Source organism: Akebia trifoliata, chromosome 7, assembly GCF_017979445.1.
Source record: "Akebia trifoliata isolate Shusen 1 chromosome 7, ASM1797944v1, whole genome shotgun sequence".
NCBI lineage: Eukaryota > Viridiplantae > Streptophyta > Magnoliopsida > Ranunculales > Lardizabalaceae > Akebia > Akebia trifoliata.
This window is the reverse complement of record NC_141381.1, coordinates 13,569,491-13,641,579: the sequence shown is the minus strand read 5'-3', so window position 1 is coordinate 13,641,579 and position 72,089 is coordinate 13,569,491. Positions and strand designations below refer to the sequence as shown.

The window sequence follows — 72,089 nt, the reverse complement described above, 5'->3', positions numbered from 1 at the left end:
CATTTACTGATCTTAACATTTATATTTTAATTCTTTAAGCCCCCAGATGGAGGAGTCTTTTAATAAATATCAGGGGGCTCCACTTAAATAAGTGGGCAACCATCAACAATTTTTCCTGAGGATTAGATTGATTAATTTTCTTTGTTCAAAATTTTAAATTATGGTTTCACTTTACATTAATTAATGTTTTATTTATTAATTTCAGAATTTTAAATTTTTAAAATTAAAAAATTACCGTTTTGCCCCCAAAGAGGACTTTTGTGTTGAGGAGTCATTTTTTGATGTTTTGGAATCTATTTTTCGTAAGGAATTCGATGGGATTATCGATTTATGTCATTTATGAATTTTTTTGTATGAAATGATTGTGAATCCTATGAGGGGTATTTTCAAAATTTTGTCAAATTTTGTGAAAATTGACGAAACAGTTTATTTGGTTTTAGTTTGTTATTTTATGTACTCGAAAGGATTTTCTTAAGCGTAATATAGGCTCTAAGGATGTTTTGATGTTAGGGGTATTTTGGTAATTTAGACATTTTTTAGTGATTTTTATCATAAAGCTTCTTTTTGTCTGAAAAATGATGATTTCTACGTTGTGAGTCATATTTTCCTACCATAACGTGATTTCTAAAGTTTTGCTTATTTGAGATTCCTCATCTGAATTTGTGAAACATATCTAGCAACAAAATAGAATATTGGACTATCGTCCATCATCGAGAACCGTCGCAATCAGGTTGACGAGTTGATTAATCAAGCTAGTGCGAAAATGGGGTGTCTACAGAGACTTTCAATTCTTAGTAGTAACTTTAGATTTCGAAACATGCATTTAGGGATTTTTATCGAAAATATGTTGTAGTTGTAAATCGTAGAAATCTTAGGTTTGATTTTAAATTCATGATAGAAATGGATGTTTTAATGTGTTTTTTATCAAACTTTACTATTAAATTCGTGGGTGAGTCGAAGGATTCGAAAGACGAAAAAGAAACCAAAAAATGGGTTGAAAAATCGAAAATTCACGAAGTTGTTCAGTATTGTCTACGGGAACTGTCTGTTCCATTGACACCTACCGAAGGCCATTCGATCCATCCCACTGACAGACAGAATGATGTTTCTGTTACCTACAGCCACCGATAGAAACAGCTCATTAGAATTGACTTATGACTTTTGGCTTACTCTCCCCACAGCTTATACATGATTTCCTACCCTTCATTTAATTTTTTTATTGAAACATGGCATTTTGATCAATTCAAAGGTTCCTAAGACCCCTAAAGGTCTAATGGATCTAATAATAAGACTTGGCATTCCCTCAACTTCCCATCTTTCACCGCTCCACTCTCGGATCTAAAACTACCCCAAGTATGCTTAAACCCACCAACACTCAAATCCTTAAAAAATCATTTCTCACCTCACCCAACTTAGCCTAACCCTAACTCCATACAACCCAAACCCTAAAACTCACTTACCTTCAAAACCCCATCCTAAAATAAACCCTAACCAATCCCAATAACCTAAAAACCCAAACCCAATAAAACCCACATCCATATCCATAATCCACATCAACCAATCAACATTTGATCATCAAATGAGACACTTGTCCTCACTATAACTCACATCTCAAAAATCATTCTACCCAACCTAACCCATAACTTTTTTTCCAACAAAAATACCACCCATACTCCATGTCATAAACCTAACCCATCATTTTTTTCTAACAAAACTACTAACCCACATCACAACCCATACATTCCTCTCATCATTCATTTTAAACTCATTCTCACAAGCCATCCCCACATCCCTTCCTCCCAATCAACTCACCTAAGCATTCCATCTTCACAATTTTTGGATATTTTTCACCATCTCACTCACCCTCCCAAAACCTAATCACCTAACTCCTTACACTACCCATTTTCTTAACCAAACACCACACTCCCTCATCCTACCTAACACTCAATCCCATTCTTTCAACCAAATATTATATCATTTTACCTCACCAAACACTCAAACCAAATGGGTTGGGGAAGATCCAAACCATTTGGATTTAAAATCATTCATTTACCCTCATTCAACAAATACCCTCATCCCAACTTTAAATTTCATATCCCTCACCCTCATACCCCATGTCATTCTCTACTCTTCTACTTTTTCATCCCCATCCTACCCTCAAAAGTAACCTTCCATCTCTATAAATACCCCCCTTCACCTCCTAAAAATGAGTACCAAGTCTAAGATTAAAAAATCTTTCCTCAATTCTCTTATACTCCATTCTCATATTCTCACATTATTTTAAAAAATATTATCCTAATTCTACAATAGACATAAGAAAGCATAAAAGAAGAAGAAGGAATGAAATAAAGAATAAGTTAAAGCTCAAGGTAAGTTAAAGGAAAACATACTCCCCCTCCATATCCCTCTTCTACTTTTTCCCCCACTTATTTAATTTTTTTTTAGAAAAATTTAAGATGTGATACTCCCCCTCCCTTATCTCTGGTAGATCAGACTTCGGTTCGGTTGAAAGTATAGGGGTCGTAACCACCTTTAAAAGAAAACCATTTTAAATCCTCTAACTCATTTTGAAGTAATCGGTATTTGGGTCCTTCTCTGACCATGAGAAAAGACCTATAACCATTAGCTAACACTTTTCAAAAAAAATGTTGTCCCAAGGCTAAATTTCTATAAGGATCATCTCCTTTAATGAGATGATCCCTATAGTTCGAACTGATAACAAATCCCTTCTTAGGGTACAAGTCGTCAAACACGCGACAATTTTCTTTTTTTATTTCATTTTGTCTAAAAATTGACCGAGTTATTTTTGAGGTTACCACCAATTGATGGAGAAAAATGGGTACTTAACACCTTCATTTTTCTCTAATCGAGCCGCTTACCTAGATCTTAGGTGAAGCGGTGTTTTATCCGTACAAGAGTCACTAAATGCAAAAATGACACTTTTTTTGAAAAAATACGTTTCGAGCGCTATTCACTCCCTTTTACAAAAGGAAATGGTGGTGACTCCAAACCTTCATAGAAGTGATTTTCAAAAATAAAAAATCACACATCTATACATAACATACATTTATCTAAGTGTAAACTAATAGAAGCATTTATAATAGTTCGGCAACATGCCTACATCCACTCCCAAGGTCACCTTCGCAAGGTTTTTGGTGCTCACTATCAATGAAGTTTATAGTTTACTTTAGATCTTTTACATAAAATTTCTATACCTATGTTAAATTTTAAAACTTTAAGATTGAGAGAAACACATCTCGAAATATGTGAATTTTGTTACTTAGAAATTTAAGAACATCTATTCTTGTTAAGAATCCTTGATTCTAATAAAAGCTTGGTTTTTGAGGGCTGAACCAAGTAACCACTTACATATATTTTTAAAAATAAAAATAAAATAACAATGATTCATTCAACAAAAGAGATTTGCCAATCAAGTTTTGAGGTCTTCGAGTCCTTGCATCTATGAGAGCTTTTCGACGGTTTGATGTTCCAACCACATCTTCAAGTTCTTCTGTTATTCGTGTTTCACTCTTTCCTTCAACATCAACTCCTTGCTCCAATAGATGTGCCAATACGTGCAAAGGTTGAGGAAATCTAAAGAAGGGATCAAATCAAAAAAAGATTTAGGTTGAATGAGATTTCGACAAAGCTTTGGACTTTCCAATGTGTAAAGAATGATCTCTAAATGGGAAAATGAGACAACACAAGTTCTTTAGGGATAAAATCCAACCCACAAATGAATTAATGAAGGAGTTTTAAAGGCATTTGAAGGGTTTTCGGAGTCTAGTGGTAAAAAATATGACCATTTGGCACTTGCTACCAACGATGCCATGAGCCACCATGAGCCACCATGAGTTCCACTAGTGGCGCCATGAAGTGAACCCGGTGGTGCCATGAAAATTATCAAAATGCCATTGAAGGGTATTTCGACCATAACTTTCAAACTATAACTCTAATTGGCACGTCATTCAGGTATCTACTAGATCTTATTATGTAGAACATCCCCAAACTACTACCAAGGGGTGGGTCCTGGCATATGTAATACCCTGAGTTTTTAACTCGTATCTTGAGGGAACTTGATAATAAAAATGTGGGAAAATTCTAAAGGAAAAACTTAGATTAGAGTACTCGGATATTATTATGTTCATTTTCAATGGAAAACAACATTGCCATTAGATTTAAAAGGGTTGAAACATATACTTTAGTATGTAAGCATGTTCGAATTCGAGCTCGAATGAAAAAGTTAAAAAATCCTCGAATTTTGTGTTGAGTGGGATCCAAAATAATGAAATTTTGTTAGAGAAAAAATTAGAAAAAATTGACTTTACCAATAGATCCACAACGAAAAAATATTCGAAATGGAATATTCATTCGTCATTTTGTTAGTCCGGATGTCGGGTTACCGTCAAAAATAGAAATGAAAGGAAAATGCCCTCAGCTTTTTATAAAAGAAAGTAAACTTTCTTTTACCCCATTTCTTTCTCTCTTCTCTAAAGAACCCAAACCAGCCCTTTATGTATTCTAGGGTTTCAACCCATTCTCACCAACCTCCATTGCAATCAAGTCGTATTGATCGCCGACGATAAAGGAAAAATCGTCGGCATCGACGAATTTCACGTTCTCATCCCCATTAAACCCTTATTTTTTTGTTTCTTTCTCTTGATTTCTCACCAAAAACAGCATGAGGGTTTGAGTCTACCCACTTAGAGACCCATCCAACGTCAAAGAGGAGTCATCCACCATCGTTGAAAGAGGAAGGACACCTTCATCAAGGGTTTCATGACCAACTAGTTTGTTTTACACCCAATTCAGTCCAAACTCGTCTCTCGTGCAGTCGAACCTTGATCTTTCCTATTAGCTCATCACCTTTGTCGTCTACAAACATCGATATGGGACTGAAAGTGCCCTCAATTCGTGGGGTGTACGGATTCATTTTTTATTTTTGAGATTCGAGAGTCGTCACCTAGTTATTACGGTCTAGGAATCGAGTATTGATTCAAAATAGATAAAAATAACTAATCTACGAAGAAAAAGAAACTATGGTCTGGATCACATTATGGGGTTGGAAAGTATTAGGCACCAACCTCGCCTAACAAACACTGGTTTCTACTATTTCTCAAAAAATGATTACATTGCTAAAGGACCTAAAATAAAAAAATAAAAAATAAAAGGTATACCTAGATGATCGCAACGACTTGTTCCCTCAGAACTGGCGGAAGACCCTTCGTATGAGATTCCTTGCTTTATCTCCGTCAATGGATCCGCTTTGGATTTTCAAGATGAAGTATCTTCTTCTTAGATCTGAGTGTTTCCTAATTTTTTGATGGATTTCTAAGTATTTTTGAAGGATTTTTGGGTATTTTTTGGAGGATTTCTAGGAGTTTTTGAACATAAACTATGGTTTTGATGATAGGTAAGGTGTTAACGCTTCAAAATCAGGGTTTGAGGAAGGCTAGGGTGACTTTTTGACCTACTTTTCCTAGGATTTTCTTTGACCTGCGAGATTGAGTTGTGGAGGTTCCTATTTATAGATTTTTTTGAAAGAGTTGGTGTTTAAGTAGATTTCTTTAAGATAAGGTGAATTAGGATTTTGACTTAAGTCTTATTTGATTGACTAGGTTTCTTTAGATTAGGGTTTTAATTAGGATTTTGACTTTAATCTTATTTGATTGACTAGGTTTCTTTAGATTACGATTTTAATTCTTACGTACAATGAAAGAATATATTTTTGATTTTTGGAGAACCCTCCTTAATTATATTTTAATTCTTTAGGCCCCTAGATGGAGGGGTCTTTTAATAAATATCAGGGGGCTCCACTTAAATAAATGGGCAACCATCAACAATTTTTCTTGAGGGTTTGATTGATTGATTTTCTTTGCTTAAATTTTTAAATTAAGGTTTCACTTTACATTAATTAATATTTTATTTATTAATTTTAGAATTTTTAATTTTTAAAATTAAAAAATTATTGTTTTGGCTCCAAAGAGGACTTTTGTGTTGAGGAGTCATTTTTCGATGTTTTGGAATCGATTTTTCATAAAGAATTTGATGAGATTATCGGTTTGTGTCATTTACAAAAAAATTTGGTATGAAATGATTGTGACCCTATGAGGGGAATTTTTGTAATTTTGTCAAATTTTGTAAAAATTGGCGAAATGATTTATTTGTTTTTAGTTTGTTGTTTTATGTGTTTGAAAGAATTTTCCTAAGCGTAATGTAGGCTCTAAGGATGTTTTAATGTTAAGGGTATTTTGGTAATTTGGATATTTTTTAGTGATTTTTGTTGTAAATCTTCTTTTTCTCTGAAAATGATGATTTCTACATTGTGAGTCATATTTTTCTAGCATAGCGTGATTTTTAAAGTTTTGCTTGTTTGAGATACTTCATCTGAATTTTTGAAACATATCTAACAACCAAATAGAGCATTGGAATATCGTCCTTCATCAGGAACCGTCGCAATTTGATTAATCAGACTAGTGAGAAAATGGGGTGTCTACAGATGCCCCTCTTTGGAAATAAACTAGATAGCAAATTTATTTCGGTAGATAGTACGATATCCGAATGTCAAAACTAGTGAAAGTTCATTTTGCAGCCTGATTTAGCAATTCGTCGAGGCGTTCGGATCCTTGAAGGTAAAATTCTCCCCGAACTAAAATATTGTCAGGTCCTCAAGTGCGAGCTCTCACTAACGGCATCAGATCCTAGAATTTTAGAAAATTCTCCCTAATTAAAAATGTGCAAGTGTGTGTACTTGAAATCAGAGATAAATCTCAGAGGGTCTGAGTAAAAACTGAGCATAATCTGAGCATAAACTAAGCATAATCTGAGTAAAAGTTGAATGTCTTACTCTACCTACCTTTGGTGAAAGAGTAATGAATAATTTTTTTTTAGGACTCCAACTCACCTACTCGGGGTGAAAGAGTAATGAACTAATTTTTTGGGAGTCATATTCTACCTACTCACGGTGAAAGAGTAATGAACTAATTTTTTAGGAGTCCAACTCTACCTACTCGGGGTGAAAAAGTAATGAACTAATTTTCTGGGAGTCTTACTCTACCTACTCGGGGTGAAAGAGTAATAAACTAATTTTCTCTAGGAGTTCTACTCTACCTATTCAGGGTGAAAGAGTAATGAACTATTTTTCTAGGAGTTCTACTTTACCTACTCGGGGTGAAAAACTAATGAACTAATTTTCTGGGAGTCCTACTCTACCTACTCAGGGTAAAAGAGTAATAAACTATTTTTTAGGAGTCTTACGCTACCTACTTGAGGTGATAGAGTAATGAACTAATTTTATTAGAGTTCTACTCTACCTACTCGGGGTGAAAGAGTAATGAACTATTTTTTTAGGAGTCCTACTCTACCTACTTGAGGTGAAAGAGTAATGAACTATTTTTCTGGGAGTCTTACTCTACCTAATCGGGATGACAGAGTAATGAATTAATTTTATTGGAGTCATACTCTACCTACTTGGGGTGAAAAATTAATGAACTATTTTTTGGGGGGAAACAAATGGGGGATTAACACCGTATTTGACTTTTTTCCTTTAAAAAAATAAAGAGTTGGATTTTATGAAGGTTCAGTCAACATTTTAACTTTCTTTTGAACCTCAGGGGTTTTCAACAAATTGCTATTAAAACGATGACTTTTTAATTCAAGGTTAACCTTATCCTTTGGTGTTGATTAAGTTTTAGAACAAAATGCCCCTAGTTTGATAGAAAACATTGCACTAGGAATAGTTGAACTCAGTTTGAAAAAGACTGCCCCTAGTATAAAGGGAAAAATTACATACTTTAGAAAAGGAAAATGCCCCTTATTTTAAAGATTTAGAATCTTTGATTACCGCAAGCACAATAAAGGTTTAACTTTTAACTTTGACTTTTTATATTGAAAATTTTGAGTCCGACTCAAAAAAATTGGAACATAATATTTCTTTATGAAATTTATCATAGAATCTGTTCTTTCTCCCCGTCGGTTCACTTAGGGACATGAAGCTCATCAGATCAATCATAGACGAGATACTTGTATCCATTGAGTCTATATTTGATTTAAACTGGATATGAAAACTCTAATTTTTGCCTAAATTGCCTTTTTAGATTTTTGATCTAACAAGCTTTATATTTTATATTTTTTTCTCTGATTGTTGTCAAGACCGTCCTTTCAGATTTGCAACCTAGCAGGTCCCATTTTTCTTTTTCTTCATTTTTGAACTTCTGGAGTTACTGTCTGATCATGATTTTTTATTTTCCTTAACTTTTTCACATACTTATTAGGACTTTCATGGGTAAGATTAAGATTAGGCATAAAAAGAAAGGAATTTTGAGGCTCAAAACCCAAATGCCCCTTGTGTGGCATTTCTTTTATTATTCTTTAAATTTTCTTCACCATTTTGAAGATATTTCCTTTTTTCTTTTTGGATTCTTTTTATTTATGGGGGACTCTATTATTTTTCTTTTTGATGTGGTCAGGCCTGAAGTAACTTCTCAGGTTGCCTACGTATCCTAGAATTTTGGGATCATACCCAAACGTAGTTCGAATTTTCTCTTCCCCTGGGTTAGGTGATCGGGCTAAAAAAGAAAAAAATATTTTTTTTTTATTCTTTTTTTGAAAAAGATTGCGAAAGGGTTGAGAAAGAAGATATTGAATTGGGTAACATTAAATTGATTCAGTCAAAGATGGCCTCCTTATATGTGCTACCACTTGATTTGGTCAAAGTTGATTGGTTCTGGTAGTTCAATTCCATCATGATCTTGAAATCTAACGGCTTTTCCAAGAAGTATGAACTTATCTCTTCGATTAGGTTTAGACTCCTTCCTATATTCGATGAGGAGTGCTCAATTTTCTTTAAAGTCTGATGGTTAAATCATTGACTTGTAAGTGGCAAACTTTGCCCTTCTTGTCAAACGTGCGAGTGACTCTTCTTTGATAAGTTTGCATGTGATACAAAACTCTAAGTTGTTTTTCTTTGTACCCTTGACAGATCTAATATGCTTCTAACAATTGACTTTCCTTTCATAATAACGAACACTAGAACTTCCGTAGAAGATCAAGTCGAAGTTTGACATACTAAGGGTGTAAAAGATAATTTCTTATACTAATCTCAATGTAACCGACACCTCTTTTATGATGATAATTTCAAGATCTTTGTTGGCCACTTTATTGCTCCATTGGTCTTATTCTGGAAGCTTTATTTCATAATTTCTCATCTGATTATGTGAGTCCATTCTGGTTTGTGCATGTGGTGTTTCCGTAGGATGAGTATATATTTCGTGTTGAACAACACTCAAGCTTAACCAACATATCCTCATAAGACCACGCAAGCAAGTCTTTTGAATTTTCTAAATAAATTCATTATCTCTTTGTATTTTTCTGGGGATAAGTTAGTTACACTCTAAATTTCTTGGAAATTATTTTTTGTTCTGAGGTCAATGACCTTCGCTTCCTCGATTAGAGGTCAAGCAAGACATATCTCATTGAAGTGAGTTTATTAGTTAATTCGTTAATGTGCTCGAGGTATTTAGAAATTTCGTTTATTCAATTGAATTTAGATAGGGCATCTATCGCCATTGCAAACTCGACAAACTAACTTGACTCAAAAGAGATAAAAAAAAAAGACAAACTTGATTGCTGAATTGATAAAAAAAAAATTGGACTCAAGACTCAAAAAATAACTCATCAAATATGCTGCAAAGTCATCAAAATGAGGATACTTGACAAGTCTGTCTCTCAACTCAACAACTTCAGCTCGAAGCTTAGCAACTTCACCACTATCACTAGATCCCGACCGTGTAAGTTCAGATGTCAGTCGAGCAATCTCTCTCTATATTTTCTTCTCGGATTTGAGCCAAATAGCCTGAATTCGACGATGATCAGTTTGAGACTCCTCCACTCGATCTCGATAATCAAAGAAGAATGAAGCTCCAAGTCTTGTTCAGGGCACTATCGACACCGATGGCCTCCCAGAGATGAGTTCTCGAATTCAATGAAGGTATGACTGGAATAGGTATGCTGTGAAAATGGGTCGACTCAGAACTTCAACTCGACTCCATTCTTTCGCGAGTCAACTCAAAAGTACAATTGATAAATGACCAACCAACTCACTAAAGTCCTCAAGAACAAGCACACCTGTAGACACCCCACTTTTGTATCCGCCTGATTAATCAACTCGTCAACCCGATTGCAACGGTTCTTAATGATGGATGATTATTCCAATGCTTTATTTGTTACTAGATATGTTTCAAAAATCTAGATGAGGTATCTCGAACTGAAAAAACTGTAGAAATCACGCTACGCTAGGAAAATATGACCCCCAGAAACATAGAAATCATCATCTTGCAGACAAAAAGAAGTTTTACGATAAAAATCACTAAAAAATGACTAAATTACCAAAATACCCCTAATCTTAAAACATCCCTAGAGCCCACGCTATGCTTAGGAAAATCCATTCAAACACATAAGATAACAAATTGAAATCGAGTAAACCATTTTGCCAATTTTTCACAAAATTTAATAAAATTACAAAAATACCCCTCATAAAATTCACGATCATTTCGCACAAAAAATTTTATAAATGACATAAACCAATATTCCCATTGAATTTCTTACGAAAAACTAATTCCAAAACATCTTGGAACATTGAAAAATGACTTAAAACGCAAAAAATCCTCTCCAAGGGTAAAATGGTAATTTTACAATTTTAATAATTAAAAATTTTGAAATTAATAAATAAATCATTAAATAATGTAAAGTGAAACATTAATGAAAATAATTTAAAATTTTGAACCAAAAAATCGATCAATCAGGTTTTCAGGTAAAATTGTTGATGGTTGCCAGGATATTTATTCAAAGACCCCTCCATTTGGGGGCCCAAAGAATTAAAGATATGATAAAAGGGGATTCTCCAAAAATTAAAGTCAATCAAGTAAAACTAAATTCAATCTTAAAGTCAATCAAGTAAGACTAAAGTCAATATATTAAAGGTCAACCAAGAAAGACTAAAGTCAAAGTATTAAAGTCAATCTCATAAGACTAAAGTCAAAATCCTAATCTAAACTAATCAAATCAATCTCATAAGACTAAAGTCAAAACCCTAAATCAAAACCCTAATCTAAACTAATCAAGTCAATTTCATAAGACTAAAGTCAAAACCCTAAATTAAAACCCTAAAAACTAAGTCAATCTCATAAGACTAAAGTCAAAACCCTAATTAAAACCCTAAAAGAAATCCTAATCAAACCCTAATTTTTCTAAAAAACTTTATAAATAAGAGCCTCCACACCTTATTTTCGTATCAAATAAAAAATCCTAAGAGAAGTAGGTCAAAAAGCTTTCCTAACCTCCCATAAATCCTAATTTTGAAATCCCAACTCCTTACCTAACACCCATACTTCAATTTTAGTTTGAAAAACACCTAGAAGTCCTTCAAAAACACCCCGAAATTCACAAACAAATCCAAAGAATCCAGATCTAAGGAAGAGATACCTCGCCTCGGAGATCAAAAATCAGATCCGGAGACAGAACGAAGCGAGGAGGACTGTACAAGGAGTTACTCTATCAGATCTGAGAGAACGAAAACGTTGTCTTCGAAAAGGTATAATTTCTTAATTTTTTATATTATTACTTAGGTCTTTTAGCGATGTAGTTTATTTGGGAATTAGTAGAGACCGACGTTTGTCGAGCGGGGTTGGTGCCTAACACCTTCCAACCCTGTAACTTGATCCCCGAACTCAGTTATTTTTTTTAGTAGATTAGTTGCTTGTTTATCCATTTTGAGTCTATATTTGGTTCCTAGACCGTAATAACTAGGTGGCGACTCCCAAGTCTCAAAGGTCAAAAGTGGATCTGTGTACTCTGTAGATTAAGGGCGCTTTCAGTGATGACTCCACTGGAGATCATTGAGGATCAAAGTTGAAAGGCCCCAAGTATGGGAACATTGCCAAATAGATCCTTTTTTGTTTTATTTATTTCTTGCCTAGTTTATTTTATTCATTTATTTTTGGGTGTGTATTATCTTCTACTAACATCATTTGATTCAATTTTTGAGTATCTTAATTTGGCATAAATTTTTCTATGGCTCAATTGGGAGTCATTCAGGGTGACTCTGAATAATACGAGAATTCGGGGGATGGCTTTAATAAGAATGGAATAATGATTATTGGGTCGTGGATTTTTTATTTTTATTTTTGTGTGTCGATCTGTCCCTTGACGGTATTTTTAAATTGGTCAGGTGTTAATTTGGCTTTAGACGGTATTTCTATTTATTTTTAAAAAAAAATTTATTTTAATGTGCCTAACAGCAGCAAGCAAATAGAATTAAAAAGGAACATCATCAACGTCCTTTTAGCAAATAGCATTTACCCGCTATCTTACAATTGATTTTAAAGGTGGTGTGCCCCTAGTAGAAATCATTTTTCATTGCCGAACCCTTATAGTGGTGTGTTATTAGCGTTTTTAGAATCTTCCTATTTTTATCTTCTTCTCCATATATGAGAAGGAAGAGACGGTAAAAAAGTAAAAAAAAAAACCGAATGAATGTTATCTTCAATCTTAGTATCATCAGAAAATCGACTCATTTTCTTGATCATATTTTCATCGATCTAATCTCGAATTAAAATGCTGCAATGGCAGCGTAGGTGGGATGCCGATTAACAATGTAAACCAGTGCTTGTTGGTCAGTCCGATCTCAAATTAAAAGCTGCAATGGCAGCATGGGTTGGGCATCAATTGACATTACGAATCGAAGTTTTTTTGATCTGATTTCAAGTTGACCCTGAAAGGAGATGATATGGAAGAAGAGATGTCTAAAAAATTGTTGGGATAGAAGATGTAAGTGGTGTAAAGTGAGGAGAGATTGTTGTTCTATCCGAATCTAGTTCGTATTCGGCCTTAAATGTCCATGATTCTTCAAGTTTGAATGTGGAGTCTATGTTTGTTATTTTACAGGATGATAGACTTGAACGAGAGATCCATTTGTAGACTAAGGGTAGTCTTTTGGGTAAGATTCACTTTCAATGGGACTAGTCTTCTCGATTGGGTGCATGCTGGAATCCCACACAAATCAGCAATCTACCCTTCCCCCATCTCCTCAAGTTTCCTCTTAATCAAATTTTGAGACACTAAAACAACTTACCAAAGAAAGATATTCTGATTTTAGCCTATTGTTTGGTTTGTTTACTGTTTTAAAGTTCTTCAAATAAAAAAAATCTCAATTTTAGAGAATTTCTTTATGTGAGTTTTAGAGGATTGTTATTAACACACCATTGTGTGCTTATAATTCACCTATCAATATGTAACGATTATTCATTTTTCAAGATGATTGGTGTGTTGTAAGTAAATAATAGGAGTGCTAATAATGTCTCAAAATTTTATCCCAATTGTTGCAAAATACTATTGGCAACCCTCTATGTGACCAAAGAGTTGTTTTTGACGCACCAATTTTTTTTAATGCTACCTCAATGATAGTAATTACTTCGTGATTTACATAAAAATTGGGTTGACATTAGTAAAAGATGGTATGGTCATAACAACTCACTGGTGGTTTTTTTTATTTTAGTTTATTATTTTTGGTTTTTTATTTTGTTTTTTAAAAAAAATAAATAAATAAATCTTCATTTCCACAAACATCATTAATTCAATGTTCTGTCCTCAATTAAATATTCGCTGAAATCCCGATTCGTTTGGGGTCACCCCAAAATGACCTTGATTGGACCATATAAAAAGGTATATTTTTGGTTTGGACTAAAAATTATTTGCTTGTTCCAATGATTGGACCATATTGATTGATATATGTGTGACTGTTTTAATCTTAATTGTGATATAATGTGTTTTGTATACCTTGATTAATATTCACATGGTATTAATGTTATGATGGTTTAATTTGACCCACGAGCCCATTTGTTCAAAAAAGACCCCGGGCACACCCCACCCTGTTTTGCACACACCACTAGCACGTTTACTGCTTTGCACGCTTGCACGCCCCATATAGCCAATGTGGCACTAGTGCGTGGCCCGGTCTCTTCGGAGATGCGACGTCATTCATGAAAATCACAACTCTAGTCACGTACCTTAGGGTATACTAAACTAGGGCATCAGTACCGTCTGATCAGGTGACTCTGAAAGATGTATCGATGCACCCAGGCTGGAGCGACTTGAGCCTTTGACCTATTGTGAGCCACACAGTCACATGTCCCGATTGCCAACGTAGTACTAGTACGTGGTCGGTCCCCTCGAGGGATGCCAAACCATTTATGAAAGCTACAACTCTTGACTCGTACCGGTAGGTATATAAAAGATAATCCAAGTACATCAATTGCACTTCTTGGTCAAAATCAGTGTCTAAGCGAGATCCTGCCCCGCTGTATCCTACCGTACGAGGGGGATAGACTACGTCTATTCTAGATGAGAGGTATTTAAGTGGGCCCTTGCTCAACATCGTGCACCACCTCTCAACTGGGGATTAAACTAGCTACTTTTGACTTCAGAGAAGTAGGTTAGAGTTTTATATTATCACCTATACGGCATATCAAGCCAAGTCACCACGTACCGTCTGATTGAGTACGCTCGAGAGGTATATAGGTGCACTTGGGCAAGGGTGGCCAAATAAATTGCATTGCATGTAGTAAACCTAGAGTCTAGAAGCCTTCCTATAGGTCACGACCTGAACTGACTATGGGTGTTCCCGGGTTGCTCTATTTAATCCAACCAATAAGTAAGTGGGTGGACTGATCTAGACTGTTCAAACTAAATTCACTATATCAATCCGACCCAATCGGTGAAATGTACCGATCAATTTGAACCAAATAAACCAGTTGACCCAATTGACAAATGGATCAAACTGATCAATACCAAATCAGTTGGATTAATTGGTTTCATTTTTCAAAAATCCGGACCACTTTATATAGAAATATTCGATCTTATGATCAAATTAATTTGTCTGATCAAATGTTTAATCCCAATCAGGGGTAGACCAACGTCTAACCTTTCTCACTTTCTTGGTCACCATAGACTTATAGTACATTTGGATTTGATATTTTCCACCGGACTTGGGTTATTCTATATCGAAACTTTAATCATATGGTTAAGAGTCAAATCTTTAGAGTTAATGGTTAACCTTGGTTTACTTCCAATCAGGTGATAATTAGTCCCAAATGTTCTAAACCTCCATCTGTACCACTTTGGGTCCGTGAAAAAATTGTCTTTCCAGAGTACTATTTCCAAGTAGTCAGTCATTGCCACAAGAAGAAACGAGTACCATGGACGAAGGTGTGCTCCGTCAGATTTTCGAATCTTTTCAAGCACGAATTATTACATCAATCCAAACACAAATTGAATCCCAAAAAATTGAAAAGGAAAAATATAAAACTATAGAACCTTAGGATGTGTTTGACCTTGTCGAAAATCAAGAAGATGATCAATTACCTGTCGACCTTATCTTAGCTCATCGAATAACTCAGGTTGAAACTGCTTTGAAAAATATTAAAGACCCCGACGATCTTACTCTTGGATTAGGGCCAATGACCTTGTTTCCCACCGTCCGTTTGTCAGAAAAGTTTACAATGCCAGATATGGAGAAATTTGACAGTATTGGATGCCCTAGGACTCACTTAAAAGTATATGTCAGCATAATCCAATCTCAGGGGTCTGAGTAAAGAACAGATGGCTCAACTTTTTCAAAGAACCCTTACAGGTCATGCCTTACGCAGGTTAATGTCATTAGACTCATCTTGGGTAAGAACATGGCATGAATTGATAAAAGAATTTATTGATTGATATTCATTCAACACGGATATCGAACTTATAAGAAGAAACCTAGAAACTACTAAACAGAAACGCAGGGAAACTTTTTCACTTCATTACTCGATAGAGAGCTAAAGCCGCTCAATTGTGGGACCTACCTCAAGAGAAGGAACAAGTCAAGATCATCCTCAGGAATCTCACTCCAAATTATGCCAAGTACTTGATGCATAAGTACCTTCCCACTTTTCAATGTCTCCTTGAGGCTGGAAATCAAGTTGAGGATGCTTACTCTTCGGGACTTTTTGGTAACTCGTCTGAGTCAAAACCCAAACATTTCAAACCTAATGTCAATTCCTTACAAGTGGCCAACACCTCCTTCGCACTATCTCCTCAAGCTACTCAGCCTTCACAAGCTAAGCCTAGGAGACAGTTTGCCAATCTTAGAATGTCCATTAGTATTGCTTATCAAAAATTGATGAAAAGAGGATTGCTGACACCTTTACAACCTAAACCTTTGCCTAATCATCTTCCCCCAAACATGAATAATGGACAATTCTATGAATTCCATCAGATGCCTGGTTATGTTCTTGACAGGTGTATTACTCTTCGATATGCTATCCAAGACCTTATTGAGCAAGGAAAAGTCATCATACCCACTCCTACTACTCCCAAGGTTAAGACTAACCCTTTGCCTATCTTTCAAAATCGACCCCTCCTACTCTGAACCTAATATCAATATCCAAACCCGAATCAGTTGACCCAATTTCCTTCATTCACCCAATTGATCTTAACAGTGTATTCATTTCATGCCAGCATGAGCTCAACTACCCTAAGGCAGTGATGGAACTGAAAAACAGAGAAAATATTGAACCAACGGGTTGTCCCGCATATGACAGCTTGAATAGGAATATGAAGAGATAGTAAAAGCAGGCAAGTTCAAGTCATCCATCGAAGATAACCGGAGTGGCATAGACTCTAGAATTGTGTCCCTCCATTCAGAATGATGTCGTATTTTAAGTCTTCTTAGTTTTTTTTCAGCTTCAGTTGCGTCAGTCTTTGAATTCAGTTAGTCATCTTTATTTTTGGGTTTTAGTAAGGTTTCTCAGTCTATGTTCTTTTCAATTTCAATAAATAAATAAGCTTTTGATTATCATGTGTGCAATAATAATGTGAATATAAAATCTAACATGAGAAATGACTTAAAGCTCACTAACCAAATTTGATCAATATTGGAATTAAAGAGTATACTCAAGAAGTGCAAATTGGTGATACGTTACCCTCAGGAGAACATGAGAGAATAGTAAACTTACTTGAGAAATTCAACAATGTTCTTGCATGGTTTCATAAGGATATATGGATGGATTACACAAAAACATAGATCAAGACATAAAGTCAAAAGTGAGTTCAAAGTCAAAGTTCATCGATCAAGAATGATGCAGTTGAAACCATCGACAAAGACCCATAAGAAGGGATCCATCATGTTTTTCACTCTAGAGAGGATAGTTCTCAATCACAAAAAATAAAATATTTTCTAGAAGTTCTAGAAAAGTTGAACAGTTATATACAAAGAACTCAATCACACTCAATTTCGTAGAAGAAGACTGAAGATTACTCTTTCTCAGAAAAAGATTGAAGATTACTCCTTCTCAGAAAAAGATTGAAGATTACTCCTTCTTAAAAGAGGACCATACTCGACAAAGTAATCAAGATATTAAGTTCCTAGAACCTTGATCAAATCAATTAGTATTTCACAAAAGGAGGCCTTCTCTGGTCGAACCATTTTCCTGTCTTATCAAGAAGAAGATAACCTTCTTTAGGCTCTCGTAGCCTTTAAAAAAATCGATAGCCTATTCTTTCAAAACCATGCCGACCAGCCTTGGGAAGAAATTTTAGTATGAATTATGTTTTGACCTGATCTCAAAATAAAAAGAAATATTTGGGGTACGTAGGCATCCTGAGAAGTTACTTCAGGCCCGGTCACACAAAGAATAACTATATTCTCTTAAGAAAAGTGTCATCTAAAAGGAAAATCCCCTATTGAAAGGTTCAAAAGAAAAGAATGCCAAACTAGGGGCATAAAAAAATCAAAGGAATTGATAAAAAGAAAAGAATGCCAAACTATGGGCATTTAGGAAAAAATCAAAATTGATAGAAAAAAGAGAATATCAAACTAGGGGCATTTCGAGAAATCGAACCTCTTACCTTTTCTTTCTAAACCATATCCCCTAAGCCCGCCTATTAAGTCCTCCTGAATGCTAATTGTCTCGGTTAAGGTGCAGGGAACCAAGAAGTTGTCTAGTTGGTTATTCAAGATCATCAAAAAAAAAGATAAGCCCACTAAGTCGAAAACCCGAAAAGGCGACTTAGGCAAAATTTAGGGCATTACCATAAATAAAAAAAAGCCTGCTAAGTTGAAAACCTGAAAATGCGACCTAACCAAAAGTCAAGGCATCATCAAAAAAAGAAAAACAAAATCCGCTAGATTGAAAACCTGAAGAGGCGATCTAGGCAAAAATTAGGGCATCATCAAATGGGAGGAAATGTCCCGTCTAGAAGAAAAATTCAGAAGGAAGCTTGTGCAGAAACTAGAAAATGCAGAACCATTTAAGTCACAATATTCATTTTTCAGCCAAGAGCTCAAATCCGACAAAGACAATGTTGAAATCGAAAAAATCAGAAATCATCTTGAACATTGTAGGATCTTCAAAAGTATGTTTACTTGTTCAAGTATTCGTTAATGGAAGATGTAGAATCATCAACCACTTTGAAGAGAAAGATCTTCTATTCTAATATTTATCAAGATTTTTTAAGTCCAGCTCAAGTATTTTTTCAAAAAAAATTCGAAAGAAATTGATTAATCCCTTATTGCACATATGATAATCTTAAGAGTCTTAAATTTAGGAGAATGTCAGTTCTTCCATTTGTCATACATCAGAATCACTATTTTTCAAGCGTAATCCCTTCCATCAGTCTCGTAGTCAAGTTCCAGTTAAAGCAAACCTTGAAACTAGAGGCATTTTTTAATGACATTTAGTTCTAAAAAAATATTTCTTAATCAAATGATAAAAATGAAAATCTTACTTAAAAGTCCGATGAAATCCAATGATAATTATGAATCCAGATGCATGATAAGCCAATAAAGACTTAATCTTTCAAACTTTGAGTTCAATTTTGACTCATAGAATGAATTAATAGGATTGTTTAAGTTCCTATAAATCTAAGTCCAAGAAACGTGGCTTAGTAAGTTCGAGTCCGAGAAACGAGACTCCAACTTTTTGAATCATAGAATAAGTAGGCTTTTTGAAGCGCCTAGAAACCTAAGTTTGAGTTCGAGAAACGAGACTCCAACTTTGTGAATCATAGAATGAGTAGGCTTTTTGAAGTGCCTACAAACCTAAGTTCGAGTCCGAGAAACGAGACTCCAACTTTTTGAATCCTATAATGAATAGGATTTTTGAAGTGCCTACAAACCTAGGTTCGAGTCCGAGAAGCGAGACTCCAACTTTTTGAATCATATTGAATTAACAAGATTATTTAAGTTCTTTAGCCGAAGCGTGGCTACCATAGGTTCGAGTCCGATAAATAAGACTCAAATTTTTTCGAATTCTAAAAAGAAATTTCAAATAGGATTTAACAAAGTTCCTACAATGTTATGACTCCAATTACCTCATTGTTCAACCTTGCCATGATTGCTTTCATTGCATAAGCACATTTCAATTTTGAGTCATTATTGTCAGTAAGAGAAGATCTATAGGACCTGACACATTTTTACTCAGTAAGCATCACACCATTGCACATTTTTAGTCAAGGAGAATTTTTTAAAATTCAAGGATCTCGCACTGTCAATGAGAGTTCTCGCTCAATGACCTGACAATCTTTTAGTTTGGGGAGAGTTTTACGCTCAAGGATCCGAACATCCTGATGAATTGTTAAATTAGGCTGCAAAATGAACTGTCAATAGCTTTGGCATTCGGATATCGCACTATCTACCAAAATAGATTTGTTATCAAGTTTGTTTCAACCTTCTGCTAAAGAGGGGCATCTGTAGACACCCCATTTTTACATCCGCCTGATTAATCAACTCGTCAACCCGATTGCAATGATTCTCAATGATGGATGATTATTCCAATACTTTATTTGTTACTAGATATGTTTCAGAAATCCATATGAGGTATTTCGAACTGACAAAACTGTAGAAATCACGCTACGCTAGGAAAATATGACCCCAGAAACATAGAAATCATCATCTTGCAGACAAAAATAAGTTTTATGATAAAAGTCACTAAAAAATGATCAAATTATCAAAATACCCCTAACCTTAAAACATCCCTAGAGTCCACACTACGCTTAGGAAAACCCATTCAAACATATAAGATAACAAATCGAAACTGAGTAAACCATTTTGCCAATTTTTCACAAAATTTGATAAAATTACAAAAATACCCCTCATAAAATTCACGATCATTTCGCACAAAAAATTTCATAAATGATATAAACCAATATTCCCATTGAATTCCTGACAAAAAATAATTTCAAAACATCCTGGAACATTGAAAAACGACTTAAAAAGTAAAAATTCCTCTCCGAGGGTAAAACGATAATTTTACAATTTTAATAATTAAAAATTTCGTAATTAATAAATAAACCATTAAATAATGTAAATTGAAACATTAATAAAATTAATTTAAAATTTTAAACGAAAAAATCGATCAATCAGGCTTTCACGCAAAATTGTTGATGGTTGCCAGGATATTTATTCAAGGACCCCTCCATTTGGGAGCCCAAAGAATTAAAGATATGATAAAAGGGGGTTCTCCAAAAATTAAAGTCAATCTTAAAATCAATCAAGTAAGACTAAAGTCAAGATATTAAAGGTCAATCAAAAAAGACTAAAGTCAAAGTATTAAAGTCAATCTCATAAGACTAAAGTCAAAACCCTAAATCAAAATCTTAATCTAAACTAATCAAGTCAATCTCATAAGACTAAAGTCAAAATCCTGAATTAAAACCCTAAAGACTAAGTCAATCTCATAAGACTAAAGTCAAAATCATAATTAAAACCCTAAAAGAAACCCTAATCAAACCCTAATTCTTCTAAAAAACTTTGTAAATAGGAGCTTCCACACCCTATTTTTGTATCAAATAAAAAACCCTAAGAGAAGTAGGTCAAAAAGCTTCCCTAGCCTCCCATAAACCCTAATTTTGAAATCCCAACCCCTTACTTAACACCCATATTTCGATTTTAGCTTGAAAAACACCTAGAAGCCCTTCAAAAATACCTCGAAATTCACAAACAAATCTGAAGAATCCAGATCTAAGGAAGAGATACCTTGCCTCGGAGATCAGAAATCAGATCCAGAGACAGAACGAAGCGAGGAGTACTGTACAAGGAGTTACTCTATCAGATCTGAAGGAACGAAAACGTTGTCTTCGAAAAGGTATAATTTCTTAGTTTTTTTTATTATTACTTAGGTCTTTTAGCGATGTAGTTTATTTGAGAATTAGTAGAGATCGACGTTTGCCGGACGGGATTGGTGCCTAACACCTTCCAACCCCATAACTTGATCCCCGAACTCAGTTATTTTTTTTAGTAGATTAGTTGCTTGTTTATCCGTTTCGAGTCTATATTTGGTTCCTAGACCATAATAACTAGGTGGCGACTCCCAAGCCTCAAAGGTCAAAAGTGGATCCGAGCACCCCGTGGATTGAGGGCGCTTTCAACACCCTAATCATAGCCAAACTGCCAAAGAACCCGAAGTGGTACGTAGTGGGTTGCTCCTTTAAAACCAATCAAAATAAGGAAACATCCCCATCAAATGCAATCACGGGAGATCCTTGAGGTTGGAATGCACCAACCCATGACACCTCTTCATCGTCAAGGTTGCAAATAAAGGTATACCATTCTTCTTTACTACCCGAGGCCAAGGGAGCAACTCGCCTCGACATCATGGGCACGAGATCGTCATTAACGCAAAACGGGCAGTTAACGACTTCGGTTGAAGCTATGTGGCCCATAAACCAAAGCTACAAAAATAAAAGCATTCTAAACTTTTGAAAAATTTGTCAATTTAATTCAAATCTATCCTAAGTTTGGAGTTTACCTATAGGAGTGGAGTACATTCTCGAAAAATTCGATCATGACTAGACGAACAAGCTGTGAGGGATTGGAACATCTCACTCAAAAGCATAGGGGCTAACCAGCGTCCCTCTCGGACTTGTTGAATCACACGAATGAAAGAGAGATCCATAATGTCTCCGCCACTTAGAAACAAGAGTTGACTCACCACCATTAAAGTGAGGGCATTAAAATGAATCAACGACCTCGAAGGATCCATAAGACTCTCGACCAAGAAAGTCCTTGAAATCGTCTTCAAAATCGATCCACCATCTAGGATCTTCAAAAACTTGTTGTTTATCCCTAAGAAATCAGAAGCTTTGCCTCGATAACCATCTTGCAAAAGTGGACCAATAATCGCACCCGACATTTCAAGACCCAATAACACTTCAAACTCCTCAATAGTGGGAGTCATCTCATATTCTCCCAAATGGCAAAGATTGAGTTTGGGAATCCAGTACTCCAACATAGCCTCAATCAAACCCTATTGCAAGGGGACCTTAGGTAAGGAGAGTGTGAACCCCAGCTTGTTCAAACCCCATTGAACCTTCTCATTAAAAAACAAAAATCCAACAAAAATATAAAAAAAATCAAAATCAAGAAAATGCAAAAAATAAAAATTAAAAAATCAAATAAAATATATAAAAAAAGTAAAAAAGCAAAAAGAATTTCAAAAACCCCTTCAAGTTGCGCTCAACTTCGATTTATTAAAACACGACAAAAAATATTCGAATTTCAAAAATCATCAAATTTTCATCAAATTCAAGGTCTTACACGAGCTCCGCGCCATCGAGATCAAGGAATTAATAAGGCAAAACTCTATCAAACCACGTGCTTGAATAACCATTTTATCAAAAGTCATCAATACAATCGATAATTCAAAGTCGTGTGTAGCTACGTGGTTTTCGTCGTTATGACGGCCACAACTACTAAATATTGGAGTCGCCACCATTCAAGTTGGAAGTGGGTGTGAATGGTCACCCGTGAGGCATTTTCCAAAAATGACATTTCGGTATCTTTAGTGACTCACGATGGATAAAGGTAGTCGATTCTTGAGATTCGGGTAAGTGGCTCGATTGGAAAAAGGGGAAGGTGTTAGGCACCCCTTTTTCCCCGTCGAATGACGGTAACCTCAAAGAAAACTCAGTCATTTTAATTTTTTATAAAGAAAGTGGAAGTGTGCCACGTGGGGGGGCATTTGTTTCCTAAGTAGGGAGTTGATTTTGGTTTGATCATAGGGTCATTTCATTAATGGAAATGACCCTTGTGATCCTAACCTTAGGGCCCGATCATTAAAAGGGGTAAAACAAAATAGAAGAAGGGAGTGTTAGAAGAGGGAAGAGTAGAAGGTTAGAGAGAGAGGAAAAGGGGGGGGGGAGGTTAAGACCCACCTTGTAGCTTCAAGGTTCTCCTTTCTTTTCTTCCCTTCCTTCTTCTTCTATGCTTCTCAAACCCTTAGTGTAATATGAGAATGGAATTTCCTTTTTAGGAGATAGTATGTGAGGATGATAGAGAGGAGTAGAGAAAGTATTTTTTCTTGTGAGACTTGGTGTCCCCTTTTTTGGGGTAAGAGGGGAGGTATATATAGGTGTTTGGAGGGGTTTTGGGGTATAATGGGTTAAAATGTGAGAGAAGGGGTAATGGTATAGGATTTAAGAGTGAGTGGTGTGAAATTTAAGGTGAAATGGAGGGTAATGTGTAATGAATAAAAATGGGTGAGGTTTAGACCCAAATGGGTTGGATCCTACCCAAACCCATTTGGGTAGAGTGTTTGATGGGTTGACATGAGTGATGGTTGATGGTGGAGTGGGGGTGTAAGAGAGTGGTTTAGAGAATGAGTGTTAGTTTGGTTGATGAGGTGAGGTGTGTAGATTTAGGAGAATGGGTTGTGTAAGAGGTTGTTAAGTTAGTTTTTGGGAGGAGAAAGGGGATGATGCCATGTGGCAATCATGATGAGGGGGTGAGGTGGTGAGATTGGTTGATTGGTTGATGGGGTTGTTTGATTAGAGAGAGAGAAATGGGTTAGTTGATTGATGATGAAGGAAGTATGGGTTGAGTTGATTTTATTGGAGTGTTTTAAGGAAATGATGGGTAGAGGTATGGGTGATGATGTGGGTGGTTGATGATGTTTCTATAATGGTGATGGGTTATGGTATGGGTGAAGGTGTAGTTGGTTGTTGATGTTAGAGGATGGGGGTAGGTTAGGTTAGGGTAGGGTATGGGTTGAGGTAGTTTGGAGGAAGTGAGATAGGTTAGATGAGTTGTTTGGGCGCATAGTGATGGAGTGGGTGATTGGATGAGGGAGGTGAAGGATGGTGATGACAAGTGTCATCTTTTGATGTTGAGGGGTTGATTGGTTGATGTGGGTAAGGGTTGATGGGTTGGGTTGTGGTTGGATAGTGAATGGGGTATGGATAGTGGTTTATGGGTTTTTAATGTATTGGCTTGGGTTTTAGAAGGGTTTGTGGGTTGTTTTGGATTGGATATCGGATTTGGAGATGGAACGGTGAAGGTTGGATGAAGGGGGGGCATCCCAAGTCTCACATTTTATTTTTTTGATTTTTTTTTGATTTTTTGAAACCCTTGATTTAATCAAAATGCCACGTGTTGGCGAATCGGGCTTTCGGGCCCGTTGGGAATTTATCGATTTTTGCATGCGAGTGCGGAGCGACGACGTTGAACAACTGTAGGATGGGTCACTATTCTTTTTGCGAGTCCTCGAGACCATGAGGTGGTCTTAAGAGCATTGATTTAATCGTAGTTACTACTTTTGATGTTTTGGGCCTTAGGGGCCCGTTGGCCCCTTTTGTTGGAAATCGGTATTTTGCATGGAGCAGGGTAGGTGGGAGTGTGCCGAACCCTTTTGGTGGACCTACTAACCCATTGAGAGGTGTTAGCGGTTTGAGTTACGGCAAAAAAATCATTTTCGATGATTCGGGCCATTGAGGCCCGTTGGTCAATTTTTTGAAAACATTATTGTTTTTGTTTTGGGCCCTTTCGAGTGAGGGCCCGTTCAAATGAGGTGTCTACAGCTGCCCTTCTTTGCAGGAATTGCGTGCAAAGAACTGCAAAGAATAGACCAAACCCCTATTTGTACGGGCCCGACGAATTTTTGCAAAACACGACTTCGAATTATCGGTTGAATTGATGACTTTTGCATAAAAGGGTTACTCAAGCACGGGGTCTGACAGAGTTACCTTATTGATTCTTTGGTCTCGATGGCGCGGAGCTCGTGTGAGACCTCATTTGATGAAGATTGGTGATTTTTTGAAATTTGGGTATTTCTCGGTCGTGTTTTAACAAATCGAAATAGGTGCAGTTCAAAAGGATTTTTATTTTTTTATTTTTGATTGATTTTTTTTTTTTTTTTTTTTTTGTTTTTTTTTTTGTTTTTTTTTATTTTTTATTTTTTTTTTTGTTTTTTTTTGTTTTTTTTTATTTTATTTTTATTTGGTTATCGAATGGGGCTTCGATTTTGACTAATCCGTGCTCAAGGCACGGATAGTTTTTTATTTGCCTTCATCCGTGTTTTGGGCACGGACCAGAATGATTTACTTAACCTTCCATCCTGCCCTAACATCTCACTTTCACCTTTACTTCCTTTTTCACTTTTGGCCGATTTTTACTCTTCTTCTTCCTTCAAAGCTTCTTCTCAAGTTCTATGGAGGTGTCATCCACTCTTCCCAACTTGAAAAGGTATGGCATTGTTGATTCCTTTTTTAGTAGTTGGATAGATAGCATGGACAATGATGATAGAGCTCGATGGTGCTTGAACAAGTTGGGGTTCACTCTCTCGTTGCCTAAGGTCCCATTGCAATGGGGTTTGATTGAGGCTATGTTGGGGTATTGGATTCCCGAGCTTAATCTTTTCCGGTTTGGGGTACATGAAATGACTCCCACTATCGAAGAATTTGAAGTATTGTTGGGGCTTGAGATATGGGTCCCGTCGTGATTCCGCCTTTGCGTGATGGGTTCCGAAGTGAGGCTTCCGATTTTTTGGGCATAAATCGCAAATTTTTGAAGATTCCGGATGGCGGATCGGTTTTGAAGACAATGTCCAAGTCTTTTTTGGTGGACCGCCTCACGGATCCCTCGAAGCCTCTGATTCATTTTAATGCTCTCACTTTGATGGTGGTGAGTCAACTCTTGTTCCCGAGTGGCGGAGACATCATAGATCTTTCTCTTATTCACGTTGTGCAACAAGTCCGGGAGGGACGCCGGTTGGCCCCGATGCTTTTAAGTGGAATGTTCCAATCTCTCACGACTTGTTCTTTGGGCCGCGATCGAACTTTTCGAGGATGTGCTCCCCTCCTGCAGGTAAATTCCATTTTAGTTTGGATTAGAATTTTGAATTAGAATTTATTAGTTTCCCCAAGTTTTAGAATACTCCTGTTATTGTAGCTCTGGTTCATGGATCATCTGGCTTCAACTGAAGTGGTTAATCGCCCCTTTTGCGTGAATGCCGATCTCGTACTTATGATGTCGAAGCGAGTTGCTCCTTTTATCTCAGGCGGCAAAGAAGAATGGTATTCTTTTGTCGGCAACCTTGATGATGAGGAAGTGAGATGGGTTGGTGCCTTCCAACCTCGAGGGTCCCCCGTGATTGCTTTTGATGGGGCTCGTTTCCTTGTTTTGATTGGTCTTCACGAGGCAACTCATTACGTACCACTTCGGGTTCTTCGTCAATTTGGCTATGACCAAGGCGTGCTCCTCCCGGAAAATTTTAGTGAGTTGGTTGGTCCGTTGTCGACTACACTTCTGAGTCGACTCATGAAAGAATGGGGTCGGGTTGAGGTTCTGAGTCGACCCATCTTTGCAGCGCACCAGTTCCCGGCATACTTGCATTGGATTCAAGAGCTTGTTTCTGGGAGACCATCGGTATCCATAGTTCCTCAGACACGCCCCGACGCTTCATCTTTCTTTGATTACCGAGATCGAGTTGAGGAGTCTCAAACTGATCATCGTCGAATTCAGGCTATTTGGCTCAAATCCGAAAAAAAGATGCAGAAAGAGATTGTTCGACTGACATCTGCCCTTGCCCAGTCTGGAAGTAGTGATGGTAATGAAGTGGCTAGGCTTCGAGCTGAGGTTGATGAGTTGAGGGATCGACTTGCCTAGTGTCCTCATTTTGAGGACTTTGCTGCATACATGGTGAGTCGTGATGCTTCAGATGCCGAGAAAGTGATGGTGAGTCAGGCTGCCCGGATCCGTGCTGGAGGAACGCCTTGACTCCTTTTTCATTTCTCACCATGACATTTGATTGACTGCGTTGTATTCGCTCTTTTTTTTTTTTTTGTATGCAAAATGTTGAAGGATTAATGCAAAGAAAATAGGTTTTGTACTTACTTGGCCTCAGGTGTATCTATTGTTCTTGAAAACTTGAGTTTTTGTTGAATACATTCTAGATTTGTCGTCATTGGCCAAAATAGTAGTTTTGAAATGCAATTTTGTGAAATGCCTTTATCAAATGAGTGCGATAAATTCAGAGTTTGCAAAATCTTTGGTTGTGACGATTTTGGTGTTTTTGCCCAGCACAGGTGATGCAGATGTCAATTATTCTTTTGGTTCCTTTAGAATCATTCCCAGTGCCCTGGTATTGGAAGGTCGTTATCCGTTTGGGGTCTCGGAGCTTTGGATGGATTTTGCCGTTCACAGTTTATACTCTTGCGGGCCAGGAGTTTTTTTTTTTTTTTTTTTTTTTTTTACCCTTATTGCCCCTGGTGCCAGTTACGGTTTTCACCAGACCCGGTTTCCACATTTTTGCGCATCGACGTCCCTTTTGGGATTTTCATCGTGCCGGTGGCTTTGATCTTGCCATAGTCTGATTCTTTTACTCATAGCGTCCTTTCGGATTTTCACTATGCCCTTTCAGACTATGCTTGTATCTTTAGATTTTTACATTACAATTCTGTTCGGAGTCTCTGTGTCTCTGTGGCTTGGTGACTCAAGTTGAGCTGCGAGATCGGCGACTCTACTCTTGTAGTGGCACTCTTTCTCGAGTAATAGATCTGGATTCCCCTCTCGAGTTTGCTGACGACTATTCGTGGTTCGGCGACTCAAGTTGAGCTGCAAGATCGGCTACTCTACACTTTGAGTACTCTTTTTTTTTCGAATATCCGACCTGGATTCCCCTCTCGAGTCTTCCAACGACTAATAAGACTTTAGAGGTCCGGACCAAGTCGCAAGATCATTGATGCTGTCATTGTCATTGGGTTGCCCTAGAACATTCCCTGATCAAAAAGGACTTTTGTTGGGACGAAACGTTGGCCTAGGCTAGTGGTGGTGAAAGGTTACAAAAAGATTAAGGTCTGGATATATTAGAGCGGTTTAGACATGGGGCTTGTCTATTTTTGTTTCGAAAAGGTGATCTGCATCTCCTCCCAGCGTCTCTCGAACTTGTTTAGGCTGGAGATTTGGGTCGAGCTCAGATCAAGTGTCCGAGTTTTTTGACTTTTTTTGGTTTTTTTTGTATTTTTAGCCGTTCACAGTTTATCCTCATGCGGGCCAGGAGTAACTTGATGCTTTGGCTTTTGATTTGTTTTTTTTTTTTTTTTTTTTTTTTTTTTTTGACTTGACCTGCCCCTCTTAGGTTAAGAAATGAACGTGATGGCTCAAAAGGGGTTGACTAGGGTTAGATTTGTTGGTTTAGAATAGCAAAGATGGCCTTTCGTCATTTCAGGGTCAATTCTTAGGCGTAGTATTTTTTGACAGTGTCAGCATTGATCGGTTGCGGGAAGACTTGTCCGTCCATCTCCGTAAGGATCAGAGCTCCTCCCGTCATCACCTTCTTCACGATGAATGGTCCCTCATAGTTCGGTCTGAATTTTCCTCTGGCATCTTCTTGGATCGGCAAGATCTTCTTTAATACAAGGTCTCCTGGCGAGAAATCCCTAGGCTTGACTTTCTTGTTGTAGGCACGAGCTATTCGTCTCTGATAAATTTGCCCATGGCAGATGGCTGCAAGCCGCTTTTCTTCGATTAGATTTAACTGGTCGAACCGAACTCGGATCCATTCGGTTTCATCTAATTCTGTTTCTTTTAAGATTCGGAGGGAGGGAATCTCCACCTCTACGGGTAAGACTGCTTCCATTCCGTAGACCAACGAATATGGAGTTGCCCCAATCGAGGTTCTGAACGAAGTTCGATAGGCATGGAGTGCAAAAGGCAACATATCGTGCCAGTCTTTGTATGTAATTGCCATCTTCTCGATAATTTTCTTAATATTCTTGTTGGCTGCCTCAACTGCTCCGTTCATTTTAGGTCTGTATGGTACGGAGTTGTGATGAGTGATCTGGAAATCTTCGCACATCTTGACCATATCCCTGTTTTTGAAGTTCTTAGCATTATCAGTTACTAACCCGCTGGGAAGTCCATACTGCAGACAATGTTGTTCTTGACAAACTTCAGGACATTGCTTTTGGTGACGTTGGCATATGAAGCAGCTTCTACCCATTTGGTGAAGTAATCGATAGCCACTAGGATGAAGCGATGTCCATTTGCAGCTTTTGGCGAGATTGGCCCGATGACATCCATTCCCCAGAGGGAGAAGGGCCAGGGCGTAGTCATGTTATGCAACTCCGAAGGCGGAGCATTGATCTTGTTGGCGTAGATTTGGCATAGATGGCATTTGCGAACATGCTGATAGCAGTCACTTTCCATTGTCGACCAATAATACCCCATCCGCATGATCTTCTTTGCTAGCATGTGGCCATTCATATGGGGTCCACAAACTCCACCATGTACAGTTTCAATCAATCGCTTTGCTTCGGCTTCTGCAACGCATCGGAGTAAGACTTCGTGGTGTGACTTTTTGTACAGGATGCCATTGTTGATAAAAAATTGCCCTGCCAATCTCTGAATGGTTCTGCGATCGTTAGGCGTTGCATCTGAGGGGAGGGTTCGATATGCTTTGAGGTCTGAGTACCAAGTTTTTTCCTCAGGTTCTTCTACTTTGACGGGTAAACAATAGGCCGGCTCGTCCTGAATTCCAATCTCAATCGGGTCGATGACCAAACCTTCTGAGATACTAATCATGGAAGCAAGGGTAGCTAGTGCATCGGCGAACTGGTTCTTCGCTCTAGGCATGTAGGTGAATGAGATTCTGTGAAAGTGTGAGCTTAGTTCCTCTAGATACTCATGGTAAGGGACCAGTATCTGTTCTCGAGTTTTCCATTCTCCGGTCGTCTGATAGACTACCAGGCTTGAATCTCCGAAAACATCAATCTCGTCTACTTCAAGATCTAATGCTGCTTTTAACCCTGCTATGCATGCTTCGTATTCGGCTTCGTTGTTAGAGCATTGAAATTTCAATCTGATTGCGATCGGTATGTGGGACCCGTCTGGTTTAATCAAGACTGCTCCTATTCCGTTTCCTTTCTGATTAGCTGCTCCGTCGAAGTACATTTTCCAACCAGGTTCTTCGTCATCATCATCGTTTTCTGTCTCGACCAATAGTATGGCTTCATCCGGGAAGTTTGTTTTTAACGGTTCATAATCAGGCAACGGGTGCTTGGCGAGGTGGTCAGCGATGGCTTGCCCTTTGATGGCTTTTTGGGTGACATAGGTGATGTCGAATTCTGATAACAATAACTGCCATTTCGCGTGCGGCGGCCTGTTAGTGCTGGTTTTTCGAATAGGTACTTCAGGGGGTCCATCCTGGCGATAAGCATAGTCGAGTAGCTGAGCAGATAATGGCGTAGTCGTTGAGATGCCCAAACCAATGCACAGCAAGTCTTTTCGAGTGTCGAGTATTTTGCTTCGTAATCAGTGAATTTCTTGCTGAGATAGTAGATGACCTGTTCTTTCCGTCCTGATTCATCGTGTTGTCCTAGCACACACCCATAGATGTTTCTTGCACTGAGATGTACATTAACAGAGGTCGTCCTAGCGTAGGAGGGACTAACACTGGTGGATTGAGCAGATACTGCTTGATTTTATCAAATGCTTATTGACAGTCTTTATTCCACTTTTTCGGCGTATCTTTCCTTAATAACTTGAAGACTGGCTCACAGATAGGCGTGAGCTGAGCAATGAAACGGCTAATGTATTGTATCCTTCCCAGGAAGCCCCGAACGTCCTTTTCTGTAACGGGTGCCTTCATTTCTAGGATGTATTTAGTCTTTGTTGGATCTATTTCAATGCCCCTTCTGCTGACGACGAATCCCAGCAGCTTGCCCGATGTTGCCCCGAATACGCATTCGCGTGGATTTAGCCTTAAGCTGTACTTCCTCAGCCTGTCGAACAACTTCTTTAGATTGACCAATGATTTTTTCTCAATGCCAGACTTAGCGATCATGTCATCTACGTAGACCTCCATTTCTTTATGGATCATGTCATGGAATAACGCGGTCATCGCCCGTTGGTAAGTCGCCCCCGCGTTCTTTAACCTTAACCCGAACGGCATGACTTTGTAGTGGAAAGTACCCCATGGTGTGATGAATGCTGTCTTTTCTTGGTCTTCTTCTGCCATCTTTATCTGGTTATAGCCTGAGAAGCCATCCATGAATGAGAACATGCCATGCCCTGCTGTACTATCAACTAAAGTGTCGATGTGTGGTAGTGGAAAATCATCCTTAGGGCTGGCCTTGTTCAAGTCTCGATAGTCGACACACATCCGTACTTTTCCGTCCTTCTTGGGTACTGGTACAATGTTAGCTAGCCACTCTGGGTACGTAGAGACTGCAAGAAATCCCGCTTCGAACTGCTTCATGACCTCATCTTTGACCTTGAGGGTCCATTCTGGTTTCAGTCTTCTCAACTTCTGTTTGATTGGCTTACTTCCGGAAGCAATGGGTAGCTTGTGTACAACGAGATTGGTATCTAACCCAGGCATATCTCTGTATGACCATGCGAAGACGTCCTGATAATTTCGTAGAAATTCGACCATTTCCTCTTTTTGTTGTGATGTTAGTAAAGCCCCAATTTTGACAATTCGCGGGTCCTCTTTGGTACCGAGATTAATTGAGTCTGTATCCTCGATGTTTGGCTGAACACCTCTTTCGTGGCGTTCTACCAAGTCTTTGATTTCTTTGGGAGGGTATTCCATTTCGTCCTCAGACTCTTCTTCTATCCCCATGAGGTCGAAGTCGAGTTCAAGATTGAAATCATACTCGTCCCTTTCAAACTCTGTTTTATCTGAATACTCATTTGATGGAGACAAATCCCTTGAAAACTCTTTTTTTTTTTTTAACATATCTATTTTTTTGGATTTTGAAAGTTTTTTGATTTTTTTGATTTTTGAGAAATTTTTGATTTTTTTGCCTTTTGAGAAATATTTGTTTTTTTGTGATTTTCTGGATACCTGAAATAAGAAGAACAACCATGCAAACTTGTTAATAAAGGTAGGGAGCCCCCAAAACAGTCTTCGCCCGAGGACGAGGGCTCATTATGATCCTCGGGCAAATTGATGTCGCCTAATGGCATTTTTTTTTAGGCCTCGACCGCCTCAAGTGTCAGTGGGAATTCCTCCCAGTTTGCAATGTCTCCCCTTCTCTGAGGGGGCGGATGAGATGAGCAAGTGATTCGTTGGATGATTTGGTTGGTGGTTCGGAGATGACCATGATCTCCGATTGAATGTTGTCAGGTTGGGGCATAATCCCTCCCAAGCTTGGTGGGATGATGACTGATGCCCAGTCAATCCCTGATGAAAATGGTGAGTTGTTCTCTTGGTTGGTAGTAACTTTAGTAGGCTTTGGAGCAGTCTCTGATGGACTTTCATCGGAATCCCCATTGAATAGAACATCAATGCCTTCTTCGAAGGATGATTGGGACTCTACGATTGGTCTTCTTGAATGTTCACTGGTTCAGGGTTTACCGTTCTTGGCTTTTTTGCTGATGGCGGTTCTGATAAGTCGTCAGGTCTATATGGGACTTGGAAAGCTAACACTGATGTGAGGGACTCGGCCCAGATTCCAGATGTTCGGATCACGATTTTGCTTTCTGCGAGCCGAAGTTCTTTTTTCTTGTCATTCATTTCGGCGATATCCCTCTTTGTGGGTCTAAACCCTAAACCAAAGTAAGGAATATGCTTCCTGGCTTCAACCGGTGTAGCCCTTCCTCTTCCTCCCGGTCCCAACCCTTGCTTGGGTCGGTATCCCGATCTTTTCATGATCCGACCAACCATAAGGTTCGCTCTTGATAGCTTTGCCCTCCTTACCTTTTCCCTTCCCTTTTCGATGTGATTGACAGCCGCGAATTGGTACGAATGGTAGAGTGCTTTATCTTTCGTCATCTCTATATCAATGAATGGCACATCTGGAGCTCTCCCAGCTGGAATAAGGTTCTCCGCCAATACCGATATCATCCTCTGCCCCCCATGATAAATTTGACTCTTTGGTGCAAAACGAGGAAGGTACAGCTCCGGCAATGTGGATCCAAGGTCTGCCCAGTAACAGGTTGAATGTCGTTGGTATTTCCATGACTTCAAATGTTATTTCGAAGGTGCAAGGACCTATTGTGATAGGTAAATCCACCTCTCCCAGGGAATCCCTTCTCGAACTGTCGAAGCCTCGGACAACCTTATTATTGGGTTTCACATATGACCAGTCAGCGTTGAGCTTCCGGAATGTTTCAAGTGGACAGACGTTAAGTGCTGAGCCATTATCGATTAGTACTCTGGCGACCATCATGCCCTTGCATATGACCATGACGTTCAGTGGTTCGACATGTCCCGTCCCCTCAGGCGTGTATTCATTCTCTGTGAAAATGATAGGGTTGGGGGACATGATCTGGCTGACTGTTTGTTCCAACTGTGATGGTGTCGTGGTTGAAGGTACATGTGATTTTCCCAAAACTCTCAGCAGTGCCTCCTGGTGTTCTTCTGATTTTTGCATTAGTCCCAGGATACTAATCTGAGCTGGCTGTTTGTTTAATCTGTCTACTGCATTATGCTCACACTTGAGGATGAGCTTAATGAAGTCTGCAGCTTCCTTGTCGGTGACCCTTGCCTTTTCTTCTGTTTTCTCCTCCTTATACAGCTTACCCTTCCCCTTTGCTTTTCTTTTTTCTTCATCTGTCCCCTCTTCCACGGTCCCTTCGGTTTCTGTCCCGATGTTTTCCCCATTTCCTGGCAAATTTTGGCATTTTCCTACCTTGTCGTATGGTCGATATCTGCCACTACTTTTTCTTTCTATTCGTTTCGATCCCGTGGTGGTGGTGATAGTGGTCTCATAGCTCCAGGGGACTGCCTGTTTGGAGCTGTAGGGGAATGGTTTGGGTGAGCGTATGATCATGGGGGGTGGATCGGGTTTCATGTTGAGGATGAGGGGTGGCGGTGATGGTTTGGAGGCAGTGGTGGTGTATGGAATGACGAGTGGTGGACGTGGGGATGGAGCGTAGGGTACGTGAAGGGGGGGGGGTGAGCTGATCTTTGTGAATATGGCGACGTACACGGTATAACCAGGGGAGGTCGGGTTGGACTTTGATGGTTGGATGATTCGCAAGGTATGACTAGAGGTGGTCGGGTAGCAGCATTTTGATGAGTGGGATGTATGGTGAGGTCGGCCATTCTGAGAGGTAATTGTGGATTTGGAGGTGGATTGGTTGTGTAGTTGTTGACTGTGTTAACTGACGATATCTTTGGCTTCTGGGTTAAGTGGACCCTAATTTTTGCTCCTACCGGTGCTATCAGATCCGAAGGATTGAAGTTGAGCTCTCCGTAGACGACATTTACCCTGTGCCCACTTCCTTCTCCATTGTGAGTGGGTAGGGGGTTTTGATTGACATTCTGCTGCTGGGGTGGGTTGGCAGGCCCATCTAGGATGAGGGCCTTTTTATCAATTAAGTTCTGTACTTGATGCTTAGCTGCCAGCATTGGTCCGTAGAGTGCCCTGGTGCACCCATGTGGAATTCGCAGAATAAATTAGGGTTGTATCCTGGTCCTTTGGCAGCCTCCGGATTTGGTGGGCGTTTTGTAAGATACTCACCCCTGAGTAGGAGTGGTAGTAATTCTGATAATGTCATGGGTAACCTGGTAAACACTCTATTTACTCGGTTAGGTCGTGCCTGCTGATTTTGCCCGTATAGTGGTGCCTGCTGTGCAACTGGTGGAGGATTTGCCCTGAATTGATTTTGAGGAGGAGGGTTCCACATTGGTGGTGCTGGTGCCCATGAAGTTGTCGGTGTTGGCGGTCTCGGTGCCGGTGAGGGAATGAAGAGGGGTCGGTTTGGCTGTACGTTATTGACCTGAGTTTCTTCCCTCTTCTTTCCTGGAGGCACTGGCTTTCTCTGAAGAGGGATTCCCGTTGTTGCCCCTAGACTCGTGAAATCGAAGATCAGACCGGTTCGGATTCCGTCCTCGACCCTATCTGCCACTTGTACTAGGTTCGAGAATGTGCCTGTGGTGTGTCCCACCAGATGAGTGTAGAAGGCGTGCCCTAGTGTTGAGATGAACGTAGTATTCATCTCTTGTTCTGTCATTGCGGGCCTCACTTGTGAGGCAGATTCTCGCCATCTCTGGGCGTATTCCTTCACCGTCTCCCTCTGCTTTCTTGTCATTTTGGCCATGTCATTTCGATCTAGCCCTACATCAGTATTGAACCGGTAATTTTGCCAGAACATTTCGGCTAAGTCTTGCCAGTTCTTAATGAGTGAGTGATCTAGTCCAGAAAACCATTTGAGCGCCGGCCCGGTTAAGCTCCTTTGAAACAACTGTACCAACAATCTATCGTCCTCGCCGTACTGGCACATGGAACCACAATACAGTTTCAGATGCGACAGCGGACACCCTACACCGTTATATTTTTCAAACTCCGGGCATTTGAACTTGGCCGGCAGTTGAGCATTAGGGTAGAAGCACAAATCCTTGAATCGGGTTCCGCTCATAGTGTTGAGGCCCTTCATTCTTCTCATCTCTTCCTGTAGAGATTCGATCTGCTGCGCCAATTTTTCGTCTGTAGCTCTGTACTCGCATTCATCGTCGGGAATGACCACTGGGGGCGGTCGATTCTGCGGAATATAAAGCGGGGGCCCTTGGTATTCAGGCATCGCAGGTGGCATTGTAGTCTGGGGTCCCTGCGGAGGTTGTTCGGGTAACTCTTGATTCGACCCGGATGCGTGCTGTTGTATCGTTTGCCCTTGTAGGATGCTGGCGTTGGCTAACACAGTACTGACTATTTTTTCTTGCCTTTCGATTATCTTTAGTAGTGCTGTTATCTGCGGGTCGATACCTGATGCTTCGGTCACTGGAGGTTGTGCCGGTTCGGAAGAACTCATGGTGACGGCGGATGACCGGAGAAAATAGGGAGGCACTTCTGGCTGCTTGTATTTCTTTCGTTTGGCCACCTGTGGATACAGACAACCAAGTGTTACTATCTTATTCACAAAAAATGAGGAGGCATGATGTTTTATTAGATCAGGTAAAGTTGTTTATTGTGAGTTTTAATGAAAAGTGGTTCTTGCTCGCGCGGAGCTGGTATCAACACGAAGTTGGTAAAATATTTTACAAAGGAATTACATCAGCACGGACTGGCATCGACACGGAGTCGGGAAGTCATTTTGAAAAAGTAGTTCATCAGCACGGAGCTGGCATCGACACGGAGTCGGGAAAGCATTTTGAAAAAGTAATTTCATCAGCACGGAGCTGGCATCGACACGGAGTCGGGAAAATATTTTGAAAAGTAATTTCATCAGCACGGAGCTGGCATCGACACGGAGTCGGGAAAATATTTTGAAAAAGTAATTTCATCAGCACGGAGCTGGCATCGACACGGAGTCGGGAAAATATTTTGAAAAAGTAATTTCATCAGCACGGAGCTGGCATCGACACGGAGTCGGGAAAATATTTTGAAAAAGTAATTTCATCAGCACGGAGCTGGCATCGACACGGAGTCGGGAAAATATTTTGAAAAAGTAATTTCATCAGCACGGAGCTGGCATCGACACGGAGTCGGAAACTATTTTGAAAAAGTAATTTCATCAGCACGGAGCTGGCATCGACACGGAGTCGGGAAAATATTTTAAAAAGTAATTTCATCAGCACGGAGCTGGCATCGACACGGAGTCGGAAAATATTTGAAAAGTAATTTCATCAGCACGGAGCTGGCATCGACACGGAGTCGGGAAAGCATTTTGAAAAAGTAATTTCATCAGCACGGAGCTGGCATCGACACGGAGTCGGGAAAATATTTTGAAAAAGTAATTTCATCAGCACGGAGCTGGCATCGACACGGAGTCGGGAAATATTTTGAAAAAGTAATTTCTCAGCACAGGGCTGGCATCGACATGGAGTCGGGAAAATATTTTGAAAAGTAACTTCATCAGCACGGAGCTGGCATCGCACGGAGTCGGGAAACTATTTTGAAAAAGTAATTTCATCCGCACGGAGCTGGCATTGACACGGAGCGGGAAAGTATTTTGAAAAAGTAATTCATCAGCACGGAGCTGGCATCGACACGGAGTCGGGAAAGCATTTTGAAAAGTAATTTATCAGCACGGAGCTGGCATCGACACGGATCGGGAACTATGTTGAAAAAGTATTTCTTCCGCACGGAGCTGGCATCGACCGGAGTCGGCATCAACAGGATTTGGCATCAGCCCGGAGCTGGCATCGACACGGAGTGGGAAAGTTTGAAATGGTATTTTCTGAGATAAATCGAGTTGGAATAACCCATTTTTAGTAGCCTAATCCAGTTCTTGAAATCATCGTCGCCAGGCGGATCTCAAGGAAGGGCGGCGCACAATGGCACTCTTAAATCACCTTGTTCTGAAAGACGTAGTCTATCCCCCTCGTATCAACAGGGTAAGATCTTTCTGGCACAGACTTATCAAGGACTGCAATTGGGTCTTTTTTTTTTTTTTGAAAAAGGATTCCTGGGTTGATTGATTGGTTGTATCTTTGCCTAGATTGGTGGCATGGATCTGGGTCTTAGACCTAGTTGAAACGGATTTGGTTGTGTGGTCCCAATTGAAAAGGATTTGGATCTGGGTCGAAAACCAGTTTGAAATGGATCTGGGTTGTAAACCCAGTTTGAAAACGGATCTAGGTCGTAAACCCAGTTTGATGGATCTGGGTCGCAACCCAGTTGAAAATGGATCTGGGTCGTGGACCCAGTTGGGTTGGATTTGGATTGTGGACCCAGTTGAACGGATCTGGGTTGTGAACCCAGTTTGAATGGATCTGGGTCGTGGACCCAGTTGAACGGATCTGGGTTGCGAACCCAGTTTGAAATGGATCTGGGTTGTGAACCCAGTTTGAAATGGATCTGGGTCGTGGACCCAGTTGAACGGATCTGGGTTGTGAACCCAGTTTGAAATGGATCTGGGTCGTGGACCCAGTTGAACGGATCTGGGTTGTGAACCCAGTTTGAATGGATCTGGGTCGTGGACCCAGTTTGAATGGATCTGGGTCGTGGACCCAGTTTGGAAATGGATCTGGGTCGTGGACCCAGTTGGGTTGGGTCTGGTTTAGATGGGTACAAGTGGGGACCCGACTCGCAAAATTGTTTCGAGTTGGCAAACCCGCAAACTCCTCCGCTCTTCTTTTTTTTTTTTTTATTTCTTTTGATTTCTATATTTCTTTTGTTCATCTATTTTTTTTTTCTTTTGAAAACATTGATTGCCAAAATCCATTTTACTCGATTTGTCCCGAAACTTAGGATTTTCTTAAGGGTGTCATCACCGTTTGATCGATAGTGAGCGGGCCCTTTCAAAATGGGCTGTCGAGTTCATTCGGTAGCGTTGAGTTCATTCTGGTCCGTGTCAATGGCACGGATGTAATTTATCTTTTGTTATCCGTGTCTTGGGAACGGATGAGACATTTTCTGTTTCAACCGTGTTCCCAACACGGATGACACACATTTTAGGGTATCCGTGTCATGGGCACGGACCAGAATGAAATCCAGTTTCTGGAATTTCACAGGACTGTTTCTTTTGGCCCCTGTTTTTCCATGTCGCCCTGTTTTAAGTCCCTTGCTCACTGTTTTTCTTTTCTTTTTTGAACATGATGCAACAAGCATTCTCTCCCCTTTACCTAGGGGAGGTGAGAAAGAAACAAAGATAAATCCTACGGTCTACGTGTGCCTCTTTGGGCTTACAACTTGGGCTTCGAGGCCCGAATACATCAAACACGTACAACTTTGCCTTGGGGGTCGATGTAACATTACAATTTTGTGTCCTAGCTCATCTAGCCGGGCAAATGCATGAGTTTAATAGGTGGCTTCACGGCTACCCGATCTTCAAACCTCGATGCATACCGAAATACACACGTCGTTGGTTGGTGATCGGGTTTGATGTGTTCATTCCCGACACTTGAAATAACGATCTCAAGCCGTGGAACTACTAAGCATCGGGGCTAAGTACATGGGGGGGGTGGGGTGGCTTGGAAGTGAGGCTATGCTCGCAAGTGCACATGTGCATTTCTTTTTCATTTCTTTCATCGACCCCCTTACAAATGTAACAAAAAGAAGAAAGTAATAAATATTACAATTTGATCAAGCAAAGAAAACGACTAACACAAAGCAAAACCAACAAATAACGTTAGTGAAAAAAATAAAATAAAAATAGAAATCTGTTTTTTTTTTTTTTTTCATGACCGAGTTACTCGCGAGGGATGAGCCTAAAGTCCCCAGTGGAGTCGCCAGCTGTAGCTACGTGGTTTTCGTCGTTATGACGGCCACAACTACTAAATATTGGAGTCGCCACCATTCAAGTTGGAAGTGGGTGTGAATGGTCACCCGTGAGGCATTTCCAAAAATGACATTTTTTATCTTTAGTGACTCACGATGGATAAAGGTAGTCAAACCTTGAGATTCGGGTAAGCGGCTCGATTGGAAAAAGGGAAGGTGTTAGGCACCCCTTTTTCCCCGCCAATGGCGGTAACCTCAAATAACTCGGTCATTTGATTTTTAAAAGAAAGTGGAAAGTGTGCCACGTGGGGGCATTTGTTCCCTAAGTAGGGATTTAATTTTGGCTTGATCATAGGGTCATTTCATTAATGGAAATGACCCTTGTGATCCTAAGCCTTAGGGCCCATCATTAAAAGGGGTAAAAAAAATAGAAGAGGGGGTGTTAGAAGAGGGAAGAGTAGAAGGTTAGAGAGAGAGGAAAAAAGGGGGGGAGGTTAAGACCCACCTTGTAGCTTCAAGGTTCTCCTTTTCTTTTTCTTCCCTTCCTTCTTCTTCTATGCTTCTCTCAACCCTTAGTGTAATATGAGAATGGAATTTCCTTTTTTAGGAGATAGTATGTGAGGATGATAGAGAGGAGTAGAGAAAGTATTTTTCTTGGAGACTTGGTGTCCCTTTTTTGGGGTGAGAGGGGAGGTATATATAGGTGTTTGGAGGGGGTTTGGGGGTATAATGGGGTTAAAATGTGAGAGAAGGGGTAATGGTATAGGATTTAAGAGTGAGTGGTGTGAAATTTAAGGTGAAATGGAGGGTAAATGTGTAATGAATGAAAATGGGTGAGGTTTAGACCCAAATGGGTTGGATCCTACCCAACCCATTTGGGTAGAGTGTTTGATGGGTTGACATGAGTGATGGTTGGTGGTGGAGTGGGGGTGTAAGAGAGTGGTTTAGAGAATGAGTGTTAGGTTGGTTGATGAGGTGAGGTGTGTAGATTTAGGAGAATGGGTTGTGTAAGAGGTTGTTAAGTTAGTTTTTGGGAGGAGAAAGGGGATGATGCCATGTGGCAATCATGATGAGGGGTGAGGTGGTGAGATTGGTTGATTGGTTGATGGGGGTTGTTTGATTAGAGAGAGAGAAATGGGTTAGTTGATTGATGATGAAGGAAGTATGGGTTGAGTTGATTTTATTGGAGTGTTTTAAGGAAAATGATGGGTAGAGGTATGGGGGAATGTGGGGTGGTTGATGATGTTAGATAATGGTGATGGGTTAGGGTATGGGTGAAGGTGTGGTTGGTTGTTGATGTTAGAGGATGGGGGTAGGTTAGGTTAGGGTAGGGTATGGGTTGAGGTGTTTTGGAGGGAAGTGAGATAGGGTAGATGAGTTGTTTAGAGCATGGTGATGGGAGTGGGTGATTGGATGAGGGAGGTGAAGGATGGTGATGACAAGTGTCATCTTTTGATGTTGAGGGGTTGATTGGTTGATGTGGGTAAGGGTTGATGGGTTGGGTGTGGGTTGGATAGTGAATGGGGTATGGATAGTGGTTTATGGGTTTTTAATGTATTGGGCTTGGGTTTAGAAGGGTTGTGGGTTGTTTTGGATTGGATATCGGATTTGGAGATGGAACGGTGAAGGTTGGATGAAGGGGTGGCATCCCAAGTCTCACATTTATTTTTTTTTGATTTTTGATTTTTTGAAACCATTGATTTAATCAAAATGCCACGTGTTGGCGAATCGGGCTTTCGGGCCCGTTGGGAATTTATCGATTTTTGCATGCGAGTGCGGAGCGACGACGTTGAACAACTGTAGGATGGGTCACTATTCTTTTTGCGAGTCCTCGAGACCATGAGGTGGTCTTAAGAGCATTGATTTAATCGTAGTTACTACTTTTGATGTTTTGGGCCTTAGGGGCCCGTTGGCCCCCTTTTGTTGGGAAATCGGTATTTTGCATGGAGCAGGGTAGGTGGGAGTGTGCCGAACCCTTTTGGTGGACCTACTAACCCATTGAGAGGTGTTAGCGGTTTGAGTTACGGCAAAAAAAAAATCATTTTCGATGATTCGGGCCATTGAGGCCCGTTGGTCAATTTTATTGAAACATTATTGTTTTTGGGCCCTTTCGAGTGAGGGCCCGTTCAAATTGAGGTGTCTACATCGTGTTTTGCAGAATTTTTCTAACCCGTACAAATAGGAGTTTAGTCTATTCTTTACAGTTCTTTGCATGCAATTCCTGTAAAGAATAACAATTGTAGACACCCCAATTTGAATGGGCACCTACTCGAAATGGCCCAAAAATACAGATTTTTCAACAAAAGTTAGTAACGGGCCTCAAAGGCCCAAGTCACTTAAAATTGACATTTTGATCAAACCAAGGTCCCTAAGACCCCCTGAGGATCTAGTGGGCCCACCAAAAAAGATTTGGTGTACCCCCATCTTCATCGCTCCGATCCCGAAATCAAAAATACCTGATTTCCAATAAAAGTCGCCAACGGACCTAAAAAGTCCAATTCATCAACACGTGGCATTTTGATCAATCCAATAATTTCAAAAATCCCTAAAAAGATAAAAAATATAAAATGAGACTTGGGATACCTACTACTCACCACCCTCCATCGCTCCACCACTCCACCTCCGAATTTAGAAAAAACCTTAAGCCCACCTAAAGCCCACAAACCTTCAACTCTTAAAAATTAATTTCTCACATTACCCCTAACCTAAATTCAATCCCATACCACCTAAACCCTAAAACCTACCCACTCTGAAAAATCCATTCATAAAATAACCCTACCCAATCCCAAAACTTTTCACAACCCAAGCCCAATACACTAAAAAGCCCACAAACCCTTATCCATATCCAATTCATATCTAACCTAAAAATCACTGTCCACATCAACAATCACTATTTTGATCACCAAAGATGACACATGTCATCACCCCCACTCACCTCCCTCATCTAACCACCTACCTCTATCACTTTTCTCTAACATTTATCTACCCACATAATCTCTCTCCAAAAATCTTCTCAACCCATACGCTTCCCTAACCTACCTACCTCACCTTCTCCATCACAACCCATACCCTAACCCATCACCTTTCTCTGATCACTCCACCAACTTACATCACCACCCACACCTCCCATCTTCATTTCTTATAAAACCATTCTCCCAAACCTAACCAATATTCCTCCTCTCCAATCAAATACCTACTTTCACCAATCAATTCATCTAATCACCCCATCTCCCCATCCTTTTAACACATGCCATCATCTCATTAGCCCTTCAAAAAATTCAAACACCTAATCCCTTATACTACCCATTCTCCTAAATCTAAACACCTCACCTCCTCAACCAACCCAACACTCAATCAAACACCTAACACCTTATACCCTACATTCTCTCCAGCACACATCACTCATCTCATCTCACCAAACGCTCTAGCCAAATGGATTGGGTAAGATCAAAATCATTTAGATCAAAACACAACCTACTTACCTTCATTACACAACTACCCTCATTCCATCCATAAATTTCATATCCCTCACCCTTAAAACATATGCCATTCTCTACTCTCCCAAGAATTCTTCCCATCATATCCCTAAAAAATCCTCCCAACACCTATAAATACCCCCCTCCACTCCCTAAAAATGGTTACCAAGTCTCACACAAAAAAATACTTCACTCAACTAAATTCTCTCATCATCTCTTCACTATTCTCTCACATTATCTTCTAAAAAAAATTCATTAATCATTAAGGACTCAAGAAGAAGAAAAGAAGATTCAAGATTCAAGGTGGATTCAAAGAAATATCCCTCCCTCTCTCTCTTTACCCTCTCTACCTTCCTCTTCTACTATCCCCTCCTCTATTTATTTTATTTTTAGATAGACTTAGGATGAATGCTACCCCTCCCCTATCATCGGTAGATCGGACTTTGGTTCGGTTGAAAGTATAGGCATTGTAATCACTTTCAAAATAAAATTGATTTTAATCCTTAAATCATTTTGAGGCAATCGGTGTGTGGTTCCTTCTCAACTCCTGAGAATAGATCCTAAACCTTAGTCAATATTTTTCAAATCACATTCGATCATCAAGGCAAAGGTTTATAAGGATCATCCTCTTCAATGGGATGATCCTATAATCAAGTCGAAAACAAATCCCTACTTATGGTACAAGTTGTCGACATGTTGCACTTCATTTTATTTACATTTTCTATCCAAAAAATGATCGAGTTGTGTTGAGGTTGCCATCACTTGGTGGGGAGAAAACGGTGCCTAACACCTTCCCTTTTTTCCAATCGAACCACTTACCTCGATCTCAAGGTCAGATCGGTACCTTATCCATCAAGACTCACTAAATGCCAAAAATAACGTTTTTCTAAAAATAGACATCAAGTGACCATTCACATCCACTTACAATATGAATGGTGGGGACTTCAAACCTTAGTAGAAGTGAAACTCGTAATCGAGAATCACGTATCTACAGTCTCTTGTCTTCATGATTTTCTACCTTTTATTGTTTTTATCATTTATGTATTTTTTATCTCAGGCCGATGATCTTGGTCGCCTCCAAAAAGGTTACGACATCATAAAAGCACAGGTTACTAGGTCTGTAGAGATGAAGAATGGGTGGAAGGCATCGTGGGCTGAAGTGGAGGCGTAAGCTCCCTAGATTGAGGAGCAGGTAGCCCGTATCAAGGAGCAAGCAGCTAGCATCCAAGAGCTGGAGTCAGAGACAACCCTGCGGGAGTCCCATTTGCAGGTTCAGATTGTATGACTTTCTCCCTTTTATCTTCATGTAGATCGTAGCTTATTTGTCTTTTGTGTTTAACTTACTTTGCTTTTTCTTTTTAGGTATCTCCTTCTGTCGGAACATCTGCTCCCAACGTTAACTTTTTTGTTAGGATGACCAAGCAAGACGCTTCCTTAGATGTTGAGCTTTTCTTTATCAATTTCGAAGGATAGTTGCGGATGCATAGTGAAAGTGCCCTCGATCCGCGGGGTGCGCGGATCTACTTTTGACCCTTGAGGTTTGGGAGTCGCCACCAAGTTATTATGGTCTAAGAACCAATCAATGACTCTAAACAGATAAAGCACTAATCTAGAACAGAAAAAATTAAATTCGGGGATCATGTTACGGGGTTGGAAGGTGTTAGGCACCAACCCCGCCCAGCCAAAGCCAGTCTCTACTAACTTCCCAAATAGGTTACATTGCTAAAAAAAACCTAGATAATAATAAAATAAAAAATAAGAAGTTATACCTTTCCGATAGTAAAGATTTTGTTCCCTCAGATCCGACAAAAATTACTTCTTGTACCGTACTTCTTGCTTCGTTTTGTCTCCGAATTTGATTTTCGATCTCCGAGGCAAGGTATCTCTTCTTTCTTGGATCTGAATTCTTTGAGTTAATAATATATTTTGAAGTGTTGTTGGAGGGCTTTTAGGTGTTCTTTAGGCTAAAATCGAAGGAGGGATGTTAGGTAAAGAGTTGGGGCTCCAAAACTAGGGTTTATGGGAAGTTAGGGGGCTTTTAGACCTACTTCCTCTTAGAGTTTATGATTTGATACGAAAATAGGGTGTGAGCACCTCTATTTATAGATTTTTTAGGGGTTGATTTTGATAGAGTTAGTGTTTAATTAGAGTTTTTTTAATTAGAGTTGTGTTTTAGTTAGAATTGTTTTAGGTAGAGTTATGTTTTAATTAGAATTGTTTTAGGTGGAGTTGTGTTTTAGTTAGAACTCTATTAGATAGAGTTATTATTTAATTAGAACTCTATTATGATTTTGACTTTTGGTCTTATTTGATTGACTTTTAATGTTTTGACTTTAGTCTTAATTGATTGACTTTTAATATCTTGACTTTAGTCTTGCTTAATTGACTTTAATTTTGACTTTAGTCTCACTTGATTGACTTTAATACCTTGACTTTAGTCTTGCTTAATTGACTTTAAATTTTTGGAGAATCCCCCTCTATTATATCTTTAATTCTTTGGACCCCCAAATGGAGGGGTCCTTAAAGAAATATCTTAGAACCCTCAACAATTTTGCCTGAGAGCCCGATTGATCGATTTCTTTGGTTTAAATTTTTAAATTAATTTCATTAATATTTCAATTTAATTATTTAATATTTTATTTATTAATTTCGAAATTTTTAATTATGAAAATTGTGAAATTACCGTTTTGTCCCCAGAGAGGACTTTTCACGTTTTAAGTCAGTTTTTAATGTTCTAGGATGTTTTAGAATCGATTTTTCGTAAGGAATTCAATGGAAATATTATTTTGTGTCATTTATGAAATTTTTTGTGTGAAATGATTATGAACTTTATGAGGGGTATTTTCATAATTTTATCAAATTCTGTTAAAATTGGTGAAATGATTTATTTGATTTTGATTTGTTATTTTATGTCTTCGAAAGGATTTTCCTAATCGTAACGTAGGTTCTAGGGTTGTTTTGATGTTTGGGGTATCTTGATAATTTGATCAATTTTTAGTGATTTTTATCGTGGAACTTCTTTTTTGGTCTGCAAGATGATGATTTTTATGTTTCTGGAGTCGTATTTTCCTAGCGTAGCGTAGTTTCTAAGGTTTTGTCAGTTGATTAATTAGACGAGTGCAAAAATGAGATGTCTACAGATGCCCCTCTTTGGCAGAGGGTTGAAGCAAACTAGATAGCAAATCTATTTTGGTAGATAGTGCGATATCTGAATGCCAAAGCTAGTGACAGTTCATTTGCAGCCTGATTTAGCAATTCGTCGGGGTGTTCGGATCCTTGAGGGTAAAGCTCTCCCCGAATTAAAAAATTGTCAGGTCCTTGAGTGCAAACTCTCCTTGACAGTGTCAGATCCTTGAATTTTAAAGAATTCTCCCTGATTAAAAAGTGTAAATGTGCAAGTGTGTGCACTGTGTGAAACTGAGTAAAATCTAAGTATAATTTGAGCATAACCTGAGCATAATCTGAGCATAAATTGAGTATAAACTGGGCATATCTGAGCATAAACTGAGCATAATTCTGAGAAAATTATCGGCGGTTACTGAGCAAAATCCAAGATAACCCTTGGCGGCAACTGAGCAAAATCCAAGTTAACCCTTGGCGGCATCTGAGAAAAATCCAAGATAACCCTTGGCGGAAACTAAGCAAAATCCAAGATAACCCTTGGCGGCATCTGAGCAAAATCCAAGATCACCCTTGGCGGCAACTGAGCAAAATCCAAGATAACCCTTGGCGGCATCTGAGCAAAATCCAAGATAACCCTTGGTGGCAACTGAACAAAATCCAAGATAACCCTTGGCGACATCTGAGCAAAATCCAAGATAACCCTTGGCGGCATCTGAGCAAAATCCAAGATAACCCTTGGCGGCATCTGAGCAAAATCCAAGGGTTATCCAAGATAACCCTTGGCGGCATCTGAGAAAAATCCAAGATAACCCTTGGCGGCGACTGAGCAAAATCCAAGATAACCCTTGGCGGCATCTGAGCAAAATCCAAGATAACCCTTGGTGGAAACTGAGCAAAATCCAAGATAACCCTTGGCGGCGACTGAGCAAAATCCAAGATAACCCTTGGCGGCATCTGACCAAAATCCAAGATAACCCTTGGCGGCAACTGAGCAAAATCCAAGATAACCCTTGGCGAAAACTGAGCAAAACTGGCAGAGGAATGAAGGAATTTTGAAAAAGAATGAATGAATTTGAAGAAGACTGATTGGAATGAATCGGAGATTGAATAAATCCGAAAGATAATGAATCTAGAAGAGAAATGATCGAATCTAAGAATGATTGGATCTGAAAAGGAATCTGGGAACAAAAGAATGCCATATCTCCTATTCTAGGTAAGCGAATTATTAGTTAATCTCTGGGCGCAGTCAAATGTGAGATCCAAAGTGCTTTTGTTTGAACCTCAAGGTTTTATCCAAAAAGTTTTATGAATTTAAAACCTGAGTTTTTTATTTCTTTTGAACCTCAAAAGTTTTTCGAAAAACTGTTATCAAGAGGGTAACCTTAAGTTTGGGGTTCCTATTATTTTTTTAGGATTAACATTGCTTAAAGACAAAATGCCCCTAGTTTGACAATGTACGTGGCATTGAAGATAATTGAACACATCATGCAAAAATTTAAAAAAATGCCCCTAGTATAAGGGGGAAAAGTTACATTAAAGAAGAAAGAAAATGCTCGTTGTATGAAGGTTTGAAATATTTGATTACCACAAGCGCAATAAAGATCCAACTTTTAATTTTGGTTGATTTTATTAAAGATTTTGAGTCAGGCTCAAGAGAACAAAATTATTTCCTTTCGAGACTCATCATAGAATTCACCCTTATCTTCCTTGGTTCTCTTGGGGAAGTAAACATTTTCAGATCGATCGTAGACAAGATACTTGTGGCTTCTGAGTCTATGCCTGGTTTAAGATAAGTATTGAACTTGATTATTCGGACTTTTGATCTTTCAGCTCGGACCGTTCTCAACTTGGGATTTTCTTCTGTTTTTCTTTATTGCTCTAATTTTTGCCTAGATCGCCTTTTCAGGTTTTCAATCTATCGAGCTTGCTATAACTTTTTCCTAGATCGCCATTTCAGGTTTTCGATCTAGCAAACTTTTTTTTTCTTGGCTCTGATTGTTGCCAAAGTTGTCCATTTAGATTTTCAACCTTGCGAGCTTGCCTTAATTTTTGCCTAAGTCACCCTTTTCAGGTTTTCAACTTAGCAGGTTTTTTTTTTCTTTTCTTCCTGTCTGAACTTCTGGAGTTGCTGTATGATCATGCTTTGCTATCTTCCTTGACTTTTCGCATGGTACTTAGGAGGACTTTCATGGATAAACTTAGGACTGGGTGTAAAAAAAAGGGATTTTGAGGCTCAAAAACCCAAATACGCCTTGTGTGGCATTTCCTTTTATATTGTTTTCTTTTTTCCTTAAATTTTCTTCCCCATTTTGAATATATATATATATTTTTTTTTTTTTTTTTTTTTTTTGTGGGAAAATAGATTTTTTTTTATGTGGTCGGGCCTGAAGTAACTTCTCAAGTTGCCTACGTACCTCAGAATTTTAGGATCAGACCAAAACGTAGTTCGAATCTTCCCTCCCCTAGGTTAAGTGATTGGGCTGAGAAAGAAAAAGGCATAATTTTTCTTTTTGAAAAGGTTGCAAAGGGGTTGAGAAAGGATATGTTGAACTAGGTAACTTTGTAATATAAGGATTGATTCGGCCAAAGATGACCTCCTTAAATGTAGTACCGTTTGATTTGGTCAAGGTTGGCTGGTTCTAGTATTTCGATTCTATCATGATCTTGAAGTCTGATAGCTTTTCCTGGTAATATTTCTTTGATAATGAATGGACCTCCCCAATTTGGTTTGAACTTCCCTCTAGGGTCAAAGATAGGTGCTCGACTCTCTTTGAGTATTAAGTCCCCGACTTGTAAGTGACGGGCCTTGATCTTTTTGTCAAATGCGCGGGTGACTCTTCTTTGATAAGCTTGCACGTGGTACAACGCTCTTAGTCATTTTTCTTCGATCAAATTCAATTCTTCATTCCGTTAGCGAACCCAATCTGCTTCTGACAACTGACTTTCTAACAAAACCCTGAGAGACGGAATCTCCATTTCAACTGGCAAGACTGCTTCCATGCCATATACTAAGGAGTAGGGAGTAGCTCCAGTGGAGGATCGAATTGAGGTTCGATATGCCCATAATGCAAATGACAGTTTTTCTGACCAATCCTGATGTGATTGACACATTTTTCTAATGATAGTCTTAATATTCTTATTAGCTGCTTCGACTGCTCCATTAGTCTGAGGGCGATAAGGAGATGATTTATGGTGTGAGATTTTGAACTTTGAACATAATTTAATGACCTTCGCCTTGAAGTGCGACCCATTATCAGAGATCAACTCTGAAGGTACCCCGTATCGACTGATGATGTTTGTTTGAATGAACTTTGCAACTCAAGATGCAGTGAGGACAGCATAAGAGGCAACTTCAACCCATTTGGTAAAATAATTGATGGCAACTAGAATGTATTCATGCCCGTTTGATGCCTTAGGCGATATTTTACCAATAATGTCAATTCCCTAGACTGAGAATGGCCATGTTCAAGTCAGACCCACTAATTGAGATGGTGGCACATGTATAAGGTTCGCATGTATTTAGCACTTATGACAGGTTTTGACCATGTGATGACAATCTGTTTCCATCGTGGGCCAATAGTATCCTTGTCTCATAATTTTCTTAGCTAACATTTTCCCGCTCATGTGAGGGCCACATTCTCCTGAATGTAGTTCAATCATTATCTGTTCAGCTTGATCTTCATCAACACACGACAAATGAATCCCATCATAAGACCTTTTGTATAAACTTCATGCGCACAGGATGAATTGAGATGCTAATCTTAGTAGGGTCTGTCGTTCCTTCCTCGATGCTTCTTCTGGGAATTCTTGTTTTTCCAACACTCTTTTTATATCTGTGTACCACGACTTTCCATCGGGTAGTCGAGTAGCAATGTTGATCTGATGGCAGTATGCGGGTTTATCTTTGACTTCAACAGTGATTGGCCTCAATTCCATGTCAGGGGGCAAATGGATCATTGAAGATAAAGTTGCTAAGGAGTCAGCAAATCTGTTATCCTCCCTTGACAAGTGTTGGAACAGGATAGCTTTAAACTTACTGACTAAGTTTAACAAATACTCATGGTAAGGTTTTAACTTTTCATCCCTAGTCTTCCATTCTTCCAATGACTGATGTATGACTAAGGCTGGATCCCCAAAAACCTCAATTTCTGTAATGCCCAGGTTCAAAGTAGCTTCGAGCCCCGCGATGCATGCCTCGTATTCAGTCGTGTTATTAGTGTTTGAAAAGGCTAATTTAATAGCAATAGGAATGTGGCATCCTTCCAGAGAAAACAGGACTGCCCCTATTACATACCCATTTTGATTGGTAGCTCTATCAAACTACAACTGCCATGTTTGGTTCTGCGGTTCTTCATTAACGTGTAAGATGTTCTCATCTGGGAATTGATTGACAGGTCTTATTCCTTCTACTACAGGGTGATCTGCCAAGTATTCTGCTACAGCTCTCCCTTTGATAGACTTCTGTGTAACATGCGTGATGTCAAACTCTGATAACAACAATAACCATCGCGCGGTTCTCCTTGTCAACGCCAACTTCTCAAAAAGATACTTGAGAGGATCCATCCGAGATAACAAGATAATTGAATGAGACAGCACATAGTATCGGAGTCTCTGAGTAGTCCATACAAATGCTAAGCAAGTTTTTTCAAGAGTCGAATATTTTCGTTCATACTCTAACATCTTCTTGCTAATGTAGTAGATGGTCATTTCTTTACGAGTATCTTTGTCATACTGTGCAAGCATGCATCTCATAGCTTCTTCTGTGACTGACAGATAAAGAAGAAGTGGTTCACCTGGTGTAGGTGGAACCAAAATAGGTGGGTTTGAGAGGTACTCCTTGACTTGGTTGAAAGCCTTTTGATATTGTTCATTCCAAACTGTTGGTTCACTTTTCTTGAGAAGCTTGAAAATAGGTTCGCAGACGTTGGTGAGTTGAGCGATGAATCTGCTAACATACTGGATTCTGCCTAGAAAACCTCAAATCTGCTTTTCAGTCTCAGGCGGCGGCATCTCTTGGATAGCTTTAATCTTCACAGGGTCTACTTCGATCCCTCTCTGATTGACCACAAATCCCAATAATTTTTCAGAGGTTACTCCAAATACGCATTTCTGTGGGTTGAGGCAGAGTTGGTATTTTTGGATCCTTGTGAGAAACTTTTCTAACGCTATAACATGCCCTAGTCGTTCCTTAGATCTGACTATCATATCATCTACATAGACTTCGACTTCCTTGTGTATCATATCATGTAGTAAAGTCGTGGCTGCTCTTTAATAGGTGGCTCCAGCGTTCTTCAAATTAAAAGGCATAACCTTATAGCAGAAGGTCCCCCACTGTGTGATAAATAACGTTTTTTGCATATCTCGAGGATCCATCTTTATTTGATTGTACCCTGAAAATCTATCCATGAAGGACAACAAAGCGTGCCCTGCTGTACTATCTACTAGGACATCTATGTGTGGTAAAGGAAAAACTATCTTTTGGGCTTGCTTTGTTTAAGTCTCTAAAATCCACACACATCTTGACTTTTCCATCCTTTTTCGGCACCGGGACGACATTGGCAATCCACTCAAGGTATTCTACTACTTCCAAAAATCCAGCGTTAATCTGCTTCATAACTTCTTCTTTAATTTTTAGAGTCCATTCTGGCTTCATACGTCGAAGTTTCTATTTTATTAGTCGAGCATCAGGATATAACGGAATCCGATGTTGAACAATATCTGTGCTTACCCCCGGCATATCCTCGTAAGACCAGGCAAACACGTCTTTGAACTCTCTGAGCAAGTCTACTATCCCTTTGCGTTCATCGGGAGATATAGTGATCCCTATTCAAATTTTTTGAGGACTTTCTTTTGTTCCGAGGTTGATAACCTCTACTTCCTCTATTAGAGGTTGACCCCGCCGTTCATCTTCTTGTTCAAGTAATTTGATTATTTCAGGGGGAGGTTCCTCGTCAAAAGATTCTCCCTCCGAAGCCAGATTATTAGTTAAATTATCATTGCGCTCGGGGTAATCAAAAATTTCTTTCATTTCATTAAAAAGAGATGGGGTAGCAGGACTCATTGCAGACTTGATAGACTCACTTGACTCAGTAGGAAAAACAGACTCACTAGAAATAACAGACTCAACAGAAACAACTAACTTACTTGACTCAACAGAAATAAATGACTCAACTGGCATGTCAGACTGAACAGGACTAATAGGACCGACAGACCCAGCCTTGACATGCAACACAGGACTAACTATATGATAATTTGAAAGACACCCAACAGCAGGTTTGATTACAGACTGAGGATTTAGGATCCCTTTCTCAATTGACAACACTAAGACACTATGGTCTTCAAGGAATAGTTGATCGATGTTGAGGGAGTCCAGATCGAGCTGTCAGTTTTCAACTTTCTTCTCTTTAACTTCTGTGCTTGCTTCTTTTTCAGGCCATTCCATGCCAAAGAAGATTTCAAACCCCGGCAGACGAGTACCAGTGATGTGATCAATGAACAGCTCTGGGAACCCACAGTAACGGAAGTCTTCTCCTTCTTTCACAAAATAACCATTGAGGGTCTTTCGATAGGGCTTCATTTTAATGAGATCCGTGGTGCGCCTTTGCCTTTTTGCAATAACCTTGTCCCGTTTTGTCTCCCAGTATTGGGCCCAATCTTCTTTAGTAGGCTTATATCTTAGTCTGAATGTGCCGATGAGCTCTTTAATCACTGGTGCCTCTTTAATACCTTGCTGCTTGCAACCTAAGCCCATACTAGGGAAGAATCTCATTTTCTTGAATATATTGGCCATGTAGTAATTAGAGGTATTTTTCATTGGAAAATATTCTTTCATGGCTTGATCCCATTGGACTGAGCATATCTTTTCAAATTCGAACCCACTGAGCTCTACTCCCTGTTGTTCTGGTTGAATCTCAAACAGTGGCTCATCTTTAGTTTCAGTATTGTTTATAATCCCTAAAATTTCAGCATCTCCATGGAGAGTAATCACTAGGCCATCCTTGATAAACTTGACCTTCTGGTGTAGTGTAGAAGGGATGGCTTTGATTTGGTGTAACCATGGTCTCCCTAACAGTAAATTGAAAGAGGACTAGATATCAATGACCTGAAATTCCACAGGAAATTCAGCTATGCCTGTGGACAATCGAAGGTGCAAAATTCCCAGTACATCCCTCTTGGTGTTATCATAAGCCCTAACACCTTGATTAGTGGGCTTGAGATCTTCAGTCTTAAACCCGAGATAAGTAGTAGTTTTCAGCGAGCAAACGTTCAGTGCACTCACATTATCGATCAAAACCAGAGATACCCTCATCCCGTTATAGTCAACTGTAATGTGTAACGGCTTAGTGTGGCTTGCCCCTTCTCTCGGGAGATCTGAGTCTGAGAAGGATATGATATTCTCCACGTAAGTTGCCCCTACTATACTGGCCAGCTGATCTGGAGAAGTGTCAAGGGAGACTTGGGCTGTGTTTAGTACTTTTAGAATAGCCTCCCTATGAGCAGTGGAAGCCATGAGTAAATCCCATACTGATATATTGGCCCCTGATTTTTTCAATTGCTTGATCACGGAGTTATCCTCTTCGATGCTTTCCTTGGTGAGATCTGTAGACACTCCATTTTTGCATCCGCCTGATTAATCAAGTCGTCAACCCGATCGCAAAGGTTCTCAATGATGGATGTGTATTCCATTACTTTATTTTGTTACCAGATGTGTTTCAGAAATCCAGATGAGGTATCTCGAATTGACAAAACCTTAGAAACCATGCTACGCTAGGAAAATACGATCCCAGAAACATAGTAATCATCATCTTGCAGACCAAAAAGAAGTTCCACGATAAAAATCACTAAAAATTGACCAAATTATCAAAATACCCTTAACCTCAAAACAACCCTTGAGCTTACGTTACGTTTAGGAAAACTCTTTCGAACACATAAAACAACAAATCGAAACCAAATAAATCATTTTACCAATTTTCACAAAATTTGATAAAATTACGAAAATGCCCCTCCTAAAGTTCATGATCATTTCACATAAAAATTTCATAAATGACACAAACTAATATTTCCATTGAATTCCTTATGAAAAATCGATTCTAAAACATCCTAGAACATTAAAAATCGACTTAAAACGTGAAAAGTCCTCTCCGGGGGCAAAACGATAATTTCACAATTTTCATAATTAAAAATTTTGAAATTAATAAATAAAACATTAAATAATTAAAGTGAAATATTAATAAAATTAATTTAAAATTTTGAACCAAAGAAATCGATCAATCGGACTCTCATGGAAAATTGTTGAGGGTTCGTGAGATATTTCTTTAAGGACCCTTCCATTTGGGGGTCCAAAGAATTAAAGATATAATAGAGAGGGGTTCTCCAAAAATTTAAAGTCAATCAAGCAAGACTAAATTCAAGATATTAAAGTCAATCAAATGAGACTAAAGTCAAAATTAAAGTCAATTAAGTAAGACTAAAGTCAAGTATTAAAGTCAATCTCATAAGACTAAAGTCAAAACCCTAAATCAAAACCCTAATCTAAATTAATCAAGTCAATCTCATAAGACTAAAGTCAAGACCCTAAATTAAAACCCTAATCTAAACTAATCAAGTCAATCTCATAAGACTAAAGTCAAAACCCTAAGTCAAAGCCCTAAAGACTAAGTCCATCTCCTAAGACCAAAGTCAAAACCCTAATTAAAACTCTAAAAGAAACCCTAATCAAACCCTAATGCTTCTAAAAACTTTATAAATAGGAGCCTCCACACCCTATTTTCGTATAAAAGAAAAAATCCTAGGAAAAGTAGGTGAAGAAGCCTCCACAACCTCTCCAAAACCCTAATTTTGGAGCCTCAACTCCTTACCTAACACCCCTGCTCTGATTTTAGCCTAAAAAATACCCAAAAACCTCTAAAAAACATCCCAAAAATCCACAACAAATTCGAAGCACCCAGATCCAAGAAGGAGATACCTTACCTCGGAGATCAGAAATCAGATCCGGAGATAGAACGAAGTAAGGAATACGGTACAAGGAGTCGTTTTCACCAGATCTGAGGGAATAGCACTTTTGCAGATCGAAGGTAAGCTTTTTTTTATTATTTTTTAATCTAGGTTGTCGTTAGCGATGTAGATTTATTTGGGATAAGTAGAGAGCGGCAATGGCCGGGCAGGGTTGGTGCCTAACACCTTCTAACCCCGTAACATGATCTCCGGATTCAGATTTTCTGTATTAGATTAGTTTTTATCCATTTTAGAGTCAGTTTGGTTCCTAGACCACAATAACTAGGTGGTGACTCCCAAACCTCAAGGGTCAAAAGTGGATTCGCGCACCCCGCGGATCGAGGGCGCTTTCAGTGGCGACTCCGTTGGGGATTATTGAGGATCAAACTTGAAAAGCCCCAAGTATGGGAACATTGCTATTTAGACTTGTTTATTTTATTTTATTTTACTTTGTTTATTTTCTAGTTTATTTGATTCGTTTATTTATTTTATTTTATTTTATTTTTGGATGGTGTTACATTCTCTTGGTATGATTTGGATTAAGTTTTGAGCATGTTATTATGGAATATTATTTGATTTAGGGTTATTTGGGATGACCCTAAATAATGGAGGATATCAGGAGGTTAAAGATATGAAAATGAAAATGGTTGATAACCCATTATTATTTGGGATATCTTGTATTAGCCTCTATTAAAATCATTTAATTTGATTTTGAGCACTTTGATTTGAAATATTATCCTCGTGATTTAATCAAAGTTCATTTAGGCGACCCTAAATAATGTGAGATTTCAAGATGGAAGGTTTTATTGAGGATAGGATAACGGTTGTTGGATCACGAAGTTTATTTTTAAATTTAAAAAAAAAAGTTTTATTTTTTTATTTTTATTTTTGTATGCCGATCTATCTTTTGGCGATAGTACTTTCATTATCAAAGTTTTCATTATTATTAATTTTTTTTTTCTTTCTTCTAAGTGTCGAGTTGTATTTTGAAAAAAAAATTTAGGGGTGTCAAACTATTTTTGGCAGTACTACATTTTTTTTAAAAAGATTTTTTTTTATGACATGTGTGCGTGTGACAGCAAGCAAGTAAAAGAAATAATAAAGGAAAAGAAGGTGGTTTTTTTTTGAGTTTCTGCCGATGGCAACCCATGTTTTTCAGGGTGGTGTGCCCCTAATAGAAACCTGTTTTTAATTGCCGAACCCTTAAAGGTGGTGTGCTATTAGATCTTTTTTATTTTTTCTTTTATTATCTTCTCCCCCAAGTGGGTTTTAACAAAGAAAACAGCAAAGAAAGAGAGAGAACGTCTCTCTCTCTCTCTCTCCTCTCTTCGTTTTCTTTGAAAGATTTAGGAGCCCTTTGAAATCTATTCGATCTAGGACAATTTTAAATGAGAATCGCCCTTTCTTTTGTCGAAGAAAATCGCATAGTGTGTTGGTTCAGATCAGTATAAATCCTTGATTCAAGGTGAAAGGGTGGGTTCTCTCAATCATAAAAAAAAAATATGTTTTAAAAGGAGAGTGAAAATAAAACCCAAAATCTTTGAGTTAAAAAAAAAAATCTGCGTTGGTTTTTTCGGTTTGAATCAACGAACTCAAACCCACTCTTTCAATCTTCCCTTTTAATCGAATTGTGGGAATACTGTTGAACGTTCTGGGTTGTTAAATTGAGAGAAAGAGAAAGAAGATGTGCGGATTCACGAGTGTAAGCAAAGGAGACTTAGAGGATGGGACTCTGTACCCAGGCTTGAGTTATGGAGAGAACGAGCTTCGATGGGGTTTTATTAGGAAGGTGTACGGTATCCTCTCTACGTAGATCCTTCTCACGACAATCATCTCCTCTGCGACGATCTTGTAATCTCCTCTCAACAATCTTTTCAGGGGAAACTCTGGACTCTTGTTGCTCTTTGCGATCTTGCCCTTGATTTTGATGTGGCCATTGTATATTTATCATCAAAAACATCCATCGAACTTCATATTACTTAGACTCTTCACTGCATGCTTGAGCGTTACTGTTGGCATTGCTTGTGCAAACACCAAATAATAGTACTTGAAGCATTGATTCTAACATCAGCCGTGGTCTTTTCCCTGACTAGATACACTTTCTGGGCTTCAAAGAAGGGCAAGGACTTTAGCTATCTTGGACCTATCTTGTTATCAATCTCATTATTCTCATCCTTACTAGTTTTATTCAAATGTTTTTTCCCACTCGGACCCACGTCAGTTGCCATCTTTTGGTGTTCTTGGTGCCTTGATTTTCTCAGCATATTTTGTTTACAACACAGACAACCTGATTAAGCACTTCACATATGATGAGTACATATGGGCATCTGTCGTTTTCTATCTAGACATTCTCAACTTGTTCCTCGATCCATCTTGCGGGTGTTGAGGGGTATGCAAGTCAATTAGCACTGACTCAGGTCCCACCTTATAACAAAACTAAGAGGACGGTCATCCCTGATGTTCTCAATGCTTTCAGGCGTTAGCTTGAACATAAATATCGTTTATTGGGCAAGCTTTCACCACCTGAGGTTGGAAGTGACCACCATGACACCATCAAAGAATTTGTAGAAGAAGGAAGGGTATGGGATTTTTTTAATGTGTGTGCTGGCAGCAAGTAAAAAAAGAGAAGTTTTTGTTTTACCAATAATGCCGGGTCCCACCTTGTTTTATTTTAAAATTTATATTTTGGCATACTTGTTTCACATAAACTCACTGTTTTATAAATTTATTTATTTATTTATTTATTTTTTAATTTGAAAAGACAGCAAGAGTGGGGCTAGTCTTACTAACTAAGTAAGATTTACTTTCTTACTAAGAGTCATTGACTTTGTCACGTGGCACCCGAAAAAATGATCCAATGCCATGTGTTTATGACTAATGAAATTCTAAAAAATTTTAAATATATATATATTTTCAAAGAAATTCTTAAAAATTGATTTTCATTTTAAATTTGATTTCATGGCCGTTCCTTGGATCCAAGTTTAAAAAAAAAACAATGTGAATTTTATTTTCGAATCTAAACATTTCCATCGAAATCTATAAGGTTGTGATATTGTTGGATTGCCCACATGATGAACCACGTGGCATAATGACCTTTAGTAATTTTGAAATCTTATTGGATTAGTCAAGCTAGCCAATTTCTTTTCCCAAAGTTTCTTAGGTAATTTGTTGTGGACCTCTCCACGTGGCAAAAAAAAAATTCAATTTGTTTAAAAAAAAAAAAACAAAAAAGTACATCAATCCTTATAATGATCGTTCTATCCTCAATTCAGTGTTTGGTGAAATCTCAATTTATTTAGGGTCACCAAAATAACCCTTGATTGGACTGTATAAAAATAGCAAATATATATTCAGACTAAATTACATGTTTGCTTCAACAATCAAATCTGATTGCCAGTCTTCATGATTTATTGCCTATTTAGCGTGCTATGATATCGATTGGAGTATATGTTTGATGGGTTTATTTTGGTCCTGGTATGATGGATTTGTGCATTGTCTTGATTATTATCTCTATGATATCAATGTTGATTGGTTTGATATGGACTCATGGACCCATGTGTTTGAAAAAGCCCCGGGCATACCCCACCCTGTTTTGCACACACCACATGCACGTTTAGCATTTTACCCACTTACATGTCCCATATAGCCAACGTGGCACTAGTGCGTGGCCCGATCTCTTCGGAGATGCGAAGTCATTCATGAAAATCACAACTCCAGTCACGTACCTTAGGGTATATCAAACTGGGGTATTAATATCGTCTGATCAGGTGATTCTGAGAAGTATATTGATGCACCCAGGTTGTAGTGACCTGAGCCTCAGACCTATTGTGAGCCACACAGTCACATGTCCCGATTGCCAACGTAGTACTAGTACGTGGTCGGTCCCCTTGTGGGATGCCAAATCATTTATGAAAGCTACAACTCTTGACTCATACCCGTAGGTATATAAAAGATAATCTAAGTATATCGATTACACTTCTTGGTCAAAACTGGTGCCTAAGCGAGATCTTGCCCCGTTGTACCCTACTGTACGAGGGGGATAGACTACGTCTATTCTAGACGAGAGGTATTTAAGTGGGCCCTTGCTCAGCATTGTGCGCCACCTCTCAACTGGAGATCAAACTGGCTATTTTTGGCTTCAGAGAAATGAGTTGAGGTTTTAGATTATCACCTATACGGTATATCAAACCAAGTCACCACGTATCGAGAGGTATATAGGTGTATTTGGGCAAGGGTGGCCAGATAAAAATGCATTGCACGTAGTAAGCTTAGAGTCTAGAAACCTTCCCTGTAGGTCATGACTCGAACTTATTGTGGGTATTCCCGGGTTGTTCATTGAATAGGACCTTATGATTGATGTATGTAAATGATATGAATGATGAGATCAGAGTGCATGATTGTTCTCAATGATCAAAAATTTTATTTTTAGAAATTAAAATGGATGCACCGACCCAATAAATAATCCATTCTTTTGCAATAATGGCTAGTTCATCTCGATCCAACAATCATGATGGGCCGGGTCATTTAAAGCAAAATCAAATTATTTTCTAAATTCAGGTTTCAACCCATTTTCAAAGAAAAAAAATGATTTACAAAAGGAAAGTATTTTTCAGAAAAAGTGTTTTTCAAAAGAAGTGTCTCTAGAAAAAATGTTTTCCAAGAAAAAATATTTTCCAAAAAATATTTTCCATAAGAACAAGATTTTTCGAAAGAAAAATATTTTATAAAGGAAAATAAAGATATTTTACATGAACTTTGAAAACGTACTAAAATACCTATGGATCTAGTTAGTTCGTAGCTAATCGATTAACCTATTTGAAATAAGCTTTTTGATCAACTTTTACATGATCAAATGGATCAATTGATTACAAGCAAAGAAAAGTCTAATTTAGTCCATTCCGTTAGATTGGTCTAAATAGAACTAACAACTTGATTGGATGTGTAGTTTCAAATCAACAGGTTCTTATTATTTCATTATGCTTGCATATGATCAAATGAATTAAATTGATCACATCACTTTACCCATCGGACTGTAGGTCATTATATTAATTTCTTATTTTGATAAACCTGGTAATGATAAAGGATGCATCCGGATTTAATAAAAAAGAAATATTTTATTTGGTCGAAATTGCTCTAAGACATTCTACATCATCCTATTTTGTTTCTTTACCCCTGTCATTCTGTCAAGTTATATAAATTGCTACCTAAGTATAGTCTCTATTATTTGGTCAAATCCTTTGCCCTTGTTGATCGTGATCTCTAATTTGTTTCCGAAGGATTATCAAACTTCAACACGGTTAATCTACGTCAAATCATGCAACATTTTGTGAACCAGATGAATCATGCTTGGCAATGCCATCCGATGGGGGCATGCCAAGATAACGAAGACAAAGATAGAGGGGATTCAACGACTAGAATCAATACTTCAAAAAAATATGAATTACTAAGCATGCCTAAATACGACGAAACTTCCTGTCCAAGAACTCACCTATGCTCATATGTTAGGGACATGCATCTTCGAGGTTTAGGAAGTGAACAAATGGCACAATTATTTTGCACCACTCTCAAAGGACCCGCTCTTAAATGATTGATATTGTTAATACAGTCTCGACTTCATACTTGGGAAGAAATCATGGAAGAGTTTACGAAGCATTTTAGTCTGAAGGTCGCTAACTCAAATCCAACACAATCGACAGTTAATGTTATTAAACAATCCAAGCCTAGAAGAAAGTTGGATAATCTTGGGATGACTTTAAGTAGTGCCTTGAGGATGTTAATAAAGAAAGGACTATTACAGCCTAAATCCGTACCCAATGCCTCTCAAAGTAATGACGAAAGTCACCAGTTCTGCGAGTTTCACCAGGTTACAAGTCATTACACCGACAAATGTATATCTCTCCGCCATGCTATTCAAGACCTCATCGACGCAAGGAAGATAACCTTTAAGTGAAATGTTGAGTCTGCTGGATAAAATACCATTTAGTTGTCCTAGTCTTTCCATTATTTTTTGTCTCGTAGTGTCAAGTTTCAAAGAATATTTCTTTTTACAAGAGTCATTGTTCTAGGTTAATAATGAAATCCTTTTATTCCAATGAAATAAAAAGATTCTTTCGATTATCATGTGTGCAACAAGTCTTCAAATTTTGAAAATGAATTTGATTAAAAATTGAATCTAAGGATAATTCTTGAGAAGTGCGAATCAAAATTGCCAATCCCTAGAGGAACATGAGAAAATAATGGACTTACTTAAGGAGTTCAGAGATGTTTTCGCATGATCTTATGAGGATACGCCTAATGTGAACATTAATATTTTTCAACAATGAATCTTTGGTCTGATGACATGGGCACAACATATATATCTAGAATCGGAGGTTATTCTGACACTTCGAAGATACATCGCATCTCGAGGGAGTCATGGTCAAGAAAATTTGGAGCATGAATTACACTCAAAGAATCAAATATCACCAATGAGTTCAAATACTCAAAGTAATCTATCAAATTGGATTAAACACTTCAAGATCACAGCGTTCAGAATTTACTATCCTGGGTGTTAAGGAAATGAACATTATATAATGGATGCCAAAAAGTAGACATCAAGTAAGGGGCAAAAAATTTTCTTTAGAAAAAGTACTATCTCTAAGAACCAGAATCAACACTATAAGAGAAGACCAGCTCAAGTACTTAATGTTAAAAATAAAATCACTTGTTCAGAAGTTCGAGCCCAACTAAGGCAGATCAGTTATCATCAAAAAGACCGTACAAGGCAAAGCATTAACTAACCTCAATCAAATTATGTGATATCCCATTTAAGGAGGCCTTTCTTTGATTGATACGCTTTTCCCAATCTCACCTTTTTAAAATATATATATATATATATTCCTTCGCTAGCCCCTCTATCCAATATGAAAAGATAATCCTTTTTTTTTTCTAAACCACACCAACCAACCAACCTAGGGGAGGGTATTTCGAACTACGTTTACACCTAGTCCCAAACTAAATTGGGGTACGTAGGCAACCTGAGAAGTTACTTCAGGCCCGGTTCAAAAAAAAAATAAGGATTTCTACTCCTAGAAAAAATGAATAAATAATGAAGTATTTTTTTTTCATCCAAAGTCAAGAATGCCAAACTAGGGGCATTTTTTTTAAATAAAAAAATCAAAGAAAAAAGATACTTAGAAATGGAGAGTACATTAGACTAGGGGCATTTTTTTTGGGATTTTGAACCATATATCATTTCTTTCTAAACCCTCCTAAGCCCACCTAAAAAGTCCTCCTAGGTATTATGTAAAATGGTCAAGGAAAGTTCGTGCTGTCGCTAATAAGGATCTCTTAATGAAGAAAAATAAAAGCCTGCTAAGTTGAAAACCCGAAAAGGGCGACTTAGGAAAAAACTAAGGCAAGCTCACAAGTTTGAAAATCTGAAAGGACAACTTTGGCAATAATCAGAGCCAAGAAAAAAAAAAGCTCGCTAGATCGAAAATCTGAAAAGACGATCTAGGCAAAAGTCAGAGCAAACTCGTTAGATTGAAAATCCGAAAGGACGATCTAAGCAAAAAGAAGAGCATATAAGAAATAAAATTCCTAACCTACTAAATTGAAAATCCAAAAGGACAATTCTGACAAAAGTTAATGCACCATCAAAGAAGAATCCGAGAGGAGAATCTACGAAACTTCCTGCAAGGCTTATGCCGCAGTAGAAAGATTAGACGAAGGATAAAAACTCAGAAGACATCGAAATCATCTTTGATTTTCGAAGGAATGTTCATTAGATTAAATGATCTGAAAGGGAGAAAGACAGATTAATTTTAAACTTCGAAAGAAAAATTCAAACTTTCAATGTTCATCAAATTTTGAGTTTTTCAAATAATATTCAAAGTTGCACATATGATGCTCTTAAGAGTCTCAGAATTTCAAAGGATGAGGTCACTTGAGTCAAGCATGTTCGTCTATTCTTTGTCATCTTTAAATAAAGGCATTTTTTTATCTCAGTCGTAGAAGTTCTTGTTATGTTTCATGTGTTCAAATTGTCTGTTGAGCAATCTTGACCTAATAAAAATTAACCATCTCAATAAATCCAGATATTGTCAAATCAGGTTTATTAAGAAGAAAGAAATTCTGATTTAAAGATCATTTTGGAACATGTGCCTAAAGAGAATGAGATGCCAAATATGTTTTGAACAGAAGTTTTCAAGGTTTTTCTTTTTAAACTTTCTTTCCATTAGTGTTTATTCAATTTTTTTTGGGATAAAAATATCGCAAAATTTGTTGATAACTCAGATCTTTCCCCAGAGATTTTCTCAACCTTTAAGTTTTATTCTACTCAGAATTTATTTCCCAGATTTATTCTCAGATTCATTAATTATTTCCATGATTCTTTCCAAATTCAGTAATGATTTATCAGATTTATTCATTCCTAGATTCAATCATTCCTTTCCAAATTCATCATTATTTCTCAGATCTGTTCATTCCCAGATTCATCTTTCTTTTCCTTACTTTCTCTTTCCCAAGTTATTCATTCTTTCTTAGAATCATCCACTCTTTCCTAGATTTATTCATTTTGCTCAAATGCCGCCAAGGGTTAACTTGGATTTTGCTCAGTTGTCGCCAAGGGTTAACTTGGATTTTGTTCAGTTGCCGCCAAGGGTTATCTTGGATTTTGCTCAGCCTGTTGCCACCTAGGGTTTGCTCGAATTTTACTCAGCCAGTTGCCGCCGAGGGTTATCTCGGATTTTGCTCAGTTGTTACCAAAGGTTATCTTGGATTTTGCTCAGCCAGTTGCCGCCGAGGGTTTGCTCGGAATATGCTCAGCCAGTTGTCGTCGAGGGTTATCTCGGATTTTGCTCAGTTACCGCCAAGGGTTATCTTGGATTTTGCTCAGCCAGTTGCCGCCGAGGGTTTGCTCGGATTATGCTCAACCAGTTGCCGCCAAGGGTTTACTCGGATTATGCTCAACCAGTTGCCGCCGAGGGTTATCTCGGATTTTGCTCAGTTGCCGCCAAGGGTTATTTTGGATTTTGCTCAGCCAGTTACCGCCGAGGGTTTGCTCGGATTATGCTCAGCCAGTTGCCGCCGAGGGTTATCTCGGATTTTGCTTAGTTGTCGCCAAGGGTTATCTCAGATTTTGGTCAGTTACCGCCAAGGGTTATCTTGGATTTTGCTCAGCCAGTTGCTGTCGAGGGTTTGCTCGGATTATGCTCAGCCAGTTGCCGCCGAGGGTTATCTCAGATTTTGCTCAGTTACCGCCAAGGGTTATCTTGGATTTTGCTCAGCCAGTTGCCACCAAGGGTTTGCTCGGATTATGCTAAGCCAGTTGCCGCCAAGGGTTATCTCGAATTTTGCTCAGTTGCCACCGAGGGTTTGCTCGGATTTTGCTCACCCAGTTGCCGCCGAGGGTTTGCTCGGATTATGCTCAGCCAGTTGCCGCCGAGGGTTTGCTCGGATTATGCTCAACCAATCGCCGCCGAGGGTTATCTCAGATTTTGCTCAGTTGCCACCAAGGGTTATCTTGGATTTCGCTCAACCAGATGCCACCGAGGGTTTGCTCGGATTATGCTCAGCCAGTTGCCGCTGAGGGTTATCTCGAATTTTGCTCAGTTGCCGCCAAGGGTTATCTTCGATTTTGCTCAGCCAGTTGCCGCCGAGAGTTTGCTCGGATTATGCTCAGCCAGATGCCACCGAGGGTTTGCTCGGATTACACTCAGCTAGTTGCCGCCGAGGGCTATCTCGAATTTTACTCAGTTGCCACCAAGGGTTATCTTAGATTTTTCTCACTTACCGCCAAGGGTTAACTTTGATTTTGCTCAGTTACCACCTAGGGTTTTCTCAGAATTATGCTTAGTCGATGCTCAATTTATATTCATTTTATGCTCAGATTTGACTCATTTCCAACTCAAACTCTTTGAAATCTATCTCAGATTTTGAGCCCACACACTTGCATAGTTGTTACATCAGTCAAGGAGAATTTTCTAAAATTCAAGGATCTGACACTGCCAGTGAGAGCTCGCGCTCAAGGACCTGACATTTTTGTAGTTCGGGGAGAGTTTTACCCTCAAGGATCCGAATACCCCGACGAATTGCTAAATCAGGCTGCAAAATGAACTGTCACTAGCTTTGGCATTCAGATATCGCACTATCTACATAAATAGATTTGCTATTTAGTTTGCTTCAACCCTCTGCCAAAGAGGGGCATCTGTAGACACTCCATTTTTGCATCCGTCTGATTAATCAAGTCGTCAACCCGATCGCAAAGGTTCTCAATGATGGATGTGTATTCCATTGCTTTATTTTGTTACCAGATGTGTTTCAGAAATCCAGATGAGGTATCTCGAATTGACAAAACCTTAGAAACCATGCTACGCTAGGAAAATACGACCCCAGAAACATAGTAATCATCATCTTGCAGACCAAAAAGAAGTTTCACGATAAAAATCACTAAAAATTGACCAAATTACCAAAATACCCCTAACCTCAAAATAACCCTAGAGCTTACGTTACATTTAGGAAAACTCTTTCGAACACATAAAACAATAAATCGAAACCAAATAAATCATTTTACCAATTTTCACAAAATTCGATAAAATTACGAAAATGCCCCTCATAAAGTTCATGATCATTTCACATAAAAATTTCATAAATGATACAAACTAATATTTCCATTGAATTCCTTATGAAAAATCGATTCTAAAACATCTTAGAACATTAAAAATCGACTTAAAACGTGAAAAGTCCTCTCCGGGGGCAAAGCGGTAATTTCACAATTTTCATAATTAAAAATTTTGAAATTAATAAATAAAACATTAAATAATTAAAGTGAAATATTAATGAAATTAATTTGAAATTTTGAACCAAAGAAATCGATCAATCGGACTCTCATGAAAAATTGTTGAGGGTTCGTGAGATATTTCTTTAAGGACCCTTCCATTTGGGGGTCCAAAGAATTAAAGATATAATAGAAAGGGGTTCTCCAAAAATTTAAAGTCAATCAAGCAAGACTAAATTCAAGATATTAAAGTCAATCAAATGAGACTAAAGTCAATCTCATAAGACTAAAGTCAAAACCCTAAATCAAAATCCTAATCTAAATTAATCAAGTCAATCTCATAAGACTAAAGTCAAGACCCTAAATTAAAACCCTAATCTAAACTAATCAAGTCAATCTCATAAGACTAAAGTCAAAACCCTAAGTCAAAGCCCTAAAGACTAAGTCCATCTCATGAGACCAAAGTCAAAACCCTAATTAAAACTCTAAAAGAAACCCTAATCAAACCCTAATGCTTCTAAAAACTTTATAAATAGGAGCCTCCACACCCTATTTTCGTATAAAAGAAAAAACCCTAGGAAAAGTAGGTGAAGAAACCTCCACAACCTCTCCAAAATCCTAATTTTGGAGCCTCAACTCCTTACCTAACACCCATGCTCTGATTTTATCCTAAAAAACACCCAAAAACCTCTAAAAAACATCCCAAAAATCTACAACAAATTCGAAGCACCCAGATCCAAGAAGGAGATACCTTACCTCGGAGATCAGAAATCAGATCCGGAGATAGAACGAAGTAAGGAATACGGTACAAAGAGCCGTTTTCACCAGATCTGAGGGAATAGCACTTTTGCAAATCGAAGGTAAGCTTTTTTTTTATTATTTTTTAATCTATGTTGTCGTTAGCGATGTAGATTTATTTGGGATAAGTAGAGACCAGCAATGGTCGGGCGAGGTTGGTGCCTAATACCTTCCAACCCCGTAACATGATCCCCGGATTCAGATTTTCTGTATTAGATTAGTTTTTATCCATTTTAGAGTCAGTTTGGTTCCTAGACCACAATAACTAGGTGGTGACTCCCAAACCTCAAGGGTCAAAAGTGGATTCGCGCACCCCGCGGATCGAGGGCGTTTTCAAGATCTTCTCCTTCTTTTCTTGTCAGGGCTGCGGGATTATCAACACAGAGTTCTTGTGGCTTAAAAATTCTTCCCCCTCAAGTCATATGTCTAACTTCATCACAGGAAAGGGAAAAAGGCTCATCTTCTTCAGTCAACAAGTATGGATCTTCGTCTATCAAAGGTACAGGGTTTTTCAGATTCATTTGAGCCAACAGGTAACTAGTGAATGCGGGGCTATCGTAACAGGACGGAGATAAACAATATGTATCATCCAAAGTTAAATTAAATTGTTCATAGTTCGTAGTGAAAACCTCATCAGTGAAGGCTATCCCGACAAGGGGGTAACTAGGAGGTTTAACTTGGATTGGATGGATGAGAGAAACATTAAATAGGAATTGGGTGTGAGAAACCATGTTCAGGGTTGGTGGAAGTTGATAGGTAGGTAGTGGATTAGTAGTGACATTTGGTGGGCTAGGGATTGTGATCTTTTTTTATCAATGAGGTTTTGAATGGCATGGCGCAAGGTGATACATCGATCCGTGTGATGGTCAAGATTTTGATGAAATTCGTAGAATAAGTTGGGGTTGTGTCCGGCTGGCAAGGGATTCGAAAAAGGTCGAGGTTGAATCGGGATAAGCAACCCTTTTTTTAACAGTTTTTGCAAAGCTACGGTAAGGGTCATCCCTAAATTAGTAAATTAACACAAAGTTCGAGGTTGACTCGGGTGACCGTGGTTATTAGCCCGGGCCGGGGGTTGAACTGGGGTAACGGAGATATTGGCGATGTAAGTATGGTTGATATTGGGTTTGGGAACATATGATTTCTTAGACTTGTTATCTGAGGGGTTGGAAAGAATCCTAGAGGCAAATGCATCCTCGAGTTGGCTTCCGACTTGTAGCAAGGATTCAAAAGTAGGGAGGTATTGGGCCACTAGGTGCTGAGCATATCCTTGAGAAAGGTTCTTTAGGATAATCGCTACTTGTTCCTTCTCCGAAGGTCTATCCCACATTTGAGTAGCCTTGGCCCTCCAACGACCAATAAAATCAGTGAATGTTTCCCCATTTTTCTGTTTAGTTACTTTCAAATCCCTTCTTGAAGTCTCAATCTCAGTACTGTATTTATACTGATGCCAGAAGGCCTTTGACATGTTCTCCCATGTACCCACAGTAACTAGATCTTGAGATATTAGCCAACGTAGTGCTGATCCTGATAAAGTCCTTTGGAACAATAATGTCATATGTTCGTCACTGAGCCCCATAGTGCGCATGTTGGTAACATACACCTTAAGATGTGTTTTCGCACACCATGTCCCACTGAACTTGTCCATTTCAGGCATCACAAATTTCTCTGGCAAATGGATTCTAGGGATGTGGTTCAGAGCTTTAATGCCTGCTGCAATTTCATCAATACCCTTTATACTCTTCGTAGCTGACTCTAGTTGAGACATTCTGTTAGACAACACCGAATTTTCATCAACATATTCTTCGTCTCCGTCGAGTTCGAAGACTTCACATGGACGTTTCTCTTCTACCTTTTTCCCTTTCGAGTCATCTAGAGGATTACCCGTCGATTCCGAGGTCTGTTCTAACATTTTCACTTTGCCTTTTACATTGTTGATATCATTGGCAAAGGCTGCCAAGATCTTACCGATCTCTGTGAGCTCAGATTCTAAAGCCATCTCTACTTGTTGACTTGGTACTGTGGTTCTTTCTAACCGACTGGACTTACGACTCCAACTAGGAGGTGGGCGCTTGAGTTTGGGCGCAATGATAATCCTATATGACCCCATCAAATGTAGATTTAGTCAATTTCAGTATTACCCCCTTGATAACATTTTAGAGAATCATTTTATTGAGGTTTGTGCACCAATCCATTAATTAATCAATTCACACAATGAGTATTCGAAAAAAAAATAAATATTTATTCAAAAAGAAATATAGTTTTATTGAAAATGATTGACAAACAATATGTTCTTATTAAAACATCTTTCAACAAATTTGATTTGAACTATTTTTACATGGACGCTTGGCTCTATCTTGATCGTCATCAGGATTGCTGTCAGGCTTAACCCTCTTGGCTCTAACAACTGGCTCTTTGAATTCCGCTGGTCCGTCTGGATATCCTAAGGTGCGCTTATTCCAAGCTTTCTCAATGAGGTGTATTAACTTTTCAGTCAAAGGCTCGGGGGAAAAGAAAGCTTTGTGCTGAGGTAAGGATAACTCTGTAGGTACATCGTACTGTTCTGGGATCAGATTAGGATGGTAAAAAGATGTTTCTTCTAAACTAATCAGACGGACATAGTAGGATCCTTTGGTTCCTAGAACAGGGGGATCAGTCATCTACCAAGGGCCCCTAAAATCGATATGACAGGCGAGGCGAGAGTCTAACCATTTGCTCCAAGCTTTGACTGAGTTGTGACGCATTTACAGGTTTCTCTTGGAAAAGTATTCTGGCCCATATTCGAGGTTTGATGGAACCTCTACGATTTTGAAACGGTCACAAAGCCACATATAGAGTAAGTAGGGGCTTCCTTTGAAGCTTTCTCGCTCACCATTTTTTATGGCATCTAAACCTGAGAAAATTTCAGCTAGGATGAGAGGTACCGGGTTGGCTTTCCTTGAGAGTTAAAAGGCTATATCTATGAAGAACTCAAGGATAGTTTGGCCATCACTATTGGAGGTCAGTATGTATTGGGCTAGGATTCCTAGGCACAATCGATAATCTCTAGTGGCTCGCCAGGCTTCGAGTTTTACATTGATAGGGTGACTACGGGAGCGATGCGGGCCCAATAAAGGTACTAAGTTCAATCTCCCGTCATGGGCTAAGACCTTGGCTTCTTCCTTGGAAATGTTTAGTCCTATGGCGAGTTCACCAGAATATCCGGTCTTCAATGAGGGCCTGACTAGAGGTCCTGAAGTGGATATCCTCATGATGCAACAATAATCCTCGTGAATAGGGCATAAATGCATATACCCCATATGGAATATGTGGAGGTAGGGGTTATATTGCTTAGCCATAGCGTGTAAGAGGTTCCAGTCTATCTCAAATTCGTGGAAGTAGAGAGCACTCTTCAACATGAATCTCCCAAAATTGATCTTCTCTACAGGGTGCATTCCTATGACGGTTGTTTTGACTAACTGATCGATTGGGTTGTCGCCTGCGACTAGCATCCTGATTTTACACAAAAGGGTATTTTAGTACTCTTCCAATGGTCCATGTAAAATATCAATATTTTTATTTTCTTCTGGAAAATCTTGTTCTTATGGAAAATATTTTATGAAAAATATTTTTTCTTGGAAACATTTTTTCTAGAGAATACTTTTTTTTTGGAAAACTTTCTTTTCTGGAAAATATTTTCTTTTTCTTCTTTGAAAATTTGATTTTCATTTCGATTTAAATGGCCCGGTCCATCAGGATTGTTAGATCGAGTTGGGTTGGGTCATTTGCAAGAGATGGATTTTTTATTGGGTCAATGCACCCATTTTAATTTTCAAAAACAACACTTTTGATCCTTGAGGACAATCATACACTCTGATCTCACCATTCACATCACTCACATACATTCAACAGGCTCCATTCAATAAACAACCCGGGAACACCCACGATAAGTTCGAGTCGTGACCTACTGGGAAGGTTTCTAGACTCTAAGCTTACTACGTGCAATGCATTTTTATCTGGCCACCCTTGCCCAAGCACACCTATATACCTTTCGATACGTGGTGACTTGGTTTGATATACCGTATAGGTGATAATCTAAAACCTCAATTCACTTCTCTGAAGTCAAAAATAGTCAGTTTGATCTCTAGTTGAGAGGTGGCGCACAATGCTGAGCAAGGGCCCACTTAAATACCTCTCGTCTAGAATAAACATAGTCTATCCCCCTCGTACAGTAGGGTACAGCGGGGCAATATCTTGCTTAGGCACCAGTTTTGACCAAGAAGTACAATTGATATACTTAGATTATCTTTTATACCTACGGGTACGAGTCAAGAGTTGTAGCTTTCATAAATGGTTTGGCATCCCACGAGGGGACCGACCACGTACTAGTACTACGTTGGCAATCGGGACGTGTAAGTGAGTAAAACAGTAAACGTGCATATGGTGTGTGCAAAACAGGGTGGGGTGTGCCCGGGGCCTTTTTCAAACAAATGGGCCTATGGGTTCAATCAAACCAATCATTACATCGCGAATCACATGAATGTTAAAATACCAATCTGATCACATTCCCTCACATCAATATTATGATCAACATCAAACATGTATTCCAAACAAGATTATGGCATGTTAGAAGGGCGATTAAAAATAAATAATTAAATTGCGATTAAAAATAAATAATTAAATTGAATATTGAAGTAAGCCCCTAGTTCCAAGTCTCAAAAAATTGTATGGTCCAATCAAGGTTAATTTTGAGACGACCCTAACCGAATTGATATTTCCGAGGATATTGGATTAAGAATGAAATAACAATCGTCGAGATGAGAAATTATGATGATTTTTAAACAAATTGAGAGAGAAAAAAAATAAAATAAAATAAAATAAAAAATGAGACATTTTAAAAATCAAATCGATTTCCCTTTTTTATTTTTATAAACAAACTTAAAAGAACACACATTTTTTTTTAGAAAAATCATTAAAATGACAACAAGCAAAGCAATAAAAAAAATAAAAAATAAATAAAACCAGAGGCAATGTGGTAGGGCGTTGTTTAGCTATAATAACTGAACATCGAAGTTAATAAAAGGGTGTGGCCTTAGTAAAACGAAAAATTTTATTTAACCTTCGTACCATCTTCTCAAACGATTTTCAACCATGTTCGTCAAAAAAATTAAAAACAAAGAATGATCGAGCTTCTCAATCCAATCGATTTGAAGTCAGTTTGGCCGATTTAAAATTCCTCGTTTATCGCTGATTTCCCGTGATTTCAACCCAGCTTAACTACAATAACCCGCTGCCATTAACGGCTTGTTTAGCTCAAGATCGAAGTGTAAATTGTCCCCACAGACTCCATGAGCCGCGACTTCATCCATAATCAATTTAATGATGGTGAGATCTTCATGTTACAAGCTGGTTGAAAACGAAATACCAAAGGGTTTTCGATTCAAGTTCGAAACCCAACGTCAACTCTTTAAGAGAACAGAGAAGAAACGAAAAAACAGCCCTTTTCTGATTGGGATCTTCCTCTCTCGCTTCAAATCGAGGTTTCTCCATCG

General features: G+C 38.7%; 1 pseudogene; it reads left to right on the top strand.

Annotated features, from left to right (window-relative positions):
- Window positions 1-56,354: 56,354 nt before the first annotated feature.
- LOC147398250 (BI1-like protein pseudogene) lies at window positions 56,355-57,576 on the top strand (annotated as a pseudogene).
- The last annotated feature ends 14,513 nt before the right edge of the window (window positions 57,577-72,089 follow it).